Source organism: Solanum dulcamara, chromosome 8 (assembly GCF_947179165.1).
Source record: "Solanum dulcamara chromosome 8, daSolDulc1.2, whole genome shotgun sequence".
Taxonomy (NCBI): domain Eukaryota; kingdom Viridiplantae; phylum Streptophyta; class Magnoliopsida; order Solanales; family Solanaceae; genus Solanum; species Solanum dulcamara.
In genome coordinates this window covers 69,091,407-69,163,495 of record NC_077244.1, presented here as the reverse complement: position 1 = coordinate 69,163,495, position 72,089 = coordinate 69,091,407, and the positions used below count along the sequence as shown (strand labels likewise).

The 72,089-nt window shown below is 34.4% G+C and overlaps 5 protein-coding genes and 1 non-coding gene across 7 annotated transcripts; 3 read left to right on the top strand and 3 right to left on the bottom strand.

Moving 5' to 3' along the window:
• The first annotated feature begins 3,970 nt into the window (after window positions 1-3,970).
• Window positions 3,971-9,441, top strand: LOC129899102 (phosphatidylglycerophosphate phosphatase PTPMT1-like). Its single transcript, XM_055973910.1, has 6 exons — window positions 3,971-4,692; window positions 6,148-6,270; window positions 7,693-7,786; window positions 8,529-8,611; window positions 8,690-8,779; window positions 8,930-9,441. The coding sequence occupies exons 1-6, from the start codon at window positions 4,420-4,422 to the stop codon at window positions 9,302-9,304; spliced, it is 1,038 nt and encodes a 345-aa protein (XP_055829885.1). The 5' UTR covers window positions 3,971-4,419; the 3' UTR covers window positions 9,305-9,441.
• Window positions 9,442-9,536: 95 nt separating this feature from the next.
• On the top strand, window positions 9,537-11,084 carry LOC129899103 (thionin-like protein 2). The gene is made up of 2 exons (XM_055973911.1): window positions 9,537-10,552; window positions 10,850-11,084. Exons 1-2 carry the CDS (start codon window positions 10,240-10,242, stop codon window positions 10,918-10,920), a joined length of 384 nt encoding a protein of 127 aa, XP_055829886.1. The 5' UTR covers window positions 9,537-10,239; the 3' UTR covers window positions 10,921-11,084.
• A 10,981-nt stretch (window positions 11,085-22,065) lies between these two features.
• LOC129900656 (nuclear pore complex protein NUP50A-like) lies at window positions 22,066-26,827 on the bottom strand. The gene is made up of 2 exons (XM_055975672.1): window positions 26,657-26,827; window positions 22,066-23,827 (listed from the first exon to the last, which is right to left on the bottom strand). The coding sequence occupies exon 2, from the start codon at window positions 23,782-23,784 to the stop codon at window positions 22,441-22,443; it is 1,344 nt and encodes a 447-aa protein (XP_055831647.1). The 5' UTR covers window positions 23,785-23,827; window positions 26,657-26,827; the 3' UTR covers window positions 22,066-22,440.
• Window positions 26,828-27,644: 817 nt separating this feature from the next.
• LOC129898774 (coatomer subunit beta'-1-like) lies at window positions 27,645-41,376 on the bottom strand. Of its 2 annotated transcripts, none has more exons than XR_008769441.1 (26): window positions 41,087-41,376; window positions 40,836-40,856; window positions 40,680-40,741; window positions 40,389-40,443; window positions 39,473-39,509; window positions 39,035-39,360; window positions 38,795-38,926; window positions 38,559-38,707; window positions 37,196-37,264; window positions 36,768-36,918; window positions 36,580-36,645; window positions 35,953-36,141; window positions 35,458-35,598; window positions 35,282-35,356; window positions 35,009-35,185; window positions 34,822-34,913; window positions 34,614-34,730; window positions 33,902-34,016; window positions 33,709-33,780; window positions 32,999-33,195; window positions 31,021-31,114; window positions 30,328-30,434; window positions 29,935-30,067; window positions 29,330-29,550; window positions 28,788-28,854; window positions 27,645-28,052 (listed from the first exon to the last, which is right to left on the bottom strand). XR_008769441.1 is itself a non-coding variant. In XM_055973444.1 (26 exons), the coding sequence occupies exons 1-25, from the start codon at window positions 41,087-41,089 to the stop codon at window positions 28,835-28,837; spliced, it is 2,745 nt and encodes a 914-aa protein (XP_055829419.1). In that variant the 5' UTR covers window positions 41,090-41,376; the 3' UTR covers window positions 27,645-28,052; window positions 28,788-28,834. The 2 variants fall into 2 exon arrangements, 1 of the variants encoding a protein (XP_055829419.1); XM_055973444.1 differs by having other exon boundaries at window positions 29,406-29,550.
• Window positions 41,377-44,560: 3,184 nt separating this feature from the next.
• Window positions 44,561-44,634, top strand: TRNAR-UCG (transfer RNA arginine (anticodon UCG)). The gene has a single exon. It is a non-coding gene; the product is annotated as a tRNA-Arg (tRNA).
• A 9,955-nt stretch (window positions 44,635-54,589) lies between these two features.
• LOC129898679 (uncharacterized) lies at window positions 54,590-57,111 on the bottom strand. The gene is made up of 5 exons (XM_055973306.1): window positions 57,071-57,111; window positions 56,851-56,983; window positions 56,017-56,120; window positions 55,241-55,385; window positions 54,590-55,132 (listed from the first exon to the last, which is right to left on the bottom strand). The coding sequence occupies exons 1-5, from the start codon at window positions 57,109-57,111 to the stop codon at window positions 54,590-54,592; spliced, it is 966 nt and encodes a 321-aa protein (XP_055829281.1).
• Between the last annotated feature and the right edge of the window lie 14,978 nt (window positions 57,112-72,089).

Here is a 72,089-nt window from a genome sequence, read left to right as displayed (position 1 = left end):
ATGTTCTCCACCTCAGAGGAGAACTTGGAATCAGTAGCCTTAGCAATAATAGCCCTGGAGTCCAACTTCTTAGATGCCATTTCAAGTATTCTTGAAGTTTGATGATCGATGTAAAGAGATGAGAGGTAGAGATTGACCCACTGGCATGCCAAAATTTGTAAACAACAAATTTTTTAGCCTTGAAAAATAAATAATCAAGACCAGAAAATTGGAGTAACAAAGTGTAATATTTGATTTCAAAATGTAGTACGTGTTACAATCTCTATGATAATCCTCTGATTCTTCAAATAATATGAAACACGTTGAACTTGAATTTGATTTAGAGTCAAGGGCTTGAATAGCTTGATCTTGAATCTTCGTCTTCAAATTTGAATTTGAATTATTCGTCACGAACACTTGTATGGTTATGACAAATAGTAAATATGAACAAGTAACTTGATCTTGATTTTCTTGATATTTTTCTTCGTTCTTGATCTTGAACTTGATCTTGAACTTGAACTTGAATTTGATTACTTGAACTTTGTAGCTTTGTAGAGAATTTGCGGTCTTTGATCCACGAGCTCTCTTCTTGCTTCTTGTTCTTCCAAAACCTCCTCCTTTTAGAATAATGAGGACCTATATTTATAGTTGTAGGGAGTGGTATGAGGGTGTGATTTGATTGGTTGGTTTGAACTGACCAATCAGATTTCTTTGTTGAAGAGTTTTAATTTGATTGGTCAAAACATGTCACATAGACACGTGGCCTTGTTCTAGTGGCTCATTTAATTTGACTTAGATTGCCATATAACGTTGACATGTGACATGATTTTAGTGGCTTATCTAATTTCACTTGGATTGCCACCTAACTTTGACATGTGGCATGATTTTAGTGGCTTATCTAATTTGTCTTGGATTGCCACCTAACTTTGACATGTGACATGATTTTAGTGGCTTATCTAATTTGACTTGGATTGCCACCTAACTTTGGCACATGGCATAATTCTAGTGGCTTATTTAATTTGACTTGAATTGCCACATAACTTTGACATGTGCTATGAAAATGAGCCTCTAGGATGAGATGATATTGGGCTTAACAAAGAAGGGTCATCTTTATAGCCCAAATCAATAGATTTAGATTTTTAATTAAATCCACATTTATTGGGCTTAAATAATTGACCCAATTTTATTAATCCAAAATATTTATTTGGACTAATATATCTTAAATTTAATATAAATTGAATCATTCTACAAATTTATATTTAATAAATTGTAAATGATTACAATGGGTTTCTACTCTTAAGTTAATCGATTTTTTTAAAAAGTCTAATATTTTTAAATTCGAATAATTTTAATCTTTAACACTACTCTCCTTTATTATATATATATATTTTAAATACAATGCATATTTTTCTTATAATCTATACATAAAATTATTTAATGCCAATTATTGATCCCAATAAATTAATTTACAACAAATTAACTCTTTACTACCAGATGATCCAAACTATTATCAAATTTATATTATATAATCTTAAAGTCAATCTGTGAGTAATAAGCAAATTGTGCGCACATACATATTAATGTGAGCATGTGTCTGCCATAAATGGTGTATAATCAATAATCAAACCTTGTTGAAAATTAAGAATAAGTTCAAAAAAATTTAGAGGATAAAATAAGAAGTTTGATTGAAAAATTAATTTATATAAGAAAGAGATAATTGAAATTCGATTTTACCTAGTATAGAGTTCATTTTCAACTCAAGTTTTAGATCAATATGTAGCTTCTAATTCAAATTCAAAATTTATAAATTCAACACTAATTCAATTAAAAATAAATTTATCCTTTTATAACCAATTTAGAGCTATACAAAATGTTTCAAACTAAATATTCAATTTAAAATGAATTTCATCCTTTTATAATTTCAATTTAGAACTATAAAAATATATTCAAACTAAATATTTTTTAGTGAACTTTATCTTTACTTATAAACTAATTTAATAAACTTAGTCTTTCAAAATAAACTTTATATTTTTATAGTTGCAATACAAAGTTACCATAAATATAGGATACTTATAAACTAATTTAATAAACTTAGTCTTTCAAAATAAACTTTATATTTTTATAGTTGCAATACAAAGTTACCATAAATATAGGATACTTAATTTTAAAGATGCCATCCCTCAAAATACCTAAGTATATTATCGATTTTTATGTTCAAATTTTAATCTTTATCTTTGAATTAAACTAAATAATATAAAGCAATATCAAGAACATAAACTGTCAGAAAGTAAAACAATCTTTGAAATCCATATTGAATTAGTTGTTGTAGAAAATGAATTAAACTTAAAATTTTTAATATAAAAAGGCAAGTTTTTTTTTAATACAAAAATACGTCGTTTGTGATAAAGCTTGAGAAAAATGGAGAACAAAAAAAATACGTGGGAGATTCAAATATATATATATATATATATATATATATATATATATTAATTCAAACAAAGAAACAAAACTACTAACATATTTATTGTATGAGTAGAATACGCTATAAAAAATGATGTGCAATTAAAAAAATAGCAAGAAAATCAATTATGTAATTGATTATGAAAAAAATACCTTAAATAGGTCAACAAATGATAAATAAGAAAAAAAAATCATCAAAACAAAAGCTATTGAGTTACTAGTTGCTCAATCTTCTTGACTTCATCCAAATTTTCCCGCAACATAGGATTAAATGAATAGATTATCACCAAGAAAAATAATAGAAACGATTAAAATAATATGAACACTTATTTGAATAAATAATAATATAAAATAAGTAACAAAAGTACACATTTAAAAAACTAAATGCTTAACTAAAATTCTCGATAAAAGTTGATTTTATTTTAAAAAATAAATAAATTCACTGATAAAGCTAATGATCAATAACACATAAAAGAGAAGGAAACTCAAATATTATATATCATTGTAGGAGCATATATAAGAGAGGTTAAAAAGTTAGAATTCCATTCCAACTCAAATTTCATTTAATTAAAATTTAAATATCATATCCATTTATTAAAAGAAGATCAATTTATTACTCTTCTTTATCCTTAATTTTTTTAAATACAATGCATATTTTCTTATAATTTATATATTTGAATTGTGAAAAATATTTAAAATGAATAAGATCAAATATTTTTTAGTTTGTTGCTCTTCTTTATCTTTTCCCTAAGTTTTTTTTTTCTTATTTTATAATCAAATAGAATTATAATTTCAATTTTTTTCCAAATAAAATTGGAAACTAAATTAACAGAATTATTGGGCTATAGCCCAACACACACCCGACATCCCTACTGCCTTCATAAAGCCTTGCTAAATGATATGTAAATATTTTCGTACTACTTAATTTCTAAAAAGAAATATTTTCGGTAGAACACATTTTCCTTGTGGCTAATTTTTGGGGGTCATCCAATCAAATACATTGGGCCCTAGCCCTACCAGAAAACACTTGGCTTAAATGTGATTCGTGAACTGTGGTTCGGATTTCGCACGTCAACGTTACCTACAAAAATTTTCTTTACTCCGTTTGAATGAGCTTAAAAAAAAAAAACTTTTATATATGAAGTGCTTTTAGAATTTTGAAGTGCTGAAAGTTATTTTTATAAATAAGCAGTTGAGTGTTGGGATAAAAGTGCTTAAATAAGAAAAATGATGTGAATTTTAGGGTTAAAAGAATAAAAAGAGTAGTTTGAGAATTTAGTTAAAATATAAGGGATATAAAGATAATTTTCATAGTCAAAGAAAATAAAGCACTTAGAAAAAAAAAAGTAATTTTTATTTTTGACTGACTTTAAAAATTTTATAACTTAAAATTAACAATTAGACAAACACGTCCAAAAGTTAAAAAAGAATTTTAAGTTGGTCATGCTTTTGACCAACTTAAAGCCCATCCAAACGGTTCCTTATATTTATATTTTTAAACAAATTTGATATTACGTGGCACACACATAGACAAAGGGGACAATCTGAATTCCCAAGTAGAGTATCGTCTAGGGTTCTTCAATTCCAAGCTATCTCCACTCCGATTCCGATTCCGATTCAATTGCTTTTTCAAATCGAGGGTCTCATCCATCTCCGTTAGATCTCTTCCGTCCGATTGATACATTTATCTCTGAATATGGTTGAAATTTACAAATCCTACCTTGATTTTAATCAAAGTTCGAACCTTTGCAATTTCATCGACTCTGATCCGTTTCATAGATAATTTTCTTAATTTTGAGAGAAAGGTCCATTTATTTTAGGTGAAAGTTTGTGGTTTCGTGTGGAATTTGGACTTTCTTTATTAGTGCGTTGCAAAATCTCCTTTTTTATTTTCTTTAGTAAGTGGGTTCTGCATCTTGTTTTTCCCTCTTTTTGTGATCAGTCAGTTGTATAGATTTTTTTTTTGTTTCAAGTATTAACATGTACATAGAGGATGAAAAGAGAGGAGAGTTGGAGACTGGGGAGAAGGAGGTGGTTGTGGGTGGAGTGGTAGAGAAGGCAGAGAAATCATCTGTTGCTGGTAAGGTGTTGTGTTCTAGTGATAGTAGTGGCCAGAATGCTATTGTTGTATTGGATGTCAGGAGGGTCATGGTTGGAGTTGGTGCTCGGGCCTTGTTTTACCCGACACTTCTCTACAATGTTGTTAGGAACAAGATTCAGGTGGAGTTTCGCTGGTGGGACTGGATTGATGAGGTATAACAACTTTTGTCATCCTTGCTTTTGGCACTTTTTGTTGTCCTGGATTTAATGTATACACTTGTAATGAATATCTTGTTGTTGTTATTGTTGTTCCCCTTTAATGTATTCACTTGTAGTGAATTCCGTGGTCTTCTTAAATGGATATATAGCAATGTGCAAATGATGTCAGTATGGTTCAATAGTTGTTTAGATAAGATGGAATGTTTTTGCTTATAATGTCCAATCCCTATTGCGTATCCAAATACTCATGTCATGTGTTGATAAATTTTGAGCTAGTTATAGTAGAAATTCATTCTAATTAATTGTCATCTGAAGCAGGATAGATCTTTCTGAAAGGCTCTGTCTGAAAATATCAGTTACATTGAGGTTGATTACTTTGATTGCTGATGTTGAAGTGTTATAACATCTTGCTGAACTTCTAATTCATGAATGACGAAAAATAGTACTATATGCATGTTTATGATTATTCAGAAAATGAGGGATGCAGCTGAATTTGATGAAATATCAATCGCTTAATTTTTATCTGGAAGAACATGTCGTTAGACGTGCTTGTCAATAATAAAACGGCATGTAATAGATTGATATAGTACTCTGTATCAAATGCATTAACAAGATGATTAAACATATGTTCTCAGAATGACACCTGGGACGTAATATTTTTTTATGATAACCCGTTTAAAGAGATTTGCCTCTAATCATCCTTTACATGTGGAAAAAGGTGCATTGTTATCCAGGTTGATGGACCAATAGTAAACTTGTTCAGCTCTTCTTTTCTTTTCACCGCTATAAAGTTAGTTACTCTCACTAGTGTCATCCCAGATTAACTCTCTTACATTTCCTTCTTAGTTTCCTGAAAATTTATTTTCTTACTTGAGGAAATTTCTCTAATATTCTAATTAGTTTTGAACTATATGTACCAAAAAGGTGACTTGAGATTCTCCTTTATACCAGTACAAGTTGAGATTGATCAGAAAGATAGTTCTATCCCCACTCCAGAGCGACATCCCTTTAAATACAATAAACTTCAATGTTCACCATTCCGTCCCTGTCAAATTAGGATGCATGATTTTGGAGGGGGAGTACGTATAGTGATATTGATGTTGCTCATATCCGTTTCATGTTTTACTGATTTTGTTTGAATTATTTGTTCAAGGTTGTAGAATGTCTAGTATATGTGTAGTGAGGTAAATGAGGTGCTTTGTAGGGATCTTAAGAATTGTCCTCTTACATCTTAAATATAAGCTGCAATGCTTTTCTCATAACTCCATATACATCTATCTTCATTGGAGATTAAGTTTGCGTGTATGCATTGACCATCTTGGAAGATCGCATAGGTTGTTGATGTTCATGTTCTTTCAATTCTTTTTTAGTGAATAATTTGTTAGTAGTTTGTACTCTGATATTTTACTGTATAACAAGATTGTATTACTGACTCAATCTTTCCTCTAGTTTGTGTTATTAGGTGCTGTCCCTTTCCCATCTGATGTGACAAGGCTAAAGGAGCTTGGTGTCTCTGGTGTTGTCACCCTTAATGAGCCATATGAGACTTTAGTGCCGACTTCCTTATATGAGGTTAGTTTGTTAATTTCTGATATTTGTTTTGATCTTTCTGTTATGCTTCACTTAAGAGATAAGTCAGTCTTCTATCTCAAAAAAAAAAAGAAAAAAGATAAGTCTAGAACAAAACCAAAAGTGAAAACAGAAGTCAGTCATCATTCAAGTATCACCTTCATGCCCCTTCCCCATATTTCTTCTGTACCCCTTTGCTTTGATCTTTCTATTATGCTTCACTTAAAATATAAGTCGGTCTTTCCTCATCTAAAAAATAGAAATGAGAAGTCAGTCCTCATTCAAGCTTCTTCATCCCCTTCTCTTATTTCCTTTGTATCCCTATGAAATTGGAATATGCAAATTAAGGACGTGTTGAATAGCACTGCACTAGGTAAGAAGGCTGTACATGCGCCAAACTTGTTTTGGTGGAACGGTATGGGGCGGAGTGTTGGCCAGTTAAGGTCTCCCACATGCAAAGGATGAAGGTTGCCGAGATGAGAATGTTGAGATGGATGTGTGGGCATACCAGGAGTGACAAGATTAGAAATGAGGCTATTCGAGAAAAGGTAGGAGTGGCCTCGGTGGAAGACAAGATGCGGGAAACGCGACTGAGATGGTTTGGACATGTGAAGAGGAGAGTCCTAGATGCACCAGTGCGGAGATGTGAGAGGCTGGCCATGGATTGTTTCAGAAGAGGTAGGGGTAGGCCGAAGAAATATTGGGGAGAGGTGATCAGACAGGACATGGCGCATTTACGACTTACCGAGGACATGACCCTAGATAGGAGGGTGTGGAGGGCACACATTAGGGTAGAAGGCTAGCACATAATGATTTTATTCTCCCTTATTCGTAGGCGTATTAACGCACTATGATTTCTTGTACTCTGATGTATGTTATTTATGGTATTTATGTTATTATCCAATAATAATATCTACTGTTTTTGTGCTTTGATTATAATATTGTTTGGACTGTTTTCGTCATCTACTTATTTATTCTAATATTCTTGTCTGACCTTTTTCTATGCTTTTATTGAGCCGAGGGTCTTTCGGAAACAGCCGTTCTACATTGGTAGGAGTCAGGTCTGCGTACACTCTACCCTCCCCAGACCCCACGATGTGGGATTTCACTGGGTTGTTGTTGTTGTTGGTCTATCTGTCCATAGTGATCCTTGTTTAGGACCTTTATTTACGGATGCTGTCCGATCTTCTTCATGGTATTACTGTTATCAATTATATAAGTATGGTATGCTGTAATTGTTGCCTTTCTACCCCACCCCAGTACAAGTTAAGTCTTTCACTTCTTAATTCCCACGTTTTTTGCTTTTCACCATTAACTAGCTGTCTAGTTCATATACTTTAACTTTGGATTTGTTATTTAAATTTCCTTCCCATTACATGATCAAGTTTTGTTGTCCACATTATTGTTATCTCTTACTTCTTGCAGGCTCATGGTATTCGCCATTTGGTTCTCCCCACAAGAGATTACTTATTTGCGCCATCACTGAATAATATATGTCAAGCAGTAGAGTTCATCCATGGTGAGTACCTTCCCATCCCTTTGTCTCCCTTTTTAAATTAGTTTGTTGATTTTACACTATTGTCAACATTCTTAACCTTAATTTCTGGAGGCTTTTGGGATTTTGTCATGACATCGCAATTACTTACCATTTTGAGATTCATCTAATTTGTCCAAACTCTGAAACTATGAGATGTCTCCATCATATCAAAAGTGACACTATGAGGGTTGAAGTGCCCGATTCTTGGGTTGACCCAGATTTTTCGGTAATCAAATTTTATTTTTGAGCCTAGACAAAAATACTTTAAATTGCATGTTTATTAAATAAAAAACATTTTACAAATTCAAATGCTATGTCATGGTTAAGCAAAAGTCAACAAAACTGTGGTCCAATCAAATATTTGTTCGATTCACTAAATTGTTGTTATGTCACTTAAAATGTGATTGAGGGAGTACATTTGTTAAGTTGCTGGTCCTTCTATTTGGATATAGTACTTTTTGCGGTATCTGCCTCTTTGTATATTGACTTGTTTTCTCTTTTGTTGCTTCCTATGGAAACAAAATAAGGGTGTACACAAAATTCCATAAAATTAGCCCTGCTTTAATACGTTTCTATGTTTTTCCTCTTGTTTTCTCTCGTCTTCCGTCCTGCCTAATTGATATTGATCCTCTACACCTTTCCCCCAGCAGAAACTAAACAGCCAGAGGAGGGTTTACTAGTAGGTTAAGTCTTTTAAGTAAACTTTTCTTGTTTGCCTTCTAAGAAAATGCTTCCAATGGACAAAGTACATACGTGCACTGCAAGGCTGGTCGAGGACGTAGCACAACCATTGTCTTATGCTTCTTGGTGGGTAAACTAAGACTTGTTTGAATGGATTGTTTAAAGATCACTTATTTTCTTTCTAAAGTTTCTTTTGTTTTGTAGGTTAAGTACAAGCAGATGACACCAAATGATGCATATAACTATGTGAAGTCAATTCGTCCTAGGGTGCTTTTGGCCTCTACCCAGCGACAGGTGTCTCAGAGATTTGCCTCATATTTTGATCCTTTTCTCTTAGATGCATGATTTTTCTCCCTTAATGAGATTGATGGTAGATACTCCAGTTGACTTGGTTTTTATTTTTCTGGTTATTGTTGCTGATTCTGTTTTTCCACTAATAATCAGGCTGTCCAGGATTTCTACCATATCATGGTGAAGAAGACGTACAATTCTAACCCCTTGACTAGTATGGTATCGCTGAGCTCAAGGTTCTTGGCTAGACGGAATTTGCTAGCCTTTGATGATGGTGCTGTAGTTGTGATAACCGAAACAGATCTAGATGGATATGATTCGAGCCTCGACTCTAGGGTGGCTGGATCTGAGATTTGGGCTGATTTGAATTTGATTTACAGGGTTCGAGTTGCTGGTGGGGCAGCCTTAGCAAGACTCTCCTGTATGTGGCTTCCCTACCACACCGACCAGAAAATTCCGAATCAGAAGCTGACTGCAGAGAACAAGCAGCTGGAAAGTTTTACTGTAGATATACATGTGTTCTCTTAAGTTAAAAGTTGTATATATTTCTTCAGTATATAAAGATGCTACAAACATTATCAATGTAAATACGACATTCTTCACATGTTGCAAGTGAGAAGTTTAAGAGTATATGTATATATAGCTTTATGCAAAATTTGAACTTTCGTGATGTACCTGACCACCTGTTAGAATATTTTACTGTTCCTGAATGAGGGATTTGCTACTCAGGGCATGGATAGATGCATCAGGTTTGCGTATAAATTCTGAACAATGTGTTAATTTACTCAGTTTTTTTTGCTGGTTTATTTCCGCTACAGCAGGTGGGATTTATCATATTTGACTAGACAGACTTGAAGCGACATGGACATTGAAGTTCTATATGATGAACTTAACTTGTTTGGTATAGAGACATAGTTATTGTGGGTGTATTACATTATGGTGCTCCTATCCCAGAACGTGAATTGACTCGACACATTATTACTTCAAGAGAAACTGTAAGTTCTTCTTTATGAAATTTATGTACCCTATCTAATACTAATAGATCAAAAAATTCTTAGTTGATTCATTATTTGATAACAAAAGATCAAAAAATTTATGACAACACATAATTTGATATACATTTTCTCTGAATATGGTTGAAATTTGCCAACCCTACCTGGATTTTATATGGAGTATTAACTTGAGGTCGTTACATGAATTTATAAACTTTATCCAGGATGGGCCTAAACTAATAATCCTATATAAAACAGCAATGGGCAAAGACAAAAAACTATCACATGTCACCGCAACTTTAGCCTAACACCAAATTGATGATCAATCTTTTACTACTATTGCTACTACTATATATGCCACTTGTGAATACTGGCTATTACAGTTCTATAAAGCACACTTCTAGTTTTTCCATAGGCCAAGAACTTTTTGTTGTTTAACTAAAAAAATAAAAATAAAGAGTGAAAGGAAAAATGAAGTTAAGGGCTTTTGTTTTTGTGTTAATGGCATTTGGGATGTTTATAGGGAAGTCCAATGCCTCTATTTCCACTTTTAGGGATTGTTATTCGAAATGCTTTGTGTTCTGCTTAATTGAACCTTCTCAGAATCTTTGCACTTGTACTTCTAGATGCTTAAAAGAATGCATTTTTAGTTCTGATCCAGGTAATAGTTCCTCTATTATTGCCACTTCAAACAATGATGTTGCAGACAGTAAGAACCTTAACTTCTGCAAGCTAGGTTGTGCTTTCTCTACATGTTCTGCTCTCAGCACAAAACATCAACCTAGTAAGTTTCCCCTCTTTCATTTTTTTTATTCTCCTTATGTTTCAATTTGTTTGTTTTACTTTTGTTTTTAGTCTGTTTAAAAAGGTATGTCCACAAGATTAAAGGGCATTTGGTACATTCTACGTATCTTTAGTTTAAGACAAGAAATGAATGTTTTCTTTACTTTGTTAAACTCTGTTCTAAGTTAAAACCAGACAAACAAATTGAAACGGATGGAGTATTATTTGTTTGCACATTATCTTTCTCTTGGTGTATTTGCTCTATAAGTTTATTTCTCTTTTCATTCTTTGTTCTTAGATGGTGGAAAAATGGATGACTGCGTTGGATCCTGCTCAAGAATGTGCATCAAGAACTACTCGTCTCCATAGAAGTGACACTACTACAGTCTGGAATATCTATTGGACTTGATTGTTTTTATCTTTTTCTGTTGGGTGTGTGTGTGTGTTAGTTCCCATTTTTTTAAAATTTCTTTTTCTTATGTTGTTTTCAAGTTTGAAGATGGAAAAGTAATTCACGAGAATGTGTTTCTGCATATTGGCCTCTTTTTCCTAATTCTTTTTGTAGATTTCAGAAGAAGCATAAAGTGAATTACTCATTTATTTTAATTAAAAATTTCGAATTCAAAACATATTTGATAAAAAACACTGATGTAAACTTCCTGACTCGAATTCAACGAGACTTCATATGATTGATGGGGAAAACGCATACGAATTATGGAATTGCGTTAAACTCAGTTTATAATTGGTTTAAAGTGCTGTAAATGTAGTAGGACAATCTGTCTCGTGCACTCACTTTTAAATATGTTTCACTGTCTTTGCATGACCCGTGAACTAGGAAATGTCATTGGGTAAAGAGCTAATGATGGCACGTGAAGAGATCCAACCTTTCTCTCAAGAAAAAGGATTAGGATTACTGTTACTGCATCTTCTTTAACTAATTTGTATAAGATAAGGATAAATCTATTTTCTTATGGATTGTTTGTAGAAGATCTGTTTGGGAAAAAACAAATTTAGCACAATAAAAACAAGTCAAGAACATGTTATACGGTAATAACCTTAAAGAATAAAGACACTGTTTTCTATGGGAATATTACTGGTTTGTCGTCTAAATACTCTACTCCCTTCCACCTATTTTATATGATGTAATTTGCGAAATTTAATTTTTTTTTTTTGAAACTTATTGTCACGTACTTAGTCCATTGCTAAGCGTATGTGCGATACTTGACAACTTACTTACGTTCTTGCACTACTTGCTCACGCTCTTACTATGCCATGTCAGCCTAGGATTCTAGAAATCACTAAGAGAATGGAAGAGAGAACATAAGAGAATTGTTAGGAAGAATGCTGTAGAAAACTTTGATTGAATTTTATTTGATGATTTTTACGTCCCTCTATTTATACTACTAACTTAAAGACTAATATGAAAATAATAATTATTGTGTAAGTCCCTACATATTTACAAGTAAGTCTTTCTCTAGAATAATCTATAATCCTAGAAGATTCCAAGGACTTTCTAAGTAAATCTATATTATTCTAGGATCACTACTAAAAACAGTCTAAAAAACGACAAAAAAAAGCGACGAACTGTGTCACTCAAAAAAGCAACTTTTGATACGCAATCCGTCGCTTTTTTTATTTTTATTTTTTTAATTAAAAGCGACGGACAAGGCTTGTCCGTCGCTTTTTTAGCGTATTTTTGCACCATATATATATATATTTAAAAATTAATTATAAAATATAAATAGTGACGGAGTTCGTAGCTTTAAATTTAAAATAATTAATTATTATTTAAAAATTATGTCACCGTCCGTCGTTATTTATTACATTTTATTTATTAATTTTTTTTAAAATAAGTTACGGACAGTGTCTCCCAGTTCGTCGCTTTTTTGGTCAAAATGACAGTCAACTATTTAAAATTTGCGACGGACAGGGCGACGCTGTCTGTCGCTTATTTTGAAATATTTCATCTCAATACGCGATATTTCTTATTTTCTGTTCTCTCTCTCTCTAAAACCCCCTCCTCCTTCTCTCTAAACTCCCACCCCCCGCCCTTTCGCCGCCTCCACTCCCTCCCCCGTCTCCGTTGTTGCCGCCATCATTTCCCTCCGTCAGCCTTCTCTCTCCTTATTGTTAATAATGTTAGCTAGTTAGCGTTTTAATTTGAAAAAAAAAATTAATTTGTTGATTTGTTAGTTAATTTATTTTATTTAATTTGTTTAATGTATGTTATTAACATAGTTAATTTGTATATGTGATTTTGAATTGGTGAATGTTAGAAATTAGATTTTAGGTCTTTGCTTTGCTTTGAGTTTTTTTTTGAATTAAATTGTGAATTGAATATTCTTTGAGTTGGAATTAAAGTGTTCTTGATGTTTAAATGTTATTAACATAGTTAGTTAGTTCTTGAAGTTAGAATGTGAATGAAGATTTTAAGGCTTTAGTTTGAATTGTGATTTTTTAAAATTAGATTGTGAATTGAGTATTGTTTCAGTTGGAATTGAAGTGTTTTTGAAGATAAAATTAAAGTTAGAACATGAAGTAATTAGAAGTTAGAATTAAGGATTTTTATGTTTGAAAGATATTCAAGTTAGAAAAATATTAGGTTGAATGATTTTTGATGTTTGGAAGATATTCAAGTTATGAATTTGGACTTTAGGATTTTTGAACTTAGAATTTTTTTTGGTTTGTATAAATTATGAACTTTAGACTTTGGAACTAATTATAACTTAGATACTTGAATTTTAGGATACTTGAATATAATATAGAACTTGAACTTAGAACTTGAATTTTGAACTTGAACTTAGAACTTTGAACTTGAAATTTTGTTGACTTTAGAAATCTTGTTGAATTGTAGTCCTTATGGACTAATTAAGCTAATTAGAGCTAGACGATATTCAAAATCATGAACTTAAACTTTAGGAATTTTGAAGTTGAACTTTGAAATTTTTAGGTTTGTATATGTTTGAACTCTTTAAACTTTAGAAGTAACTAGAACTTAGAAGTTCGTGTGGTTATTAACTTGAACTTGAGATACTTGAATTTTAGGAATTCAGAACTTTATAAATTATTTTGGTTTGAATAAATTTTGAACTTTTAGACTTTAAAATTAATTAATTAGAACTTTATGTTGTCATGAACTTGAACTTTATTTAGACACTTGAATACTCGTATTTTAGAACTTTAATTTATCTATACTTGAAACTTGTAATTTTGTTCTTATTTAACTTAGAACATTTGACTTGAATTAATTAGAACTTGAATTATTTATAAGTTGAATTAATCATAACTTGAACTTAATTATTATATGAATTAATTAATTATAACTTGAATTAATAACACTTGTAGTCTCGATGAATTGGAGTTTTTATGAACTAATTAATTAAACTTGAATATATATAATTTTGTAGATGGATCATCGTTTGTGGATGTATAACATGCATTATGAAGTTGGTGGTGGTTTGAAACCTGAATTTATTGACGGTGTAAGAAGTTTTATCGATCATGCATTGACACTTGATATTTTTAAGAGAAATGGATTGATTAGGTGTCCTTGTCGTGAATATAGGTGCTTGAAATTTTTTAATCCAGATATAGTTATGATTTATTTATATGGTAATGGATTTAAGCCTAGATATTTTGTAGGGATTAATCATGGAGAAATACATGGATTGAATAATATATTTTATAATTTGCTGCTTGTGGATAAATATAATATGTTTGCACCACATGGTCAAATTAGGGTTAAACGTGATAGGGTTCTACATGATAGAGTTCAACATGATACATTTCAACATGATAGAGTTCATGAAATGGTCAATGATGCTTTTAGGATTCAAGGTGGGATGGAACCTGAACAATAATTTGATGAAACATCTAATGAATAAGCAAGACGCTTCTATCAACAATTAGAAGAGGCTAGTCGTCCACTATGTGACGGGAGTCCGCATTCTACTTTGTCAGTTACAGTTAGGTTAATGAATACTAAATCAGATTGGAGTGTTCCTCATGTGACTATAGACTCAATGGTTGATCTTTTGGGCGAACTGGTTAATCCTGAGTTTAACATATCTAAGAACATCAGTAAGGCAAAGAGATTGATTTTCAAGTTAGGATTGTCGTATGATAGAATTCATTGTTGTGTTAATGGCTGCATGTTGTTCTACAAGACTGATAGTGAATTAGAAAATTGTAAGTTTTATGGAGCAGCGCGTTATAAGAGGACTCCTGCTGGAAAGACGGTCCTAATTAAGGCGATACATTATTTACCTCTTATTCCTATATTAAAAAGGTTGTATGCATCGATGAGGTCTGACCCACATATGAGATGGCATCGTGATTATAGAAGTCTGTCGGATGTCTTGTCTCATACATCTAACGGAGAAGCATGAAAACATTTTAATAACATGTATCCGAATTTTGCTAGTGAACCAAGAAATATAAGGTTGGGGTTGTGTGCAGATGGCTTCACACCATTCTCTAATGCTGCCTCACCTTATTCTTGCTAGCCTGTATTTCTTACCCCGTACAATCTTACTACTAAAATGTGCATGAAAAGTTTGTATATACTGAGCCCTATCACTCTTGGCGGTAGATTTCAAATAGTATCCGCCAGGCGAGTTTAATGAATTCAAGGTATATATATATGTTTAAATCTATTTTTTAAAGTTAAATTTAATATATTTACTATATTTTACTTAACTAATTATTTAACGCTATTCATTTCTTTCAAACTTTATGTACCTGGGAGCCAAGGTACAATATAGTCATCGCGATCACTTTTGAAAGAAAAGCTAGCGCCAGACTGTTTAGCTGGCTAAAGAAAGCTAGGGATGATCGGACACCTTTGAGTTGGATGCTGCCTTATATATTTGAAGAATTATGTCGGTATTGAAATACTGAAGAATTCAAGGCTTTATCCGATCAAGAAAAAAAGCTAGAGCCAGCATAAAAGTTGACTCGTTGCACACCGGAGGTGCAAAGAGTGTTGGTATGATTCAAAAGGAGATGGTGAGGTTTCTAAATTTTTAGTTTAAATTCATTCTCTTAAATAAATTATTTGACAAAATATTATTTCATTAATTATATTTTTATTTATAGGAAAAAGAATTGGGACGCACTCCCTATCATCATGAAATCTTTAAAAAGACTCATGTGAAGAACTAATGTGTCGTATCTGGATGAGTGAGTGGACAAAACGGCCGAACGAGCCTATGTAAGCTATTTAACATAATGTATAACATATTTTGATTCTAACTTTTATTTCTAATATGCAGCAAGATTATGAGCGACACATACGTGAGATGAGAGATTCGATCCAGCTAACGCCTAAACAGTCTAGTAAAATTTGAACAAAAAAAGTGGTTGGAGGGAGCCACAGTAACCTAATATATTGAATGAGCTCTATGAATGACGTACGACTACTTCAATCAAGTTTAGAAGGTATTGAATCGTCATGTCAAGTCGAGGCCATTGACGGGGTTCAGATAACTGTTATGTCTAAGCAAATTATAGAACTTACATGCGCATTAGCAGAATCTGAGGCAAAAAGGGTTGAAGAGCATAAAATTATGAATCAACAAGTTGAGCAAATCAAAGAACAAGTGCACAACCTCGCCCGTCAGACTCTGCCCCGTTATTCAAGAGGGTCCACTCTGAATGACTCCGATGATAGTGCTGAATACATAGAAAATAGTCCTAATTAGCTTCTCTATGTTAGTTTATGAACATTTTAAATTTTTTTGTTAACTTTGAAAGACTTTAAATCGTTCTAAATTATGACTTTATTCGATTTAAGTATTTAATTATGTTTGTTATTATTTATTTTGCCTATTTAGTTTGTTGTTAGTTGTGTTGGAATGGGATGAATTGCTATGAAGTGAATTGAATTTTAATTGCAGGTAGGCAGACGAAACTCCAGGTTTATACTATCAAAAATATTGCAGAAAATCGACGGACATGGTCCTTTAATCTGTCGCTTTTCTACAAAAAAAATTCAATTTTTTTCTAGAAAAGCGACGGACACTGATCTTATGTTCTTCGCTTTTCTGAATTTTTTTAAGAACACTAAGAACAAAAGCAACGGACGGAGACCATTAATCGATCGTTTGTCTAAAACAAAATATTCAAATTTAAAAATAAAACAACACAGTTCGTCGCTTTATATTAAATAATTAATTTTTTTTAAAAAATAAAACGACGAACTCCGTCGTTTTTTTATTTTTATTTTTTTTAATTAAAAAATATTAGGGGGGACGTTGTCCGTTGCTTTTTTAAAAGCGTCAAGCAAAAAAGTGACTGAAGTGACTGAGTCGTTTTTTCGTCCAGTTTGACCAAGAAAGCGACGCAGTCCATCACTTTTTTGCGTCTTTTTCTTCACAATTTTTAAGTATTGGATCTACCATGGGAAATCCCCACATATCTTTAGAATATTACACTAAGTCTAGTCTTCTTTCCTATGTAAGCTTCCACATAGACAACTTTATGCCACGTGAAGCCTATGTGGTTTGATGATGTGATGGTTCATCACACTCTCCCCCACCTGATATTGCGATGATCGCGGCGCATTGTTATTACATAAATTCTCGAATCTTATCTTTAAATTGCCATAAGTCTTTATACCCCTCCCATATGGCTTCTTCTGGTGATTGTCCCTTCCAATGGATGAGGAACATGACTGTTGCCTTTTGCCCTTATCTCCACCTACCCTGATAGTCAATGATATTCTCAATCTTTGGATCATACAAGGCAGTGATAGTAATGGGTGCACGACTCTATTGACCTCTGCTTGGATCATCCTTATCTTCGTGGTAAGGCTTAAGCATGTTGGCATGGAAGACATGATGAATTTTCAGATGTGGAGGCATGTCAAGATTGTATGAGATCTTTCCCACCTTAGAAATGATCTTAAATGGACCCTCATATTTGCGAAATGGATTGTGGTGTATGCCTCGTAGCATCTTAAACTGTCTTGGGTTAAACTTCACCATGACTATGTCGCCAACTCGATAGCTCGTGAGATGCCTCTTGCAGCTCGCAAATTTCTTCATTTGTTTAGCCGTCTTTCTCAAATAATACTTAGCAGTGTCAAACTGTCCCTCCCATCCTTTAGCTAGCTCAAATGGTGTACACCCTATGGATTCACTTCGCTGCAAGTTATAAGAAAATTGGGCGATGTCTAAGAGCTTTTCCCAATCCTTCTGATGCGCCCTTACATAATGCCTCAAGTAGCACTCTAATAAGACATTAACACGTTCTGTCTGTCAGTCTGTCCGCGGGTGAAAACTAGTAGAGAAGTGCAATTCCGTGCCAAGTATGTCAAACAATTCTCTCCAAAAATTCCCAATGAAGCAGGGATCTCGATCACTGATGATATACCTCGGTAAGTCCCAATACTTCACCACATTCTTGAAGAATAGCTTGACGTCTTCCTTGGCTGTGCAACTTGATAAGGCGGGCATAAAACTGGCATATTTAGAAAATCTATCCACGACCACCATAATAGTGCCATAACCATCAGACTTTGGTAGGCAAGTGATAAAGTCCATAGTCACGTCCTCCGGGCTGTCTCTATTCAACTTTGTCTTGTTGGCATACAAGACAAGTCTCTGTGTCCTCTCGCATGCGCGGCCAGTAGTAGACCGACTCAACCAAGGCTCTAGTGCGACATTGTCCTAGATGGCCAGTCCACAAGGTGTTATGGCTCTCCTTCATGATACGTCGCCTACTATCTCCAAACTTAGGCACGTAGACTCTCCATCCAGTGGTGAGCAATAGATTATTCTCCACCCAAAAGCATCTCGTCTTTCCTTGGGTGGCTAACTCAATGAGTTGCTTGGCTACTGGATCATATTGCATACCCTTCTTTATAGCGTCTCGAATGTCGTAACTTGTTGTAATAATGGCAACAAGTTCGGTTTTTGGCTCAAGGCATCATCCACGACGTTAACTTTTCCCGACTTATACTCTAGTACATAATCAAACTCTGCTAAGAAGTCTTTCCACCTAGCCTGCTTCGGTGTAAGTTTCTTCTGCATCTGAAGGTAACTAGTGGCCATATTATCAATCTTGACCACGAATTTTGATTCGAGCCAGTAATGTCTCCAACCTTTCTTAAATGCTCTATGTGCTCCTCTAGGGTGTTACTGTAGAAGACTATATCATCTAAGTATACTACCACAAATTGATCAAGATATGTATGAAATATCTTAATCATGAGGGTACAAAATGTAGCAGGTGCATTGGTTAAGCTGAAGGGCATTACCAACTACTCAAAGGCTCCCTATCTCGTCACACATGCTGTCTTCGACTCATCTCCTTCCGCAATGCGAACTTGGTAGTAGCCTTTCCGAAGGTCCAACTTAGTAAAGTACTTGGCTTTCCCAAATCTATCAAATAGGTCAGATATGTGTGAGATCGGATACTTGTTCTTTACTGTGACTTTATTTAATGCCTCGGTAGTGTATGTATAAGCGCAATGATCCATCCTTCTTCTTTTGGAATAACACCGGCGCACCAAAGGGTGCCTTCGATGGACGAATATGACCGACATCAAGTAGCTCTTTCAATTGTTTCCTGAGCTCCTCTAACTCAGTTGGTGCCATACGATAAGGAGCGAATCCAGGTAGTTTAACTCCTAGCTCCAACTCAATCTTATGATATACCTCATGCCTAGGAGGCAGATGCTTAGGTAGCTCGTTAGGCATCATAGCTATATTCTCTTCCAGTAGCTTCTCTATTCAATGTAGCAGTGTCTCCTGGCAACCCGTGCCTTCCTCCAAGCTTGCAATGGTTGCCATGAATGTCAGCTCCCCTCTCTTAAGCCCCTTGACTAACTGCATAGCCAAAAACTATGCTTGGCTCGGTCCATGCGGCATAGTCATAATAGGCATCATGCAAGCTCCTTCTCATTCTATTACCAAGAGACGTTGGAGGTAAGGATCGATCATAGTATGACAATGTCTAAAGAACTCTTGCCCTAGAACAATATTAAAGATATCCATTGTTGTAGCGGTAAAGTTTGTCGTACCTTTCCAACTGCCTAATTTGACACTAATACCATTAGCAACACCATAAGCATTTTGAGCCTCGGCATTCACAGTTTTAACACGAGAGTTAGTTAGAGCGAGCTTCAACTCGAGTCTCTTTGATGCAGCCTCGGTTATAAAATTGTGGGTTGCTACAGTGTCCACCAGTGCACAAGGCGGCTTGTTGTTGATGGTGAGGTTCACGTACTGATTTGCATTATCATCGAGTTGGATATGTTGTTTCTTGACAGTTCCACATAGTCCTATCGTACCCAACTGTGTAGTGCATGTACCCTCTTCTTGCCTTTTGCCCTTCTGCTCACGTACCATGACACTGAGGCTCTTTAAGTCAGGACAGTTTCTGAAACCGTGAACATCCCTTCTTCTCGGCCTGTGCTTTCTTCTCGGCATAGCTCTAATGGCCGCTCAACTTCTTGAAATCAAATTTATTGACCTCTTGAGTCTTCGGGCGTTGCTAGTAGGTCTATTTGCCTTTTCTACGATCTCCCCCACCTTTAATGTTGCTACCTTTCAATTCCTTGACTTTACCCTTATCAAACCTTTCATGTCGAAAATCCATCAAAGACTCGACCTTCACTATGGCTTGGTCTATATCCGTGAATTGTCGGCGTTGCAACTCCTGCTTTGCCCAATTTTGCAACTCGTCCATAAAGTGGAACAATAAGTCATCACTAGTGAGGTTGGGAATTTGGAGCATAATGGTGGTGAACTCCTTGATATAATCGCGCATGCTCTCTGTCTGCTTCAACTCTCGAAGTCTACTTCTTTCCTCATACAAGACATTATTTGGGAAGAACTGCCTCTTAAACTGGTCCCATGTGCCAATAGTGCACAAACCTCTCTCAACATCATCCGACTTTCGTCTCCACTATAATAGGGCATTCTCTGACAAGTACAACACTGCGGTGTTGATCTTGGCATCTTTTTCCCTCACATTTCCATGTCGAAAATAGTTCTCCAAGTGCCAAAGAAAGTTTTCTACTTCCTGTGCATCACGAAACCCTTTGAACACTGGTGGCTTGGGAGCCTCGATCTTAGCATCCCTCATCACGACAACATTTCTGGAGGTCACAGTTACGCCGGTGTTGACCTGCTCTTTGATTGTTTCTATCTTTGCCTTCATAGCATCGATAGTGCTAAACGCCTCCATAAGTCTGCACTCTAAGGTAGCGATGGCCTGTCTCATCTCTATCTCAGTTTGTGTATGCCCATCCAAGTCATTTCGGATGCTCTAGATCTTTTCAAGAGTATGTCCCTCAAGAACGTTTAGAGTGCCCTCTACCCTTCCCAAACGTTAGCCAAATATCTCGACTGCATCCATCCCCACATTAACCTTCGTGACCCACTCTATACCAAGCAAGACGTCCTCAGGCAGGACCTCCATATTATCCTCGCTCGACTCAGTGGTAGAAGGTTCTTGGGTTGTAAACGCTTCATTTGGCTCAACCTCGGGCGACACCTCCTGGTTCTTGTTGGCGGCATTCCTCTTTTTCTTATGGCCATTTTTGCCGGTGGCATCCTGGATGACATTGGCTTGGGTGTTAGCAACGTTGATTTCACCGTTGTTTGCCATTTCCTTAGTTGTAACCTCGTTCTGATACCACGTTGTCACGTCCTTAGTCCTTTACTAAGCGCACGTGCGACACATGTAACTTGCTCACGTTCTTGCACTACTTGCTCACGATCTTGCTATGCCAAGTCAGCCTAAGATTCTAGGAATAGCTAAGAGAATAAAAGAGAGAACACAAGAGAATTGTTAGGAAGAATGTTGTAGAGAACTTTGATTGAATTTTGTTTGATGAATTTTACAAATGGATGTCCTTCTATTTATACTACTAACTTAGAGACTAATATGCAAATAATAATTGTTGTGTAAGTCTCTACATATTTACAAGTAAGTCCCTTCTCTAGAATACTCTACAATCTTAGAAAATTCCAAGGACTTTCTATATAAATATATATTATTCTAGGATCTACCATGGGAAATTCCCACATTTCTCTAGAATATTCCACTAAATCTAGTCTTCTTTCCTATGTAAGTTTCCATACAGACAACTTTATGCAACGTGGAGCCTATGTGGTTTGATGATGTGGTGGTTCATCACATTATTGTCTAAAATAGTGATAGATATTTGTGTGTTTATAAATTATTTCATTAAGAATAACATAGACATTTTGAAGTTAAAGTGTCATGGGCATTTTGAAGTTAAAAGTATTATTAAATATAGAAATGTGTCGTTCTTTTTGGAATTGACTTAAAAAAAGTGAGTAACATAAATTGGACCAAAAGGAGTATTTGATTTCAGCATGGTTTCTTCACACACTTGAGTTTTGATATGCTTAATTTGAGCCGAGAGTTTATCAAAAACAGTCTCTCTCTACCTTGAGAAGATAAGGGTTAGTGAGTACATACCACCATCCTCATATGGGATTACACGTTGCATCTAAATACTCAAAAGTGTTATTAAGATAGGAGCTGAAGAGCTTGTAATTTCAAGGAGCAAACCATAGGCAAAATAAAGTTTTACATCAGAAAATGAGAGAATGAGATCGAAGGCTAGAGCTGTCTACAATTCGTGGGAATATAAAGCAATATAAGAGACAGCTAAACCACAAGTTATATCCCAAAAAGGTAAAAGACAGAAGAAATGCTAGGGATAAACAACATCATAATGTTGAAGACTCTACTTGCTATATAGGACTATAAGTTATCCATCTATGGGCAAATACTCTCTACTTCTTTTAACTATGCAAAGGGGCAGAAAAGGGGAAAACTGTAGGGTGGGTCCTGTGATGAAAATATAATCTCTATGCATCTTTGCCATAAATATTAGCCAACTGAAGTTCATGGAGAATTTGGTGGCGTCTTCAAAGAGCCTTCTTTCTTATCTTTATGTTCCATCACGGCAGCTCGAAACTCCTCAACAATAGAGGGATCCTTGAACTTCAAAGCAATTGTTGAAAGTCCATCTTTCCCATCATCAGCACTATTCATACAAGCAAAGGTGATGCCTTTTTTATCCATACTTGCGAGCTTCATTTCAGGATAAAGGTAAGCATTCAAAATCAACCTGTAATTTCCTCTGGTTCTCATAACAAGTCTAGCTTTTCCAGTTCCACTTGAAATATTGAGCTTTAGCTCTCCCTTTCCACGTTCCTTCCACCCTCCATTAAGATATTCAAACAGCACAGAGTCAGCTGTAAAGATCGCCTTTTCATGCTCCTCCCCTGTTACAACGAGAACCTCTTGCATGGAAGGCTCGCTCTTCTTAACACTAGATGACCCTGGGTTACCGAATGGAGAAGCATTTCCATTAATGGGAAGACTAAGACCAAAAAATGACTGGTCAGCTTTTACTCCAAAGACAGAACCAAAACCAGAACCACCACCTGGTTCAGAACCAAACCCTAGTGGAGATCCCTCTTTTGAACTAGCTCCAAATGAGAATGTAGTATTGGAGAACCCTGTTCCTGCAAGTCCTGTGAAAGCGTTTTGGCTACTGGAGAGCTGTTGAAATGAGCTAAAAGATGCAGGTTCAGCATCCTTTTCATTCTTTCCATCGCCAACGTGTTTTTCCATTTCATTTTCCGTCTTATTGCCTTCCACTTCTATGCCATCTGCACTCTTCTCCACTACCGTGACTGTCTTAATGTCATCTTTGATTTTCTCACTTCCCACTGCCTTCTTTTCAGTAGATTCAGGTTTGTCAGGCTCATTAGGATTATCAACTTTCTCCTTATCAACATTAGCATCAGCTGTCGACTCAAATTTGCTTTCTGGTAGCTTAGAATTTTCATCACTTTCCTTCTCATGATCAGCTTCCTTACTCACATCTGTTTCTTCCTTTTTAATTGCCTCACCTTGATCATTTGAATCTTCTGGTTTCTTGGAAGTTGTTGTCCCATTCCCAGCTTCAATTGTGGTCACAGCAGGAGTTGTATTGGTATTAGCAGGTGGAACCAACTGGATCACCGCAAAAGGGTTAGAAGAAGGAGTAGTTGTAGTCGATGCTGGTTTACGAACTTTGACAATTCTCCTATTTGCCATCACCTCATCACTTGCTCTCTTGAAAGTTCCATTCTCCTGTTCAGACGACTCATTATCATCATCAAGACCAGGATTATCCCGTGATAGTTCCTTTACAGCAGCCCTTTTCTTTGATGGTTGAAGAGATTCTGCATCCCCCATCCCAAAATGAAGAATGGCACTTGAAGAGTTCCCAAAAAGTTTTCTGCAGGAAATACTCAGAAGTCTCAGTAACCTGACAAATAAATTCAATCTGTTGTGTGGCATAAAGCAGCCTAGGCCATTGAGAGGGAAGTCACAGTCTAGATAAACCAGGAAAAAAGCATAACAGAATGCCAAGAAAAATCTCATCAATCTTCAGGAAGGTGGATCTGATGACAGTAACACTTTGAAATAACTATACGGAAGCTTATACCATGGCAACAGATTATCCCAACAACTAACATACACAACAAACTCATTGAAGTAAATAACGCAACTAGTAGTTAGAATGTCAAAAGCTTCAGGTCAAGCTTCCAGACCTGCTTTGTATCAGCGTCTGAGGTACAAAGGTCAGACATACAACAGAAAGGTGAAATAAGACTGCTGAGTTAAGATGCATACAAACACACATACGAGAGCATATACTCCTTGTATCCAACCAGGTTATCGATTCCAGTTAAAAAAATGAGAATGAAAAGTTTTTTATATGTAAAATGAGGATGAATAGTAGTAAGTATAGAAATTAAAACAACTCCTTTTGTCGTATTCAGAACCTTTCAGATCACATGCATGCATAAAATTCTATCAATATCAAACAGAAACTCGGAAGACATAAGACAGCAGAACCCAAAGAATTTCTTTATAAGGAAACCAAAGAAAACAGAAGTGGAGCTCTGGATTTTCTTATTCAAAATCTCTTATTTCTCAACTACTTTACATGAATTACGCTCTGCCTGAAGAATTTCACCAAAAGATTTACTGCAAACACAAGGCAAATGATAAGCTTTAAATTGACACGTGTCTTGACATAGAGGCGGATCCAAAATTTGAACTTTACGGGTTCGAATTTGGTATTTTACCACAATTCATTTGATTTTCTGGGTTCAGAATCAGTTATTTGTACACAGTAAGAGAATTATTAACACATATACAGGGTCCGAGAAAAAGCTACTAGCTTCAAATGAACCATAAATTGCACTCCACATCCGCCCCTGCCTTGACATCTCATAGGACCTTAACATACAACCCACGGAAGGCCAAAGGTAGTGGGTGAAAGTACATTCTAAATCCTACCACAAATCTATGCTCTTTCCAAGCTCTCCATTTTGTGTACTGGTATTACATTCCTCTTTACAAATATGGAAAGCTAGCGACAGAATTGAGTGATTTCTTCTGTGTACAGGATCACAACATTTTGGTGAAATATAGGAGGTCGACAATCGTTTGTATCCAATTACTAATAAACAATTACAGGTAGAAAACCACTATTTTTTCTTTAAAAAGAAAATATCTCCATGGGCTAATCTAATTAAAGAATGATAGAGAAAACAATAGAGAATTTCAGAAGAAACTTGAAAAAGTTTATATCATGCATGGCTTTGGTTGACCTTTGCTATCAGCAAATACAGGTAAACAAAAAATTGAATGCAGAAACGGGGAAAGATATGTAGTGGTCCTAGTGGATTCCATAGGTCTGGGTTTTGAATCTTACGATCATTATTCAACTTTTTTTTTAGACAAAATCTTTTGAGCATTACTCAAAATTTATACTACTAGTCGACTGCTCTATGACGGGCTTCCCTCTTACCTTGGCTCGTCTATTTGTTATTTTAAATGTTGACCTTTATTCAATATTTTTGATAACAAATAAAGAAAATTTACTGACTTAGAAGTTAGTACCACCAGGGGCGGACCCAGCATGTATCCAGGGGGGCCGTCCGAACCCCCTTCGGCAAAAAATTATACTATTTATACATGGTTAAAATATTTTTTTATGTATAAATAGTAGATATTGAACCCCCTTCGGCTAGCTCGTGTGTCTACTTTTTTAGATTTTGAACCCACTTATTAAAAATTTTGGTTCCGCCACTGAGTACCACTGTCTCATATTATCTTCAAAAGGGGAGAGGACTAACTCATCTATTTATTTTAAAACACAATGTACTATAGAGGACTATCTTATCTATTTATTTTAAAACAAAATGTACTCAAAATAGACAGAGACAGTCGAGAAAAGTGAGTGTTGGATTGTGTATGTGTCTGAGAGAGAGAGAGAGAGAGAGAGAGAGAGGAGAGAGAGAGAGAGAGAGAGAGAGAGAGAGAGAGAGAGAGAGAGAGAAGCAGTCTATTTGCTCAAATGTGGAATCTCACAAGAACACCAAAAAAAGGAAATATACTAGGGAGTAGGGACTTGTAACATTCAATCTGATTAAATGAAAGTAGTTCAGACACACGGGCAGTAATCTCGTCTTTTATTTCCCCGTTCTTCTGAGAGATATGTCGCACTTCCAGTTCCCAGTGAATTGAGACCACCATCTATTTCATAGTAATAACGAAAAGCAAGCCCTATGTTTCTCAAGCATATACGGAAGCCAATTAGGTGGACACACACTAATGTCATTGCATTATCTAATGTTTATTAAACCTTAATAAGGAATAAGCATAAAACTGAAACAAGCAAATAAACAACACAACCAAACCAACTCACAAAATTCAACAATAAGGCATTCTAAGAACACACACGTTTTAATCAGCTGAAAAATCAAATATAACCTACATTTTATAATTCTTTAACAAAATTCACATCTTCTTCCTCATTTATTCTCTTCCAGAACAGATTTGGGTCTCTCTACTTTTATGTGTCACTAAAATAACAATCCTTCCAGTTGAACAAGTTTCAAATAAGTAATCATTACAAGTTACCTGTAAAATAATTCAATCTCACTTCTTTTCCTATGTCCATTCCATTTCATTTACCAAACATTAGGTAAAAAATCGAATTAATTACAGAAAATCCATAAACAAAAGCAAGCAGAAGAGAGATCGACGTTACCTGGAAGCAATCTAATTTCTCCAACTAGTTTTAGAGAGATCTCAACTCTCTCCTGCTACTGGAAGTGTATAAAAACCCTAGACGGAGCTAATGAACACAGTAACCTCCCGTTTTCTCTTCTTTTTTGTTTTCCCTATTTATTTTTATTTTTCATTTCTAGTAGTGAACTTGTCTACTTCAGAAAGATTAAAATTTAGCCGAAGAATTGTTGTTGTTGTTTTTTAAATTAATCTAAAAAATCGTCTTTTCAATCAGCTGTATTTGGATAATTTTTTCCTTTTTATTATATCTTTAATTTATTAATATTGAGTTAATATTTTTTAAAAAGTATAGCGAGTAAATATATTTAAAATTCTATCAATTATTATTTTTATAATAAATGTGTCAAGTTAAAGTTTAATAAATAAAAAAATGTACGAGGAGTACGTAGATTCCGTGCAAGTGTAACTTTCTATGTTTCTCCTAGTAAAACTGATTAGACAATGAACGTAAGCGTGGAAAGAAAACGATCGGTTCGCTCAACGCTCTCTTTGCTACTTTAATTAATGCTGTAATTAACACGCAAATTCTAAAAATAAAATAAAATAGTTAAATACACAAATTGTTCTCTAGCTTATGCCGTGTTACAAAATTAACCTCTCTACTTTTTCAAAATGTACAACATCAATTTGTTTTGAGGTCACTGATATACTATTCATGTTTTAAAACGTCTTACAAATATATGTTACGCACTTCACAGCAGAAAGAAGGGAAATTTTGTTCTTTAATGATTTTATGGATAGCTCAATTTGTTCTCCAATTTCAGACCACTGGTCTAAAGTCCTCATTGAATTGTGGAAATCGTAGCATTATTGGTAAGTTTCTAGCTATTATATGCAGTTTTTCTCTTGAAATCTGAATTGTTGCACTATCGTAAGATTAACCTTTACCTATGTTTACCTGAAATTCGACTTCTAAATCCTTAATATAGTGGATGTGATTGTGTCAATAAAATGGTAAAAAGAAAATATTAATATCTTAAATATGTTATATACAGATTGTTACTATCATTAACTGAATACAGTTGGAAGAAGTAAATGAAAAGGCAGCTCTTTGGTGAAGGGAACAAAGCGAGTTGGAGAATCATAGAGAAATATGAACTCAAAAGTACTTCCGCAGCATCTCCACTTGCATATATTGTGCAAGTGTTTCTACATTCACAGTGGGTTGAAAGAATTTTGACAGTTAAAGAATTGTATCCCTCATTAAAGAATAATAGTGTATTATGCGGGACTAATGCTAATAACCGAGCTGGGACAAATGTTTTTCTACAGTATGCCACCAAAACTCGTACACCACTCAAAACAGACATCCAGTCCCTTCATCGGTCGTCCCATTCAGGCAACAACTTGAGAACCTGGAATGAAAAGTTCAAACTTCTGTCAAACGGCCCAAACAATGCATGTTTTCCCAGCTATGAAGGTAAACAAGGAATTCAGGCAGTTGGCAGAACTTCTGCAAGCTGTCACCGGGACTTGGCAGATAACACGAATTAAGGTGTAAAAAACAAACCTGCAAATAACTCTAGCTTTGTCTGGCTAAACAAATTGAAGATATTTTTTCTGCCTAAATGTTCTATAAAAGACAAGGAACTCAAACACTCATTATACATTGTAAGCAGAACTTTTCAAAGATCTGCTTTATTGAATCCAAACCCAGGTGAAGTATAACAGAAGCGTAGTCAAATAATTTGACAAACATTATGCAAGTGAAGAACTGCAGAACAAAATTATTCCATCTTTTTCTGGATGACACACAAAGCGATTTCGAGAATATTTCTGTATCACATTTGGTTACACATTCACATGAATCACAAAATTGACCAATTTCTAGGGGGAAAACATGGTTTCTTCAGTTTTCTTGCATATAGCCCAAGGCAGAACAAGGTTAAATGCATGGGTTCAACTATTCTATAAGGGCACCACTCAAGCAAATGAAATGCTATGGGTGCAAGTGTATTTAACACACAAAAGAGTTGGTAAATCAGATAAGATTTTAAGCACCCCCAATCAAGAAGACATGCAGATAAGAACTGTTTATCAGACAAAACTTGCATTAAAACTACACTTGATGCAGAAAACTCGATTCTCACCATAAGAACGGATTACATCCAGCTGGAACCAAATGTCTTTACTGAACCTAGTGATGTGGTGTAAGCACTGCAAAACGCATAAAAAAGAATGAGACTTAAGTAACAATAAATTGAAGGAAAAAAAGGACAGAAGAATAAGCACAAATAGGGACAAATCGAGAAGGAGAAGCGACATGGCAAGAAACAAATGAATGGCAACGATAGGCAACTGCCTAACTTATGCCAAAAACAAATGAATGTCAAATGCTAATCAGCTGAAAAATATTACCCAGTGCTGGAAATTTTACCCATAGAAGCAGTTCAAGCTAAATGACAGAAATGATCTATGGATTGCGGCACTTTAAAAAGCTTGAAAAATACATTTTCTTGACGTGAAAGAAGAGAACAGTCTCCAAAACCCTTCTCGAGGTAGGGTTTGTGATAATTGCAATTGCTTCAAGCAGTTAAGGTTAAAGAAAACAAGGAGGCATAAAAGAAAAAAGAGAAGGATTTGGAACGTATAGGAGCCAAACACAGCAACTAAAAGAAATTCAATTAATCACCAGCTACAAAATTAGGATTTTCACACCGGCCCAACCAATTGCTTTTAGGCTGGCAGTTTTCCTTCAGTATTCGTACCCCACTCTTCTTCAGCCTCGTTTCCATTGACGAGTACTGCACTATCAATAGAGTCAGCATCTACCACAACAGCCTCTTCTTGGCTCTCTTGTTGAGTGCCATCTTGTCCCTGTTCTTGCACCTCAACACCATTCTGTTCCACAACCTGGGAAGTTTAAACAAGGAAACAACCAATTTTAAACTTGGTCTTTACCACAGTGATTAGTCGTATAAGCTGCTTGTATGAAGGGTATCAACTACCATTGAGCATAAGGTTGTTGTTAGATGTTTGAAATACAAACTAGTATGCCATACACCCACACCTAATCCCCAAAATTGCGTATCAACTACCATTGAGCATAAGGTTGTTGTTAGATGTTTGAAATACAAACTAGTATGCCATACACCCACACCTAATCCCCAAAATTGCATACACAAAATGCTGTAGAGTGCAAATTATGTTTTTTACTATATATATATATATATATAAGAGAACATAATGGAAAATGAATCCTCATATGAGACGTATAGAAACATGTCCATCTTATACCTCGTGGTCCAATTCTCCATTTTCAAGGGGTTCTTCTTCTTCATCCATTCTCATGTTGCTGAAAGCTTCTACAAGGTTGGAAGTTGGTCTATCAGCAAAATTTCCATAATCTGCTGCTGGTGGGTATACACCCCTACATAAAAATTACAAAAATAACCTTAGTGAAAAAATTTCACAGTAAAATTGTGTGCAACAACTTACGTTTCATAACTGGGAACCAGTCCACACTAGTGTTAAATATGCCCATTCATTAAGCCCTGTTGAATTCATACTCCAGCAAAAAGAGGAAAGGAGTACAAGTAGAAAAAGAGATATAGTTTGTTTTTTTCAAAGAGCCACAAGTGTACAAGCTACAAAAGATCCACACAAAAGGGAATAGTGGTCTATATACACCTTTCCTCTGAGACTCTAGCTTCAACAGCATGTGCAATTTGCCAGTGCTCAAACATGTTAGGATATTCTTCAGGATCAGCCAAAGCTTCTGCTGCTTTCTGGTTAACCTGCAGGCCGAAATCATGCAGAAAACTAGGTTCAAAATCTGACAAGGATTCTCAGTGATATGGTCGCAGATAATTCTGCAGACTGTTTCTTATCCCATAAATGACTAAAACCCTTTTTCACGGTTCTCTTGCTTGCACTCAAGTTCAAATCATTTTTTTAACAAACTCAAATTCTAATCGTAAAGTTAAAAGGATGTCGGTATCTAATAGGGTGTTCTCAGGCCACATTGGACGCTGAGAGAAATCGACAGAAATATTTCGTGGCTATTTCCAGGCACATGTAAATGCAAGCAGGAGTTGGAAAAGAGAACACACGCGTCAACAACAGTAAGAATTTTATGTCTATCACAGGCATAACAGTACCATCAAAGAGCTCCTAAGTTCCTCTGCACTGTTAATGGTCAAAAAGCATGATCCCCGCAACATGAGGCTGAAGCATTGTACTTTATTGTTTATTTTAAAAAAAAAGATTAAAATGGAAGTAATGTATTTTAAAAATACAACTAACTGACCAAGAGAATACACAGCTCTGTAAATAGTGGACCATGTCAATCTAATAGCAATCACAAAAACGAATATCACTGACCTTATTAAGGTCCTTCCTCCAAATTGCAACTATTTCAGAAACTTTACTTGGAAGATAAGATCTTGCCATAAATGCAGCCTCAGGTATCCGGTTGCTGCAAAGTAATTGCAATCAAGAATATCAGTCCAGTGTTGACAACAAACAGACAAGTGGCTACTTTGTACACTTAACTACATCAATTTCCTGCTATTTGTGCTTGTTCTTGAGTGATTCTTGGATTGAATTACATGATAATACCATGAGTTTATGTCTTTGATGTATAGGAGCGAAAAGTAGAAGGAAGACAGTGAAAAGCCCAAAGAAGAAGCAGAAGAGGAAGACAAAGAGAAAGAAGAAGAAAAATCACTAAAGGACCCACAACCGCAGGCAGTATACAGTGTGATTATGGTCCAAGGAGATGAAGAAGGCAGGGAGAGGTCGACAAGACTTTAAGCAACTGCGATGGCAGTCCACACAGTGCCTCAGAAGAAATTCTGAGAATTTAAGACCGCAGCCACAGTCATGACCCCGTGACTGCAATCCTTTATGACAAACTTGGCCAATCTCTGTCTTAAATTAATTATTGACTGGAGAGTACATTTTGGAGAGCTTTAACAGTACCAAGTTTTGTAAAAGCAACAGACTGGACGAACAAGTTCAAAAGTTTTTTTCTTAATTTAATCTTTTACATTAGTTTCTATGATTGTTTTTATCATATATTTGACTTTTCTTTGATTCCTTTTATTTATTTTATTTTTATACGATGGTGTCCGGGACTACTAGTGTGTACCTCGACCATTCCACCGCATCCCTACTGCCTCCCACACTAGCACAGGTATCAGGTAACACTAGTCCTTCAAGGTTTAGGTAGATAGGGAGAAATCATCTAATAATTTTTTCCACAGTTGGGCTTTGAACCCTAAACTCCAAAAGCACCCACTTTAATGATTGCTAGGCCACACCCTTTGGTTTACTTTGGGGTGATTCTTCTCATGGTTTGTAACTAAATCCCTAATTAACTCTTAGGGTTATGAAGAACCTATATAATGATTATACATCTTCAGCGGATTCTATTTACTCATCTTGGTTTGTATTGTTTGACTGGCCAACAAGTAGTTTTTCCCAAACTAGATTGAATCAGACTTTGGGAAATGTAATTCAACAATAGGTAGATTTGATAGTGTGGGATTAGCTATTTAATAGGTAAATTTGTGATTGAGAATGAGGAGATATCTTGATACCCCATGTAGCTAATTTAATGGAGTTTGACACCAACATCATCATTAGTCTACTAGAATAGGGATATAGCCTTTTTTTTTTAATCGTGGTATCTGAGCTAGCTTGTGCACGCCTAGCTTAAATCCACAGGGTACCTACTAGGTTGCTACCTCCCATCCACACAGGTATCAATTAACTTTGTCCACCGAGACTTGAACATATGGAATAAAATCACCTAATGTTTTTGCCTTTGCTAGGATTTGGATTCGAACCTGATACCTCATAGTTTTCAACACACTTCACAGAACACTAGGGGATTCGAACCTGATACCTCATAGTTCTCAACAAACTTCACGGAACACTAGGCCATACCCTTAGGTGTTGCGATATAGTTGATAGCTTGAATTAGGATAGACTTGCATGTGCTTGGAAAATTTATGTGAGTAAATCACATGACCAAGCTAATAATCCACGTAGGTAAACCTTATTAAGTCAACCAAGTATGAAAGCGTTAATTATTGATAAATTATCCAGAAGTGTTAGTTGCAAAATTTAAATGCTTTAAATATAAAAGTTTAATCAATAACCACCTTAAGTGATTATTTGAATTAGCAAGTAATTATGATAAATCTAGTACCTAATTATAATTGATATAGTTTCACATGGGACGATACTTCAGCTCTTAATCCCCTTTAACTTGGCAACAATAGTGTATTTTCAATAGGCTATTTTGGATGTGATCACAAACCTATGCACGAAGATCTCAAACAGAAATAAGTACCTGTCAACCAACAGCTGAACACACTCTTCCACTTTACCCAAGAGGAACAGGCAAAGGAATGCGACATTGTTTCTTCCATGCCCTTTTGCAAGAGAAGCTAATTCAGCAATTCCTTCAGCATCTCCTAATGAGGAATAAAGCAGCAGCAAACCACTCAAGTCATTAGCGTGCTTCAAACAATCCTCTGCCATCTCCAGCTGCAAAATATAGAACAGCAATATTGGTGAAGAATCCAAGTAAACAATAGTTGGTAGGGGGTAAGGTTTGCGTACACCCCACTCTCCCCAGACCCCGATTGTGGGATCACACTGGGTATGATGTTGTAATCCAAGTAAAGAATACTTATGCATTTCACAGAAGAAGAATGACCAGGAGGCTGCAGAAATCAACTACAAACACCCTTTACCACTGAACTACAAACAGAAACATTCGGTAAACTTTCACAGGCAAAAGGACAACCAACAGAGTTCAGAACCTTAACCATATATTCTTCCAGCAGCAAAAAAGGTATGGGTCAGGAGTTTTTTGCTAAAGAAACTTTCGGAGAGCTGACTAGGGAGTTCTGATATAAATTAAGAAGCTTAAACACTGACCATTTGTAAAACTCATCAATTTACTTATTTTTGAAAATTCAAGTGATTTCTGTTCCCCCTAGTCAAAATTTGTTTTCAAAAAAAAGGGGGGATCAAGTGGCTGTAAGTATCAATTACCATTCCAGCAGACATTGCTAGTTCACCCAACTGCTTCCATTTGGATTCACTCTGTGCTACTACAGCAATTTCCTGCAAAAAAGAAGGGGCACATGCCCATACTGAACAACATATGGTTCTTCTGGTTGAAATAAGTATAAAGGAAGAGAGGCTGAAGTCAAACCGCACACCTTCACGAGTTAGTAGCCCTTACCTTTGCAATCTCTAATTTACCCAACTGTATGGCAAGTTCAAATCTGTAGTCAGCGTCTGTTGCAACTTCCAATGCTTCCTCAATCATACCTCGTGATTCCAAGAAACGAGCAACACTACGGGGAATCATTTCATCACAACTTAGAAAACTTGATAATCCCATCATATAAGACAGAAATAAATCCCCCACCACCCAAGGTTTAACTACTACATACAACATATTAATGCAGATGCCAATAGATCATAGGAATATTAAGAACATGAATAACAGCATTCAATCACATAGCATTGCAGCAAGAATATCCTTTTATCTAATAAAAGCATCCCTTCTAAAATTCAGGGTTTGTTGCACGTATTAGCACTAAAATTACTATGGTTACCAGAGTAACTTTAGCAGTGTGTGCCACACCCCAGAATAACGAAATTTTTACATCAATACAACAACAGTGTTTACAAACTAGATGGGATGGGCTATATGAAACCTCAATATCCATTTCATACCATTTGAACCCATTTCATTCCTATACTCAATAATGTTTCTTAACAAAACAATTTACAGCAAAGACTACACTAAAATGATGTTTGTATTTTTTAACTGCCAGTTTGTCACATTTTGCAACTGTGTTCAAAGATGAAAGGAAAAATTGCAATCAAGCACAATTCATTTGTCATATTCACAGTATAAGCATATTACAAGAAGAATCGAGATGTACCTGTTATGGTGATCCTTAGGAATTGTTGGTAAGACCGCATTAGCTCTGTCCCAGTCACCACGCATCACAAGTGTCTTGTACTCTATCAAGCTGAGAAGAAGAGTATATCCCACGACACTGTAATGGAAAGAATATGAGTCATCATCGAAGAATCATACTTGAAATCATTTCTAGTTCCTATGTAAGAAGCAGCCACGAGCCTACTTACTTGAACTCTTTGTCAATCAGGAAAACTCTACTTTGATTAGCGAGATATCCCAGTAGGTACATGGGTCGGTCTAAGTGAAACATTGTGGTCACCTAAAGATCATAGAAAACACTGTTACTCACCAGTATGAGATGAGACATTCTGAAAACAAAGAGGTCCATAAAACTGCATGAATGACCTTTCATACCTCTCCGCCTACACAGTAGTTCAGTCTCGAAGAAGAATTATTGTAAATGAAACAATCTCCGACCCAAATTCCAGTTCTGACACGTTCATTTATCTCATAAAGAAGTTCGAAAGCATCTTCAACACCTTGGTCATCTACGGATCTTCCACTATCTAAATGTGCAGAAACAACATCGCGCTGCAGGTTTAACAAAAGGACGATCATACTACAATTCCTTGGAAAGAAAAGATTTAGTAGTAAATTGAAAATCTGAGAGAGAGAGAGAGCTCTCACGTTATACTTAAGTATGTAGAATGAAGTATCACAAGCAATAGCCACAAGATCACCACTGTCAGCCCAGTAGAGGTTCTGAAGTAGTTGAAGCAAAAAAAGTAAATGATACTGTAACAACCATCAGAAGAGTAAAGGACCACCATAGCACATATGGAAGTCAAGCTTATATATCTTACTTTGACATTAACATCAATCCGTCGGATCAACCTGCACTCAATCCAATCGTAGAAGCAAATGAAATCATTTGAGCACATTGCCAATAAGGTACCCCCATAGATGTGCTCAGCAGAGAAAGTAGGGCGGATGCTCTTTTTCTCCTGGAGATATCAGCATAATCACTTTAATCCAGCTGAACAAAAGAAACTACAACACACTGCACCCTTCCGCTTCAAGACGAAGAGAAGCTAAATGCATTAAAGAACTACAACTTACTGCATGCACATGAACCCAAATTTACTAGTCAGGCCTCTAAGAAGAAACAAATTAAGGGTACGGAATAGGAGAGAGAGTGAGAGAGAGAGAGAGAAAGAGATTGAGTAAGAGGGGATAACATCTAAATGGGGTCCATTATTAAAGAAATGCATCATTAGATTAAATAACACATATTCTGAAGCATAAAACAAAGTAATCTAAATTTGGGAGGGAGGTAGATGGGAGGACATTCATGAAACCTGGAAATTTTTGCTGAAAACCTTAATCCTTGAAGTACTTTCTCTGATAGCGTGCTCTCCATCAGATGACCAAACAAATTCCAGAGCTGAGCCAAATGACCTATTTCTCCAGGCCAGAGCAGTATATATGATATACTCACCGTCTCCACAAACAACGACAAACCTTCCATTTGGGTTATGCTTTAAGTTCTGTGAAGGAGGAGAAAAAGAATGAGATCAACAGTAAGTGACATCTAAGTAACTACATCCATTAACCCTAAGAGGGAAACTAGTATATTCAAGCATACCCTCAAACTGGGAGAAGATGACTACATAACCAATTAAATGACACATCCTTAAGGACATAAGGAAAGCAAAGGAGCAGGTACATAAACCATATCTTCTTGGATAAGCATCACTACTACAAAATGGCTTCCCACAATGGGAAGTCTGAAGAGATATGGATTGCTTTTTAACGAAAATAGCAAGTCTTTTACTAGAAAGGGGATAGAGTATATGCAACCCAAACAGGATGACCTTACATGAATAACAATTGAAGTATTGAACTATGGAGCCAGATCCAATTTGCAGTAGCAAAGCAGATTATACAAGATAATACAAAATGTATTAGATGTGAATCTGACTCACTTGTGGGTATAGGTCACAGGTTCCCAATTCCTTGACCGCCAAAGGCAATCTTTCTCCATCAGTAACCTGATGTTAAAGCAAATTATTCATAAAACAATATCCAGTAGTAATTGAGTAGATGACTGGAAAACAATATTCAGCTGTATTTTGAATCAGGCGAGCAGGCTTGAAGGAAATTGATGACATACCTCATAATCCGCCCCAACACTCTTGATGTTAATAGTTTGAATCTCATTGTGCTTAGCCCATATGACTTTTCCACTATTATCCATGCTAGCAACAGGTACCTCTCGACCAAGTTTTACCATAATGGTTCCCTCATCGTAACCAATTACAACCCTATACATTTAGCACATTAATTATAACTGCAGCTAGCTGAACAAATGCAAATACAAAGGAAAAGATGAAAATCATGATCTACTCCTTAGCTCTTTAATATTTCCTAGTTTCAAATATTTTATTTTTGTAAGCTCACGATTCAACTAACATTGGCTATTCCCTCTTTCCTCACTCAAATCTAAAAAGAGAAGAAATAATTGAAAAGCAAAGTAAGTATGGAAATCGTTAAGACTTTCAAGATCAAAAGTACAGCTATAGATAAATTAAAGAAACTCACCTTCTTGAACCTTTCATGTAACCAATAGCCCAAACTCTTTCAAGGCCATAATTCAATGTGTTCTCGAGTCTGCATGAAATACAAAAAAAAAAAAAAGATTAAGAAATAAACAAGATTTATTAGAGGATACAATCACTCAGAAGTCAGAACCAGAGGAGTGCTTACAAAAGTGTAGGAAAAACTCATCAGTTTATCTTAGGCAAAATTATAGGAATGCATCAGTTTTCAAAGAGATAACTAAAAACTTTGTCAAGTCTACAAGAAAATGCAAATCAACAAAAAGATAAACCACTAAATCCCAAGGGCCTAAAAAAGAATACAAGAAACCTGAACCAGAAGTTTATATAAAAAGTTAATGATAATCATTTTGAAAAGGGAAAGTCACCGATAGATGAGATGCATTGCTTTAACTGGTAGAAGGAGAATTTCATCTTTTCGTTAGGTAAAATTCTAGTAACACGTAAGTTTACAAGGGTTAATTGATTAGTTTGGTCTCAGAGTGAAAAATAAGAAGAAAAGTAGCACAACAGCTAATAGCGCTAGAGTGTTTTAACTACGTTAACATGTTAGCACATTGATATAGACAAACAGAAAATATAATTCATCTTTAGTAAACAGCAAGGCAAAAGAGGATATCAAAACTTTGTCAACAATTTATTCAAATTCTAAAAAAAATATTCCATGCTGGAAACAAGAGATGTATCAATTTCAGCAGCATATATATATGACATTCATGCAACCTAATGCAAAAAGTTCATGAAGGATACTTCATCTAAGCAATGCCAACCCACCCACCCAAACACACAAATTCTGTAATTTGTGTTACGTAATCTTTTGAGTTTTTTTTTGGAAAGAACAGACACAATTCCATAATGAATTAGAAACGAAAGATGGACATACAATTTGGACTAAGGTAGTAGGGCATATCTTTTCCTTTTTCTTTTGATCCATTATCTTTCCTTGTATCAGTGGAGGGAATAGCGCATATGTTTCAATAAAAATTGTAGCTCTATGAAGGTGACACAGCTTGAAAGATTAAAATAAACATGTGCTGATCTACCCACCAATAACATTACATAGGTCATTGTTGTAATTCACTCAAAGAATTCATGTAAGCCACACAGCCGGTTCCACTGATTCATGCAACTCCAAACGATAGAAAGAAGTGGTTCACTTTACACTTTACAGATTACAACTAAATATGTCCATATTCATCTGCATAATCGATGTCTTTAAAGTTACAGAAACTAAATATCCGACAATGTATTGGAACACAAGAAGTCGTGTAAAAAATTGAACGTCATATCTACCAGTGATAGAACTTTGAAATAAGCTAAAATAATTAAATGATACTGAGTATTACCTGTAAGTAGTTGCATGCCATATACGAACAGTACCATCTTCAGACCCCGTCATTATAATAGGAAGATCTGGATGAAAACATACAGCAGAAACATTGTGTGTGTGACCTTCAAGAGTCTGGACACAACTTCTTGTCTGATAGTCCCAGACCTGTTTCGTGATTCCAGAGCATATAACTCAGCTTCTATATCGGTGCAATCAACAACAGAACATGGGAATAGGTTATTAGTAGCAAACCTTAGCAGTGTGATCATCAGAACCGGTAATTAGATAAGGTTTATCACCACCAGTGAAATAATCAACACAATTAACCCCTTTCAGATGGGAATCCAATGTAAAGTTAGGGTCAGGAGAGCCAAGGTTCCAAATCTACAAGCCAACCATTACCAGCCCCAATGTTACATAGGTGAACGACAAATATGATGTTATTTAGAAATTTATCAGACGGAGGGGATGAAAGGAAGTTAAAACAATTACCTTTATAGTCCGATCAAGAGATGCACTTGCAAAAGTATTGGTGTCTTTTGGATTAAATGTGACTTGCATCACATAATGAGAATGACCCTCAAAAATTTGAGTGCATACCCATCCCTTCTCCCAATCCCAGAGCTTTATAAGCATGTCATCAGATGATGACAGCACATATGGTAGACTAGGATGAACAGCCACACACCTAATATAATCTGTGTGTGCCTCGAATACTTTGACCTTATCCATGGTATTATAATTGTATACACGAATAAACATGTCATCGGAACCAGCAACAATCCACTGTTTGCGTGCTATAAATTTAGCTGATCTTACTGCAAACAATAATGAAGGTGTTAAAAGGTACTGCAAACCTTTGTTAAAGCAGAAGGTTTCTTATGCGCCCCCTGACCAACCAAAAATACCACTTTCATTCGATTAACGGACCTGGCAATTCAGTAACTTCGAAAGATTGTGTCATTGTCTGCATTAAAAATGAATGACACGTCAGCTTTCTATATATAATGTCACTACAATACTTCTCTTCTATTAGGGGAATCCTGATAGAACTGCTTTTTCATACTATGCTAAGAAGTATATTTGCACAGAACGTGAAAAAGAGTTATGTCTCATATGTTTCAATGGTAGCTAATATGTAAAGATACTATGAATATGGAACACACTTGGAACTACAGTAATGAGGATATCAGCTGTGGAAAGATAATTTTAGAGGCAGTTCTGATTTCTGGGTACCAATTTTACTGATCTAACTTGCAACTCCTAATATGTGGCTACAAGAGATGTTATCCCAAAGGACAGGTAAGAGGAAAAGCTAAACGATACGAAAATGGAAGACATACCTACATACAGGGAAAATCAAATTATGAGCTCAATAGTAATATCAGGTTTTCAAATAACCATTGACCACAATTCTGGAAGCAACGACTATCACCTTGTCTTTAAGTACAGATTGCTGGAAGTTCGCATAGTATCATCTACGTGTGGTCAGAACTAAAGCTACCCGCAAACATTGAGCATTACCAAGCACTCCCTGAAAAACAACACCAATTCATCTTTGCATGGCCAGAATCGCTACTACCACGCAAGTGCTTCTAATTGGCCGTCCACCCCCTAACACCCTTTTTCTAAATTGTTAAAGATATTTTAGAAGGATTTTCTAAAATGTTAAGATTGACATATCACCATTATCCAGAGACCATAAAAGCTGCTCTGTCCTTTCCATGTAATGCTCTTCCTTAGTTTGGGATTATGCTTACTTTTACAAGTCACGTACATCTTTCACAAGATTCAAGAATTCAACTCTAATAAGAAGCAGCAGAAGTTTGGATGTAATTTCCTATACCTGGGTCTGGTAGTTCCAAATGCAAACGGTCCCTGAATATAAACTTGTCAATATCCTGTGAGCAAGAATAGAAAGAATGAGCCACAAGAACTATCATTTACGTACATGACATTATCGTTTCTACTATGCCTAGCCTCACACTCCCCAGATAAACAAAAACTTAGTAATTTAAAATTTTGCAAAAATGTCACTCCAACATACAACATTAGAGATTACAGAGCAAGCATAAGCATCAAAACTGGAAAAGAAAAAGGAAGGAACTATTTGTTTGGTAAATATGAGTTTCATTACCATGGCTCCGTAGGATGTAGATCCACGGCCTTTACCCTTTCTGATCTTTGAGCAAGTTTCCTCTGATCAAAGTACCACAGTCAGCATTAATACGTATTGGCAATACAAAAATATATAATCCACCAATAAGTTTTTGAATACGAGTAAGTATAGTACCTTAATCTCCAATCTTAGAGGCTGTGCCATCGTCAATTCAAATATGAGAAGAAAAAAACACAAAAAGGAAGTGAAATTAAGTAAGTAAACAACAAAGTACCAGATCTCAAACAATTCACAGAACCTACATTGAAAATTTCCAATCGAATCAGTGATCCGTTACCACCATTAAATCGAATCAGATTTGAATCAGATCTAAGTTATAACGTAATGCGAAAGCATTAATAACATATTGAAACTACTCGACTTACCATTTTCAGTGACGAACGTGAACTCTATCGAAAAGGAATAAATCAGAGATTTGAGCGTGAGGGAAGAATCCTAAAGATCCACCAGCTACTCAGCTGCAGAAATCTTCCAATTCGAATTACTCGCTAAGTGGCAAAGTGCCAGAAAGCGACGAAGGGAGATCGAACGGGGGAGAGAGAAATGAGTAGAGGTTTTGCTAATGTCACCGTGCAACCTCTGTAATAATACGAAGAAGAAAGAAAATGGGACGAACGGTAGGAAGATCATACAAAGATGATGCTTTGAACTGAAGTTACAATAGATTGACGATTTTAATTTTAAATTTATTTTACTTATATTGGATGGTATATGAGTACTTTTTTTTTAGGGGTATTTTATTTAAATCTCATAGTGAAAAAAGTTTAATTATAATTTATTTCAATTTTTTTGATAATTACACATTTTTTTTCTTTTTTTTTTAATTTTTATACATACGAATGACGCTGATACATTGCGATTTGATACATAAGTCTTTTTCATGATACATCGCTAGTTGATACAAACCAAACATTGTAATATCAATAAAACTTATGAATCAGCTTATAACACCTACTATATCATGAACACAACAAAAATAGCAGTAAAACTTATGTTTTACAGATACATTTTGTGTTTGGTTTGTATCAACTAGTGATGTATCATGAAAAGAACTTATGTATCAAATCGCGATATATCAACATCATTCATATGTATCAAAAGAGGAATTTTTGAATTTTTTACAAATGGTAGGGAATAATTGAAAATATAGAAATATAAGTTGTGTAATTTGATAATTTTTCCTTTTTTTATCACTGATGATAATTTATGTACTTATATAAAAAAAAAAGGAAAACTAGTTAAAATAGATCAATTATGAAATTATTTATTTAAATTAGACCCAACTTAAACTATACTATTTATCGTCAATAGACTTATGGCCCAAACTATTTACTTTTTTACCCCACTTTCTCCCTTTTAATTTCGCGCATGACGTCATGCTGACGGTAGCATCACTGCTCCTCTTTGATACCATCAGAGTATATACTCTGATGATATATATACTTTGATGGTATCAAGCAATTTTCCTGAAGCACCGCCTCTTTTTTCTTGATACCATCACAGTATATATATACTCTCATGGTATCAAACGTGTATTTACGCCAGTGTCCCTTTTCTTGTTTCTCTTTGATCTTTGATGGTATCAAGCAATTTATTAAGCAGTTTTTTATACCATCAGAGTATAATATACTCATACTCTGATGGTATCAAGAAAAAAGAGACAGTGCTTCAGCGAAATCGCTTAATACCATCAAAGTATATTAAATACTCTCATGATATCAAATGCGCGAGATAGTTAAAAAACAAGAGGTATGAAAGTAATGAAGTATTCAATAGTAAATAGTTTTCTTTTTTGGGTATAACAATAATTATCCCTAAAAAATTATATTATATATTCTTTATAACGATATCTCGTTATTATAATTAAAAAATATAAGAACAAACAACTTAATTATAGAAAAAATCAACATGTCTAATAAATGATTCTTAATTACTTTTTCTTTATATGAAAGATAAATTAATATTTTTACTTAATAAATTTTGCTACGTAATTTGATTTGTATATTGCATTCTATTCGAACAATTATATTCAAAAGAGAAAAAAAAGTTACAAAGAAGAAGGTAAGTCAATAAACACTCGAAAACTTGTAAATTGCTTCCATCTCTTGGCCAATATAGTCATTTTATTTCCTTGTTTTCGATGTCATATATGTACAGCTGTTATTTTTACTTCTATTAACAAATGTGATTATAATTTTTTCAATTAAAATATGTGATAATAATATATACTGTATTTAGTGTTTACATAGCTTTTCACTCTAATAGTAAATTATTAGCTATGACCTTTATATTTAAAATCAATGGCTCGTATAAACACAAAAAAACCAGTTATTTGGCTTTATAATTTACTAGATATAGTAATATGGAGAAGACAAAATTGTTTCAAGCACCGACAAAATCAGAAGTATTGTTAGCGTATAGGTTATTTATCATGAGAATTTTGATGAAACACATCGAATTTGTAAAAATATTTAGTACAATGACTTGTTCGAGTCTATTATAAAAGTTTCTTAAATGAAGTAATAGTATATGTAAGGATCAATACAGTCAATCTAAATTTGTTTGACATTAAGGCGTGGATTAATATTATAAAAGTTTTTAAATTCTCATTTTGATGTTCAATATTTGTTTTAGGGCTCGATTTATGCAAAATTGCATCGTAAAATTTCACTCGCGAAGAGAATAAGATGTTGCTCGCCTTCTTTTTTTCTTTTAAATTTTTCCACGTTGCTAATATTTCCCTCTAACACGGGCTGAGCGGATAAATCACTCCTTACTAGTGGTGGATTTTGTTCCTACCATTCGAATCCATAATCTTTAATTAAAAATAAATAAATATTTATCATAATGTAATTGATTATAAAATCTATCTGAACATGTAATATAGTCATTTATAAAATAAAATATTAATATGTAACATGTAATTAAGGTGATCTAATTTATATCCATGTTCAAACAAAATAATCAAATCATAGAGAAAATTCATGACTATGGGCTCTCACTAATTTATGTGCCATCTTTAATTACATCTACAATCACTTTTTCACTAGTAATATTCTTTCCCAAATTGTAGAGAACATTTATAAGTGAAAAAGAATGTCAAATATTTATTTGCATGTCACTAGTTCTTTATCCACGTCAATTCATAGCTAAAACATAAACTACCTAATTATGCCTAATTGAATTGATAAGTTTGAAGTTCAAGTACACACTTCATTACATAAACTACACATATGAAATGAAACGGAAAAAAGTACGTGTGTATATATCTCAAAACTCTGACTTATTTTTATAATTTTAAAGACCGAATAAAAGAGGTGAGTTGATATTTGAATCATCGAATACTAAATTATTAAACGTGTTCATCTAAAAATATAAAATATCAAGGACTAGAAAATAGCGAAAAGAATACAAATAGTTCAATTTTCAGTTAGTGCAGTGAATATTTAATTATGAAGCCTTTGACAATAAATTATTTTTACTTTATCCGTAGTTAATCTATAAAAAACACGTTTGGCCATAAAAATTTTAAAAAATTCCAAAATTCAATCTATTGAATTCCGAAACTTTCAGAAATTTAAAACACACCAAAAAGTTATTTTCACTCTAAATTACTGACAAAATTTCAAACACTTCAATTTTCAAATATCAACTTTTACGTTAGAAAAAAGACTATTTTTTTTCAAATACTCATAATTTTCATGGCAAAACTTTAATTTGGGCGTCGAGTAATTGAGATGCTCGAGGCGAAAAAAGAACGGAGAAAAAAAGAAGATACAGTTGGCATTTCCTATTTCTTTACTATTTTACATATAACAGAAGCATTACAGTAACAAGTTGACCGCATAGCGCAGTGGATTAGCGCGTTTGACTTCGGATCAAAAGGTCGTGGGTTCGACTCCCACTGTGGTCGATATTTTTTTTTCCTCTCTCTGGGAAATTTAGCCTTTCCAGAAATTGAAATTTACGCCCGGGGAAAGGGGGGGGGGGGGGGGGGGCAGAAAAGTGTTTTCTATTGTTCTAAGTCAGATGCACAAAGTAACCTAACACGAGGGTCGAGGGACGAAAAAAAATAGTGATTGAGGGAGGATTTGGTAATGTAAAATGAATAAGCATGTAATTAGTCAATTCATAATAATCAAATTGTTTTATCGTCTCAATCAGTGTCTTTAATCACATCTTTAAATTTAAATATAATGTTGCTATAAAGGATAAAAAAGTGTTTTTGGAGACTGGAAATTTATTTGCAACATGTCTCTACCCTCTACACATATTGCCAATATTGTGCGTCTTAAACCACGCCAACTTGAGGGACTTTTTCCTTTCATAATTGTGGGTAGAGAGTGTTGCATAAAATTTACTTGTTACAATGCGGACAGAGATGATCATATATTCAAATAAACAAGATGGATCATGATTATACCAAGCCAACAATGACCATTTGATTGTGTGGCGCTCAATTCCCACCCCTCTATTAATATTGTTTGGACTCTCTAAAAATATTAACATGTTTTTAAAAAATATAATATGTATTTACATTTTTAAAGAGTTCAAACAACATAATCGTTCGAACAACGTAACTCTCATGATAACTAATTAACAGGTTCGTGCTTCCACGAAAGAGATTGACAAATAGCATAGTTCTTAGCATTAACTTAATCTCAATTCTCAACTACGTAGAACACTGGAAATCTTGAATTGATATGTAAACTTCATCTTATACTAACCAGGGGAAAAGGCTAAGTTAACACTTTTGATGGGCAGCGATACCATGTAAAAATATCCAAAAAAAATACTTCCTCCGATCCATTTTACTTGTCATGTTTTATTTTGCACACCTCTTAAAAAACATTAATGAAAGAGTAATTTGACTCAATTATCCTTATTTATTATTCCTTTCAATTTAATATTTCTCAATTCTCTCTTTTGCAATACATTAATCTCTCGATATTTATGACTAAGGGTAGATGTAAAAAAAATAAATTAACTATATCCTAATTTTTTAAAATAACTTTTAATAAGAAAGACAAAGTTAAATGGTGCGGAGGGAGTACACATTAATTAATTCTTGCTAAAAAAAGACTAACATGAGTATTACGCGAGCAAATTAATTTAGTAATATGATCACTTGACCGACAACCATTCAACAATTTGGAAGGCCTATCTCATTGAAGAAATATTGCATCGTCACTATGAAACTTCAAAACGATAAGACGTAAATGCCAAAGTGATGGCATGACTGAATCAGATTTGTCTGTCTCCATTGGCTCGACAGTAGTTAGTGCTACTTCAGCACCGTCACTCTCAATTTTTTAAGAGATTTATTTCACACAACTTCCAAGTAATTTTGTGTTTTTTTTCAGTATTAAGTCACACAAATAATAATAATAATAATAATTTTCGTAATATATCCAACGTATGTCCACATTAATCTCAATAAGACATTTGAAAACTTCTGTGGAACATGATTTCTTCATTTATTGAACTAGCTAGCTATTTCAGGCATTTAAATTTTATAGGATTCTACGAGATAAATCTTATTTTACTTTAAACTCTAATGCATATATAAAGGGTATTATATTTCCTTAAAAAGGGATTTCGAAAATTCTATAAATTCATGGAATATTCAAAAAGAGATCAAAATATGTCAAACTCTTTTTGATAATCAAATACTTTAATAGACCCACAAATTATTTCATGGAGATCAAGTTCAAATCATCCTGATAGTTCGAGAAGTACGCTACTAACGGCTCTTGAATCATGATGGAGATCAAATTCAAATCATCTTAATTGGAGAAATCTAGAGAGAAGAATCAAGGGAACAAACAGATTTATACCCCCACATATTTTATAAATAAAATGATATTTCTTCATATTTTATTTGTGATTGCAATTTATTTTTCATCACTTTAAAATTTTGCAAACAACTATATTTGTAGATTTTCAAAAAAGAATTTAAAATTGTTATTTGATATCTATAATGAATCAAACAAATTAAATGGTCTAATATTCACGCAATTTGTAAGTTATGTACTTATTGATATGGGTAAACGCGTACTCTAACACTAGTATATTGCGATGCCATGAATGTTACAAAGTGGAGGGTATAGTGCTTTTGCATGTAGCAGTATGAATTTAGCACTTGTTATTATTCAACCCTTGTGCAATACTAAAGGTAAAATTCATTTCCTCATAAACGGCCTGTCCGTTCCGCAAAGATTGTTGTTCTTTACGTTCTCCAAGTCCCATTACTCTAATATGAACGTACATCGAAATAAATCTTATCCTTTTGAAACATGATATATACCTTGCATATTGACAAATGATTAAAACAAAGTCTTAGACATATATCAAACAACATTAATAATCATGCCCAAATAGTAAAGTACCCCATGTATCATCCTGTCTCAGTAGTTAGTACCCCCTTCATCAATTGCTAAGGGCTTTTTCCTTCTTCTATTTTGTTATTTTTGAAAATTTTCTTAATATTAGATATGATCAAAGATTCTACTCATGAGCCCGCTTGGCCCCACTCTCCCTAAGAGAGCTATCACATTTTTTGTTTTTTAGTGACTCAAATCTACAAGAGTCGGAGGTTGCGGATGTTTATTCCTTACCAACCTTTGTCCTCACTCATCTGCTTGTAATCACTTCGTTGGGACGAATCTTTTTAGGTAGAAAGGGAGTGATATAAATAATACCAATTGGGTATGGTACTAGAAGCTCATTTGTCAACGATGACAGCAAGATTCATTCTGCCTCACAACAGGCTTAATTAATTAATTTGGGCTCTACCTTCTGAAATTAGTACCCGTCCCATCCAATCCCCCAGAATAAAGATAAACGATTAATAATTCGCTCCGGAATTTAATATGAATTCAACGCATTAACTCGTGAAGGAATGATTGAATCACCCGGTCTTGTTCGACGTTAATTTAGACAAGAATTCATCGTTAATTTGTAGTTGGGACCACGATTGCTTTCATATGAAAATCCACTAGAGAAAGGTCTTTTCGTAAGAGATGATCTTGGAAATTATAATGGGTTGATTTACGGCGAATGATCTAACGGAAGAAATGCCAAACATATCTCAACTTCTGTGTCCACTGGCTGGCTAATGGAAATAGACTGACTATCAAATCATGTTACTTCTTAAAGAAGCTCATGAAGATTCTCATTGCCGTAGTAGTTAGTACCTTCAACGTCAATTCAGATAAAAGTCAAGATAATGTAAAGCATATCGTAGCTAACCCAGAAAAAAATGTGAAACTTGTAAAAAGAATCTATCTTTGCTTGTGAATGAAAAATAAACAAGAAACAGAGCAGCAACAGTCTACACATACCTGAATTTTATCATTAACAACAGATGACAGAATAATTACAGTTAAATTTGTATGATAACAATGACATCAAATTTTACTCTGTTTTCCTCCATTATATTCTTTGAACCAAATGTTTATCGGAAATATAGTCTCTCAATCCCAAATGAAAAGGTAGATAAAGTCTGCATACATCCTATCCTCTTCGGATCTTACTTTGAAACTACACTAGATATGTTATATCTATTATTTCCAACATTAGGCCACTGATTCATCATGCGTGAAGATCCTGGACGGAACAGCAAATCTAGCTGAGAAGGAACGAGAAATTTCATCAGCATCGGTCAAAATTGAGCCTTGATCGAAATTCTGCGAATAAGAATGAGGATCATATGAAAACCGCATCGAATTTGAACAATCGAGAATGCGTTTCTTCTCTTTCTTCATCTTCCTCCATATCAGTCTCCAGATGGGTGTTCTGCTTGATCTGTTCGCCGGCAACTTATAGGATACCAAACGGTCGTATTCTCTACCGGAGTAACACTGCCACGAACAGAAGTTTCCGTCGTCGGAATCACACCATGCTCCGGCATCCATGAGAGTAGACAGAACAGTGTGTGGGCTTATGATCCGAAAGTTTTTGACTTTTGTGACTCGGTTTTGGAGGATAGAGTTTACATGCATGAGGGAAACACACTGGACTACATTATATAAAAGACATATGATCCTTAAATTGGCTTCTAACGGTAATTATGATATCTAACTTTATCAGTACATAAGTAGACATTTTTACTATTCAAAATTTGAACAAATAGACATGACATCCTACGTGTATTGTGCCACGTAAAATACGTATGCTTACGTATTCAATTTTATACAAATTTAAATATCTACTTATACACACCAAAAATTAAAGGACATAAATATGAAATGAGGCCAAATTAAATATCATTTATATATTATATCTCATATAAACGTCTTGATGTGTACATACTATTGGAGTTTTTTAAAAAAAATTTAAATATCACTAAAGAATATTTATACTCCATGCATTTCAATTTAAGTAGGCGTTAGATTATAAATTTTTATTTTTATTTTTTCCTGAAATTTAAAAAGTTGAAAAATAGAATTGTATTTATTTATATATTTTACAAAGAATAATTAAAATAGCGTTTATATTTGAATATATTTAAATATAAATTCAAAAGTAAAGTGAATTGGAGAAAATGTTTTAAGCTGTTTTTCAAATTTAAAATAGATTTTGAATTTGGAATTTTCATGACAAACATAGATTTTCAAATAAAGTGAAAATAATTCCAGGAAAAAGTGAATAATGTTTACGGTCAAACTAGTCTTAATGCATTAATTTGATTGTGCATAAATTTTAAGAAAATAAAGAAAGATTGTTGAATCTTAAAATTTTAAATTAAAAATGTGCGATCTAAATAATATATTATAGGAAAAAGGGTCAAAAGTGCCTTTAAACTATTTGAAATAAACAAAAATATCCTTCATTTATAGTTTAGAAAATGCTTTTGCCATCAGTACTTAGGTCCAGAAATGACCTTATTGTTATTTAATCGGTCAAAAGTGCCCTTTTTCAAATAAATATATTATTTATTTTCTTTTTGAACACATTTTTTCCTAATGTTATTTCTTTTATTAGCAAATGTTTATTCTACTTCAATTAGAAAAAAAATTAAAATATTTCTTATTTTATTATAATTATTTTTTATTGTTATTTGAATAAAAATTAATGATAGATTTATTATGATCTTATACATATAACATATATTATCTGTTAAAACTTAGAGTACATGAAATTATTCTTTTCTAATTGATAAAATGAGATTACGAAGAATAAAATAATTTCCTACATTTTTATTACATAAAGTAGTTTAAAAAGAAAGAAAACAAGAATAGAGTTCCTTAAAAATAATATTTTATAAGGAACAACTTTTAAATATATATATATATTCGAAAAAAGGCATTTTCGATCCATTTTGTAATATTAGGGGTATTTTTGACCCATTAAATAACAATAAGGGCATTTCTAGACCAAAGTATTGACGGAAAGGACATTTTTGTTCATTTTAAATAATTTTAAGGTATTTTTGATCCTTTTCTCTAAATTATATTTTTAAAATTTTATGATTTTAAACACTTCAAGCAAGATCTTTGTAAGTAAAGAATTATTACATATAAAAGAAACATTTTTAAAAAATAGATGAAAAAAGGAAAATAAAAATCTTAGACCGAAACGGAGGGAGAACCAGATTATAAGAATTAATATAAAATATACATTATGTGTATAATATTTTATTAAGATACTATGTTTAAATGATATTTATATTTTTACTGTAATCTATGCCTCTTAAATTAGATTTTCTTGTTATATATGTGTGTGCGCCAAAAAATATTTTCTCAATCCAAATGTGGTGTTTGGTGTAAAATGGTGCAGCAGGGGAAGTGGGGAGAGAGATGCTCAAGGATATACTAGTCATAAGGGTGGTTTGATACGTGAAATAAGATGGATATTTTAAAATTAAGTTTTTAATTATTTTTTTTTTATTATTTTTAATTGACGATATAAATTTATTAAAGGATAAATTTGTGTTGTCAATCAAACACAATATAAATTTAATCTCAATCTTAATACTAAAAATTCCAACTTATCTGATCCTACTTTTTAAATAGAATAAATTAATCAATAATAATTCTAGCACTATAATGCGAGGATAATTTAATTTGCAAACCAAATGAGCTCATAGACTTACTACTATAATTGGGTTGGATTACCTTTTTACATTAATAACTGGTTTATTGAGTGCTTATCGATTGTGAATCTAATAATCTTATTGTCATTAAATTCAAAATTTAAATACAACAATTAAAATTACAAAATTATAATTATTGAGCTTCAAATTTGTGAAATTCCGACTAAAAGTGTGGAACTTTAATCATTGCAATATCACTAGACCCTTTTTTTTTCACTTCCAATTATTAAGTGCAGTTCTCTCATGGATTTGTTGTATAGCACATAATTTGAGGAATGTCTTGGATTTTATGTTTGTGTAAATGTTCTATTTGAGATCAACGAAAAACAAGAAGGAAAATGGTAAAATCAAATTAGATACATTTTATTTTGTGTACTCTGTACAATTGACATTAATTGTGTGATGATTATTATTGTTTGACTAGTGGAGTTTATAAATTCAAGCTTTTTAGGTCCACAAATTCAACTTGTATCAAATATAAACAAATCCTCACAACTTATATCAATCGTGTAACACACAAAATAAAACTTTTCACATGTAATGGAAGACCATTCAAATGATAAACGCCAGAAAGCTGGCCTGTAACTTTGACTTTGACTGATGGAGAATGAGAATTTAATTTGATTGGGCCTTCTTCTCCCTTGGAATAATGACTTTAGGGCGTAGGCCCATCAAGAGCATGTCGGATATGGTTCACCGCAGCACTGAGCCTGCCATTTCAAATCTCTTTTAATAATAGACAAACAACACAAATCTCACTAGTTTAGTGTTTGATTATGTGCGTTACAGTGAGTTTTTAAAATTACTATTTGTGCTAGATTTTGATTCTCAGATATATGTATTTTAGATATATCGGGTCAAAATTAAATGTAATTTGTTTTAGACATGTATCTGAGAGACGTCGATTCTCTCGATCGCCTCTCTTCTATCTCGCTCGCCTCCCTCCCTCTCTTGCCTCTCTCAATATGTATCTGTATTTTAGAGTGTATCTGATATCCTAGATACATGTATGTGTGATTCGCATGTATCTGAGATGCCTTGACTCTCTCACTCGCCTCCCTCCTATCTCGCTCTCCTCTCTCCCTCTTCCTCTCTCCCTCACCTCTCTTTCTATGTATCTGCATTTCAGATCCAGGTATATCTGACTTTAAATCTGGTATTATATTATTAATTAGTAAGACAATATGTAACTATAGGGAGAATTAGTAAATATGATAGGAATATTTGTATAATTAGGTAATATTTTCCTAAATTATATTATCACGTAATCTGGTTGAATTCGGATTTTCACTAAGAATTTCAAAATATAAAAAAATAAACATACGAACAAGAAAAGAAAGTTCAACATTTAATAATAATAATAATAATAATAATAATTTTGATCATATGTATATAGTAATTATTGAACGAACCCTTTTTAGTACCCTAACTCCGCCCCAGAGTCTGGTTGGAAGCAATATTCATGGTGGTGCAATTGAAGTGGATGGTTGCCTTTCATTATTTCCCCAGAGTAATTGTCCCTTTGTATGTCGTTTTTTAAATTTTAAATAAAATCAATTCAGATGAAGTGAAATACTTCGAAAGTTTGGCATAGCGCTTGAGATTGATGCACAGTTAATGTGGAAACAATATTATTTACATTTCCACTAAATATTTGGAGACCCAAAATAGAAGTATTTCAATTTTGCTCATCACTTTTAATATATCAAGAAAAAATATATATTTCTTTTTTATGTTTTACCTATCAAATCATTTCTCAAGGACTAACACTGTATATCAATTAATATAGATATTGTGACAAAATATTAATAATAATATCATTATTTTTCAAGAAGTGTGCAAAATTCAAAATAGATGAGGAAAAGTGGACGGAGGGAGTAGGAAATATCTGACCTGAAGAAATTGTTTGAAAACCTTGTTGTCAAGTTCTGGATGTGTTCTTTTTCATGAGAGTGAGACACTCTCGTATTATTTTCAGCAAGTACAATCCACAGAAACTTGGAAGGAAAAAAACAAGTTAAACAACACTTGTCCATTAATAATATTTTCGTCTATATTACACCTTGTAACTTGCTGAACACAGCCAAAACATTCAATAAGTGGTTGGAATCTTTAAGAGGTCCATATTAGCAGATAAGTCTTCTTACCTCAAAATAGCCACTGATTCCACAGCCTTGCCTATTCACTCATTTTTCACCCAGCGCCTAATATGCACAAAACCAATACCTCCATTATCCTTCACCCAGTGGAGCTATCCTTATTCAATAAAGAGAGTCAATTAACATCCTTTCATCGAAAAATTACATTTTGTATAGATAAGTCAATTTGGCTATGTGACTAGGAGGTCACTGGTTCAAGCCTTGGAAACAGCCTCTGGCAGAAATGCAAGGTAAGGCTGCGTACAATAGACCCTTGTGGTCTGACCCTTCCCCGAACCCTGCGCATAACGGGAGTTTTAGTGTACCGGACTGTCATTTTTAAGTCAATTTGGCTCATCCATGACTGCTGTCCATTGGAAAAGCTAAAAGAAAGAGTGATAATCGAAGTCACACACTACCACAAATAGAGGATTTAGCGGCAATAATATGATTATCGCTATATTATATTTAACGGCAATAATAAATATGGATAGTTATAACCAACACTCAATATAAATGGCGCTAGAGACTTTAGCGATTATGAATGCAATGATATTAACTCAATTGCCGCTAAAAGTTAAATTCAATGTCACTAAATGTATCTTTTGTTGTACTGACATTTCCCTATCCAAAGTAACTGTGAATCAATCCAAAGTCTCTTTTAATATACATTTCCACTTTTTTCCTCCTTACCTTCTATTCAACTAACATTCCCTAATATATATATATATATACATAATATGGTGCTAGTGGTTGATATAGTATTCTCCAGTATCCGATGTGTTACCCAAACAGTGACTATTGGGTTGGTATTCATGACAAGAGAGAACGTCCTGGACGATTCGTTCCTCCTGATGAGGGGCAGAGAGGAGTTGCAAGGGAACAAGTGCAGATACAAGTTGTAAGCAGAGTAGCATCAAATGGAAATGAATCATCAGTTGCAGCTGGAATGATGAAACAGTGTGTTTGTTCCCCTACACAGCATCCAGGCTCCTTCAGGTGTAGGCACCATCATGCTGATTACAAATGGCCTGCTCAACTGGGAACCAATAAGACCACTCACTAGTTCCCTATGAGAAACTCAGCTGTAAAAATTTATGACTTCTACTGTCCTGTATTTACTTTATTTTGTGCACTTCTTTAGAAAGATGTGCAGAGTCATGTTGACACCATCCTAACATGTGTGTTTGTATGCCCTGATATTATATCCAAGACTCGGAATTTCAGTACAAACTGAGTGACTTTTTAGAAATAGTCTGCAAGATTTCAAATAGCCCATGCATGGAGTTGATTTCTCAGATGATCTCTTATCTTAAAAAGTCACTTTCTTTGTCGAAGAAAATTGGAATTAGGAAGAAAAGTGACTATGAGATATAATAACTATTAGTTGAGTGACCATTTGAGAAATCAACCCTCATATATGCATTTCAATAGGTAGCAAGTTCCAGCCATAGGCATTCTATGAGTTCAAAGTAGAATTGATTAAGATTAGGATACTCATTGAATGTGTCAAAAACTCATTGAGCCTATTTACAATCAAATGATTTAATAACTGAAGGAGTAATATATACTGTATCAACTCTTAACATGTAGTATACAAAAAGCAAGACTGAAACCCAAAATTTAACAGGAATTCATTCTTTTGATTTTCCACCGAGACCTGTCAGGCGAGCAACAACCTCCTCATAGTTTGGTACCCTTGGATGGACATGCCCAAACATATCAGGCGTACAGGAATTTGCTCGAGTGTGTCCTTTCACTTGATCTTCAGGACTTATTTGTTCCAATTCAACTGGAAGGGATGTTGTTCTGCCTGAAGGACCATCTCGGTTTCTATGACTAGAGATTTCACCAATTGGTTCATGTCCTGAATCTTTTTGACCAGATTTTTGTTTTGCGCTAGCATTATCAACTGCATCATCAACACAATTATATTCAGAACTGATTTTTGTTGTGCTGTCTCCTGATTGAGTATGATGATGCCTCACATTCTCATGATTGGATAGAGCATCTTCAGACTCTTTATTGTTACCTAATACATCCACGTGCTTTTGTTCATATAGCATTTGTTGCAAAGCCTTTGAATTCCATTCTACGCCATATTCTGCTGCTATATCTTGCATCAACCGTAGTTTCACGTCCATTTTATGTGGTACTGGCTTTAATTTCGCAGCAAACTGCCAAGAAAAAAAAATATTTTTTTACAAGAAAGAGGAGGAAATAGGAGTTATCTGAGAAATGTTATGTACAAGTATTATCTGAGGATGACGAAAATGTGTAATTACCTGATTATTGACACAAGATTCAAGGGAATTTCCATATCTTTCATTAAACATCGTCCTCAGTTGACGTAATTCAGGAAGGTCTGCTAGTCTTGCCGCTGCACACATCAAAGATCCCACAGTTTCCTTGCAATTTTCGGGGCATTCCCTAAAAACAAGAATTGGGCAGAAATGAGGAAATAGTTTGACTCACTGGAAAACTAATTTTAAAAGTTGATAAATTAGACAGAACATGGTACACTTGCAGCCTACCGAAAACATGATCTTAGATAGGAAGATATGTGAGGTTGAGGATTAGGGTAGAAGGTTAGTAGGTAGTCGAGTAGTGTGTAGGTCCCTATAAGCATTGTTGTTAATACTCTTCTTATTCTGCGATATTAGCTTTACATGTTGTTTCCTTTGCTTCAGTTATCATGAATTTTGTTGTTGCTACTTTTTCTTTTTTCAATTGTTTTCAGCATGGGTTCTTCGCTGTTGTATTTGTTTTACTTGGTTGTTTTTTGGATATGCTTTACTTGAGCAGAATTTCTATTGTAAACAACCTATTTACCTTCATAAGGTAGGGGTTAAGACTACATATACACCGCCTAGCATCCCCAGACCTCACTTGTGGAATTACACTTGACAGATTAAACACCACTCATCTGAGAACTGAGATGTTTATGACGCTACAGATTCACTAAATTCCGTTGTCAGATAATGGATATCATAGTAAGCAATACTAACAATTTGTGTGTACTGTTTTTCTGAGACACCAAATAGAGAAATGTCAAGAGTACCTCTGTGTACTTATGGTGTCAAGCTGACTAAGAATCTGCTCACAATATTGATCCAAGAAATCATAACAGCTCAAGAGATTCAGCTCAACTAGAAGGCCTTCAGTCTGTTGCATTAAGACAAGAAAACAGTAGAGCTTAATTTCCACAATTTTGGGGAATAGGCAGTGCAGATTCACTTTATCCAGGCTAATATGTCAATTGTACAGATTCACTTTATCCAGGCTAATATATGTCAATCCTCATCGTACGATTTTCTATGCAAAGTAGATGGATCCTCATCTCACTTAATGACACTACTATGCAAAGTCAGTGTTGGAGCCACCTTGTCACCCCATTTGCTGAAAAATTATACTGTTTAGATAGGTAAACTTTTTTAATGTATATATGCTATATGTTTAGTTCCCATGAATTCTTGGTATTGTTACTTCTCTATATTTTAACTCTTCTTAGTGAAAACTCTCATTCCGCTACCGTGGAGAGTACATTACACCATCAAAGACAAAAATTAGAGTTGATGGAGCGACTCATACAATTCCATAAAAGATTATCTTTGCAATCTAGTGATTTTAACATTTTTGAGATTCATGCATGAGTATAAACGACACTTTCTTGATTTCACGGAATTTAATAAAGAAAGTACTAATACTTTTGTCACATACTAATGTATCCTTGGAGCTTGTGGAACATACCTTAACATTTCTATTTTTGTAAAAACACATCATTAAAAGAAAAATGTGAAGTTTAAAATCGAAGAGTATCTAAATATAGAAATGCATCATTCTCTCATATGAACATAATATATATAGGTATATCAATTCAGCCAAAGGAAATTACCCTGTCGTAAGCGTTAACATCCAATCCAGATTTTATAAGGTCAGCTATATCATTCATCAAGTATTTCTGCATTGAATTTCTTTTCTTCCTGATCATTTCGATTCGAGTTTTCGTCTGCCTGATTGTAGACTTGCTGTATCAGAAAATTCCAAGAAGAACATTAGCAGAATTAACAAGAAAAAATAAAAACAGAGAACCCCTGACGAATTGTCACTCTTACCATTTGGAATAAAATTTGTTTTTCTTCCACGAGTCCAACATTTTTTATTATTTTTTGGTTTCACCCAAAATGTTAAAAGGATTGAAATTAAATGTATACAAATTTTAATTTAGAAGCAACATGGAAAAAGAAAGAAAAAAAGAAACCTTTTTGATGGAGAAAAGAATAGAGGATTCTCATATACTATTAATTAAGTGTTAATTGAGAATCTAAAACGTTATGAAAGAAGTTGAAGGAAAAAAAAAACAGTCCGGCTATATTCCATGGGGTCTGTAGGATAACGGCAATGAGTTGAATTTACCATAATGTCCTTGTTATTAGTTGTGTGATAATGGTTGTGGGCGAAGGGGAAGGGTATTATGGTAAATGCATACATGTTTATCGAATACGAAGTTGGCGGATTTACGTTAGATTGGTGGACTCGGAGTGGAAACCGCGGGAGACTAACCGTTGAGTTTCAGCTCATCTTTCACCTTCTGACCAGTTATTTCGGTTTTCTATTAGCGGCTTTAACTATAACCTCAGCTCTATTTATTGGTCTGAATAAGATACGATTTATTTAAATTGAATATTTAAAATGAACAATTTATAAAAAGAAATCCTTCTGTGGAATTACGTATTTTCTATATTTACTTAGATTACCAATTGTCAATTCTGGTTCATCTTTCTTTTTTTGTTGCTATATTATTATTATTATTATTATTATTATTATTATTATTATTATTTGGAGTTAAATAGGAAGATAAAAAGACAAAAAAAGTTTTTGGTGATATTCGATTTGGAAATTTTAAAAAAAAAACGGTGTAATGAGATGAATGAGATTTTTATATTATTAATCAAACTTTTCGGATTTAAATTTTGAGAACGAAAGATCCATTTCTCTTTTAGTGAATCTTATGCGACACAAATTTAAAATAGTCGATTAGTAAATACTAGACTACTTATTGATATATATATATATTAATTTTAGTACTCGTGTTATTGTCTTATTGTGATTTTGGTTCTTGTGCTATATGTCTTAACACATTTGATCTTCAATTAATTAAAATGTGTTATTTTAGTCCCTCCTAATGGATGTTAAAAAGTTTTGATTAAGGACATAGAGTATTTAACAGACTCTACACAAGCGAAGAGTTAAGAGGCAAAAGACTGCAATACCATATTGTGATTTGTTAATTAAATAGACGTATTGTGATTTGTTAATTAAATAGACGTGTATGTAAATTGATTCTTTCAATCTTTGAGGGAAGTATGAACCAATAATGAGTGAAGTTTAATTGGTTCATTCAAAGCGCACACGAAAAGTTACTAGTGCAATCCTTTTCGTTCCAAAATATTTGTCATGTTTCATGTTTGAAAGTCAAATTATATGAATTTTAATTAATATTTAAAATATATATATATTCACCATATTTGAGAAAAAGTTCAATTAATAGTACTTTCGTATAATTTTTTAAATATCTAAATTAGAATTTCAAAATGGAGGATTTCCATTATAAGGGAATATGTAGAGTTCCAAGAGATGATAGGGGATTTTAATTTCACACATTTTATTTTCTCCGTATCTAATTTTATGTGATTATTTATTTAACTGAATATATTAAAAAAGAGAGAGACATACCACAACAAAACGAGAAAAAAAAAGTTAAGAGATCTGAAATCGGTTAACTAAGTGAAAATGAAATTAAAACGACTACTACCAAAAACATCTCAAAAAGTGGATGAGAAAACGAAACAAGTAGTTTCCAGTATCAACCAACTCACTACGAACCAACCGGTCCAAATTGAGGTTACGAGGGAGACCATCGCTGTAGTACAACAATGTTGTCAAGGTGGAAACTGGTTGGACCATAAATGCCCTTGTCGTTCTTGCTACAGACCCAAACATCATTGTCACGATACGCTGCAATTAATTACAACATTTTTCTAGTTAAAAAAACACATATATATAAAATTTATTAGAGCTAGCTTCAAAAAGAAATGAAAATCTAAAAGATTTAATTTATGTGCACTGAATACATATACAAATAATTTTTACGCTCCGAGTCTATATTAACTTCTTTTTTTTTTGAGTAAGAAGATTAATATTTTATATATATTAGTTAGTTACATACGTAGTAGATAGTTCAGTATCATTATCGAATTTAGTACAACAAGATTACCAAAACAAGCTAACTTATTAAGTAGGAGTATTCCTATCATTACAGACAATTTTCTGATTAGTCTCCTCTAAATGATTAGTCTACTCTAAAGAGAATATCATCTTTTTTAATTTAAAAACAATTTATAATTAAAACATAGATTTCAAAATCTTCTCCTCCTTTTTTCCTTAAACTCTATGTTCATTCAATCTACGTCATATAAATTAAAACTAAAGGTAAGGACGGAACTAAAGGCGCATACATGCAAGAGGTTCATCTAAATCTACTTCGCTGAAAATTACTCTATTTCACTGAAAATTACACTATATACTAAATGTTGAATTCTCATACCTTTCCCATTTGTATATACTTATTTATATTTTGAATCTCTTGAATGAAAATTTTGACTCTGTCAAAAAGTGGTGTACAAATCTTCTTACACGTTGGTTATATAAAAATGAACTCAAAACTAAACCAAAACAAACAATTCAGAAAAATGGAAGACCCTAGCTCACACAAAAGGCTAATGTTGAATCACAAGAATAGAGAGATCAAGAAGAGTGACATGCATACCATTGAGTCATGCAGCTTCTTTCTTGGTTTTGGAATACTAGAAAATTGAAGCTCAGTGAAAGAAAGGAGTACTTATTATGAAATTATAAATGCCACTTTAATTAGGAACAGGAGGTTTTGATTGGGTTAATAAAAACAAATATTCATGCAAGTCTTGATAAAAGTGTAATTGAACTTATGTAAATACCTGCCAAAAGTGATATCGAGAAAAACAAAGAGCTAGCTAGAAGAGTGGTTTTTCTAGTCTACGATGAAAAACATAGGGCGGTTACTTTGGAGATATCGACATATATATATATATATATATATATATATATATATATATATATATATATAGTTGCGGAGCCAGAATTTTTAGTAAGAGGTTCAAAATCTGAAAAAATAGATTAATAAACTAGTCGAAAGAGGTTTGACATTTACTATATATACATAAAAGAATTATTTTAATTATGTATAAATATTACATAGTATAATTTTTCGCTGAGGTGGCTCCGCCCCTGTCTATATTAGATCCTCTCCACTTAAAGCCTAAACTTTTTTTTTTCTTTTTGGTAAGCAAATTAAAGAGGGTTTATTTGCAATATTTTCTTGCAATTAACTTGAAGCCTAACTAATATGCATGCTCGCAGAAACTATATTTATTTATGTTGGTCGGGGCTAGGTATATTTTTATTTGCCAAGAATATTTCACAAGCAAGCGAGACCAATATGGTGTTTGAAATGGCTTTCTTTAAGTAGCTTATAAGCTAAAAGCTAAAAATCATAAGTTGGCCATATTCAATTTTTTGGCGTTTAGCTTCCTTTTTTTAAAAAAAATTTGGCGTAAATAAGATGCTTAAAAGCACTTTTTGTCTTTCCCAAACACCTCCAAAAATGAAACAGAGCTTAAAAGCTAAAAGCTACTTGAAATAAGTCAATTCAAACACCCTCCAAATTCCTGCGTTTACCTTGCTGCTCAAGCATATTATATATAATAATATTGTGAGCACAAGAAATTAGATCAAAATATAAATTTACTTTACTTGTTGAGAAAATAATAGTTTTAGTCCTTGTGTTATTGCATAATTCCAATTTTAGTTTATGTGTTATTTGGCTATGCACATTTAACCTTCATTTATTTGAAGTGTGCGATTTTAATCCTTGAAGTTAACAAAAGTTAACTATTTAACAAAATGACTATTTGATAATATATAAAATAAAATAAATTAAAGAATTGGTGATTTAAATGCTTGAAGAATTATGTATATAAAATTAAAATTATATTTTATTCATTAGCTCCATTTTATTCAAATGCTCTATGCTCTATTTTTTATTCTTTAGCTACTTGTTCTTCCTCTCTTTTTCAATGGTTACTAATCAAGCTCAAATACAATTACATTTGAGGGTTTAGTAGGTGGAGAGGCTCCTTAAGGCTATCAATGGAGTCCTAACAACTTTCACTCTTTAAAAAATTTAACATTTAATTTTTATTAAATTTAATTTTTTTACCAATATAATTCTTCAAGCATTTAAAATCACTAATCCTTCAATTTATTTAATTTATATATTTCACAATAATTATTTTATTAAATAATTAACTTCTGTTAACTCCAAAGACCAAAACCGCATATTTTAAATAATTGAAGGTTAAATGTATATAGTCAAATAACACAGAAACTAAAATCGCTATTTCCTCTTACTTGTTCAAGAGACAATCTTTTGAAAAGGACATAGAGTTAGTAGTTCATTATTGTCTATTTTAATTTATATGATATATTTTTTTTAGTCTGTTTCAAAAAATGACTATAGCCAGATAGATCATTGATTATTAATTGCAATAGGAAGTACATTCTCTATTCTTTTTTAGTTGTTATGTATTTTAAATATAGTTGTTCATAATTACTCACCCCGTTCACTTTTATTTGTCACTTATTTCTTAAATATATATTAATTTTTACTTGTCATTTTTATCTATCAAAAAAAGACAATTTTTTTTCATGTTTTATCCTTAGCATTAAATACTATTCTATTTCTTCGAATCTTTTTCCAAGACCTAATACTAAACATCAATTAATAGAAATAGTATGGTAAAATACATATATCAATGATTGTTTTTTTTAATGGGTGTGCCAAGTCAATTAATGACAAGTAAAAATGAACATAAGGAATACTTATCAATTTAAAAAATCAAGAAAGAACTAATTAGTTTTTACAACTTTGTCTTTAACATTATTTATTCTAATATTAAAAAGCACATAAATAAATAAAAATTAATAAAAATATATTAATCAAACTACGCGTACTCCTATATCGGATTCTGCAAGTTGAGGCAGCAATTAATATTGTTCTATATGAATTTTTTTTTTGCAATATTCCAAAATCACATGCATTTTTATAGAAGAATACATTTTATAGACCTTTTGTCAAATAAGAGGGACTCAAATCTATGTAAAATATTGATAATGTAATTAAACATTTCTCAAATAAAAAAAATTATCATATAAATTAAAATAGAGCGAATTAAGAAAGAAGAATCAAACCATATTGCATGATAGATTTGGGTTCTTAAGGCTAATATGGAGCCCAACCCAGGGTAGCCTTGTGGCCCAAATCAAAGTGCGGAACAATAATTCCTCGTGAATAACGAACCTTGTCTGGACAACGAGAAAAATGCTAATATTGCTATTATTATTGTGCAAGTGGATGTTCCACTTTCCAGTGGGATCATTAAAATAGCAAATTGCAATTTGTTTTTTCATTCCCCTTTTTTCTCCATTTATCTGTGTCTCTCTACCTTTTCTTCTTTTTTTCACTCCTATAAATAGATCAGTATTATGCAACTGAACATACACTGAATTCTGCAATTTCTCTCTCGGCCTTTTACTATTTCTTCTTCTTATTAAATTGCTAAGTTTAGTTTTTTTTATAACACATTAGCCTCCATCACTTTGAGTTATTTTAAGAAGGTAATAAAAGGGTAAGAATTTTATTTTCTTAAAATTTCAAATATCTCTAAACTTGAATTTATTGCTATTGATATATTTGAAAAAGACTACTCATCATGGGCACTAGATGCTGAAATACACCTAGAATCGATGAATCTGACAGACACCATCAAAGATGACAATACGGCATCTAGTCAAGACTATGTCAAAACCATGATATTTCTCCGCTACCATCTTGACGAAAGGTTAAAATTACAGTACTTCACATTAAAAGACCCTCTTAAGCTTTGGAAAAATCTAAAAGAAAGATATGATCGCCTGAAGTTGGTCACCCTTCCACAGGCACGTCATAATTGGCTTAATCTGAGATTAATAAATTTTAAAAATATAACTGAATATAATTCTGTCTTGTTTAGAATTATAACACAGTTAAATTTATGCGGAGAAGAAATCACTGAGCAAGACAAACTTGAAAAAACATATTCTACATTTCCACTCGCGAATATGCTCCTGCTGCAGCAATATTGCGAAAAGGGTTTAAAAAAATATTCTGAATTATTTTCTCACCTTCTTATTGTTGAACGCCATAACGAATTGTTAATGAAAAATCATGATGGTCGGCCCGTTGGTTCTTTGTCACTCTCTGAAGTGAATCAGATAAATTATAACCAATATGAAAGAGGTTATGACCCTAGTCATGGTCGTGGTCGAAGAAGAAATTATATCATGATAATCGGCTGGCACCGAAAAATGATCAGCAATATAAAAAGAAGAGTAAAAAGCCAGAAGCTATATCAAAAAAAATTCAGAAAGTGTATATCATAAATGTGGAGGTATGGAGCACTGGTCACGGATTTGTCGGTCATCAAAACGTCTGGTTCAGATATATCAGGCATCTTTGAAGAGGGCAGAAATTAATTCAGAGACAAATTTTATATCTGAAGATAATATTGAGCCGATGCATCTGAATGTAGCTGATTTTTTTCAATTTTTCAGAAGAAAATATGAATATTGATAAGCCTAATAATATTTAAATAATGTTCTTTTAATTTATCTGTACTAAATAATATATTTGTATTTTTCTAATTCATTAAATAAATAAAATTTGTATAATGAGTCATGTTTTAATTATAACATTTACCTTATTTCTTTTTGAAGAAAAATATGAATATGCCTCAAATTTTGTTTGGATCAATGATCAATCACGAGGATATTTGTGTAATTGATAGTAGAACGACTCATGTCATTTTTAAAGACGAGAAATATTTTTTCTATTTGCTTAGAATAAAAGCAAATGTAACTACAATTTCTCGTAATTCGAAAATGATTGAAGGCTCCGAAAGAGCTACTATATATCTGTCTAAGGAAACAATTTTTTTTTATAGAAGATGCACTATTTTCTTCTAAATCCTCAAGAAACTTGTTAAGTTTTAAAGATATCCGTAGAAATTGATATCATGTTGAGACACTAAATGAAATGAATACTGAATACCATGATATAACCAAGAATGTCTCAGGCCATAAATATATTTGGAAAAAATTACTAATTTTATCGTCTAGCCTATATTATGCAAAAATTAGTGCAATTGAAGCATATTTGATCATAAACCAGAAGTTTACTGATCTTAATATATTTGTGCTATGGCATGATTGAATAGGTCAGTCTGGATCAATAATGATGAGACGAATTCTTGAAAATTCAACTGGACATCCTTTAAATAACCTGAAGATTCTTACAAATGATGAATTTTAATATGCTGCTTGTTATCAAGGCAAATTAATTGCCAGACCATCAACCCTGAAGGTGACATCGAATCTTCTGGCTTTTTAGAGCGTACACATGGGGATATATGTGTACCTATTCATCCACCTAGTGGATTGTTTAGATATTTTATGGTCCTAATATTATATGAATTTTCATATGTTGATTGTTATCAAGGCAAATTAACTGCCAGACCATCAACCCTGAAGGTTGACATCGAATCTCCAGGATTTTTAGAGCGCACACATGGGGATATATATGGACCTATTCATCTACTTAGTGGATTGTTTAGATATTTTATGGTCCTAATAAATGTATCATCAAGATGGTCTCATGTGTGCCTCTTATCATCTCGCAACCTGACGTTTGCGAAGTTGTTAGCACAAATAATAAGATTAAGGGCGCAATTTTTAAATTATCCAATTAAAGCTATTCGCCTTGATAATGCTGGTGAATTTACATCCCAAGCTTTTGATGATTATTTCTCATGTTGCTCATGTTCATACTTACGAAAATAAATTACCAATTACTGTTTAAGGTCATGTTATCTTACATGCAGCACTTGTACGTCTTAAACTAACTAATTATAATAAATACTCTTTGTCACAATTAGTATTTGGTCGTGAGCCAAATATAGCCCATCTACGAATTTTTGATTGTGCGGTATACGTGCTTGTAGCACCACCATAACGTACAAAGATGGGCCCTCAACAAAGGTTAGGCATATATGTTGGGTTTGACTCACCCTCCATAATTCGCTATCTTGAACCGTTGATAGGAGACTTATTTATTGCTCGATTTGCAGATTATCGATTTGATGATACAACTTTCCCGCTATTAGGGGAAGAGAAAAAGGAACCTAAAAGAGAAATTGCGTGGAAAGTTTCATCAATATCTTATTTTGATCCACGTACCCGCACATGTGACTAGGAGGTCCAGAAGATCATCTACTTACAGAAAATAACAAATCAAATGCCAGATGCATTTACTGAAGTGGTCAAAGATGTAACACCCCGGTCAATTGAAGTGGACAAAGATGTAACATCCCGGAAATGTTTTCGCAAAGACTCGAACACTTCTCCACGTGTGGGTAGAATCGAACCGTATGAATCGTAATTTTATATATGAGATAGGATTAATTCCTAAGTATTTGAAGTGTGTTAGATGTGTTTAGGGGTCATAAGGGATCTCTAACACCAAGTCGAGTCCAAAGATTTCCAATCGATTAAGTTTTCGGAGGAGTTAGTCTAAGGGTCAACTTCAAACGACCATATATCCTAGGATATAATGAACTAGGTGGTCCACGACCTACCAAATTAAAGGTCTTTGAGTTTTCTTTCCAATGCCACTAAGATTGTAATTTTTGGAGTTTAGAGTCAAAAGTTATGACCCTTTTACGACAGACTAGTACTATAGAAATTTCAGACCCGGGCGAAATTTAGGCTTGGCGCTCCAGTGGCGCCCGGCGCCACTATAGCGCCAGAAAACAGCCTCAGTAGTTTGGTCCTTGGTGCGACGCGCCGCTTTTAGATGTGCAGGGTTTTAAGCCTATTTTGGATTGGCGCTGCAGTGGCGCATCGCGCCACTATAGCGCCAGCAAGATTTTTTACCCAGTTTTTCAGTTTTTGAAAAGGGGCAACTTCGATATTTTCTCCAAACATATATACACTAACATAGAACGTTTTAGGATCATTTTTTTCAGCCTCCTCACCTCCAAAGAAACCCTAACCTTCACCCGCTTCTCTCAAATCATCTCCAACAAGATTTGCCCTAAAAAATTCAAGGATTCAAGCTTCCCATTGAAGACCCAACAACAAGGTTTCTTCAAAATCTACTCTAACGTATGTAAGGCTAACCTAAAATATGGATTGAGTTCTTCCATATGCCCCATAGATGTGTTGGATGAAGATTGTGAAAGGTTTGAAACTTCTATGAAGATTTTCTTAAATTTTCCTAAACTATAGAATATTTTTTTTATATTATTAATTGAATGATGATTTTCATGACTTGAATGACTAAATAGTTATATTTCATATTATTGACTACAAATGGCTTTTTTTATATAAATTCATGTGTATTGATGGTGTTCTTGAGTTGAGTTTTGTTGAGAGTATGAATTCATATATTCATTCACATGAACCCAAGATGAGATTTCTTTTTGGTCATTATTTGTCTTGAGTTTGAGATGGATGGTTTGTGTATATGTATTGATTGGAATGAAAACAATGAAATGGAATAGTTATGATGTGATGATGATATTTGATGATAATGCGATGATGGTATTTGACGACGATGTGAATGAAGAGGTTATGTTGATGATGATGTTGTGTGATGAAGTAGATTGGAGTCTAATGTGATTATGTGATATGTGATTTGCATAATTTGATTTGATTGGAGTCTTATGAGCATTTTGAAAATAAATGATCTTTTGGGAAGGAGTTTTAAATAAATGATTGTGAGCATTTTTGCGTAAACTATTTATACACTATTTTGAGTTTTAAAGAATGATTATTTTCATCTTTGATTTTAAAAAGAGTTTAAGCACGATTTGAGTTTGAAAAGTCTCTTAATTATCACTTTGAACATGAATATTTTGAGTATAAATGAGTTGAACATTTTTACATAAAAATGTCTATTTTGAGATAGAATTGAGGAGTTGGAATTATATTTTAAATGCATATAATATTTTCTACATCCATTGTGTTGAGATGGTATCAATTTAAAGAAAAAAATTTGATGATTGAGATGAGTCGATTTGAAAGAAGGTCCAATGAGACCAGACTGATTGAGTTTTGAAAAGAGTCCAATGAGACTAAATGAGTTGATTTGAAATTAAGTTCTAAAAGACTAAATGAGTATTTTGAATATTTTACTCACTTGATAGATATGTGCGTATTGAGTCTTGGGAGGAGTATTGAGCACCGAATTGGGTAAGAGTATAGTCCCTACTCGAATTCCATAAACTACGCCGCCAACGTAGGAAGGGATTGTACCGTGTCGGATATTTTCCTATTTTATTGTCCTAAAATAATAGGACTTGATTGATTGACGGATCCATGATGAGTTGATTCGTTCATACCCTGGCAAGTATGAATGGACGTGGCAACGACGTGATTCGTTGTGCATCATCTATATATAGATGGTGGGATTGTTGTCGGTTAAAGAAACTCCCAAATTGAGTGGATTGTGCATGATTTGATTGGTTTGATTGAGCTTGTTGATAATTGAGTTGGATTATATCACATTACTAAGTTCTAATTTGCATATTTATTCAGTTGAGTCCTTTGACTTGATTGTTGAGTTGTTTGTTGAGTTGATTGTATATGATTGAATTGGATTGGATGATATATGATTGGATTGTGTATGATTGGATTGGAGTAGGTGATATATGGTGGATTGGATTAAATGATTTGATTTAACTGTATTATACATGATTGGAATGGGTTGTATGGTATATTGTCACGCCCCGGGAGGGTACCCTAGACGTAACCGGCACCCGAAGGCCATCTCTGACCCCCGAGCGAACCACTTGGTGCAGTCACTCATTCATTCAAGCACATTTTATTAGCAGAAAACTCAATTTAAGAAATACTTCTCATATCATAAGCGTCGAAGGCCAAACATTTACAATCAAGACGATAATCAAAATAGAAATCTTTAAGATGGCCGCTCGACCTCCTCACATCTCAGTCTATGAAGCCTCTATTCAAGTCTAAAAGGTGCCAATGACAAGCCCATGGCTACCGACAATCCAAATAAAGAAAAGACGATCAAAACTATACAGGAAGGCCCAATATCCTCCGGGAACTAGGAGGACTCACCGACTGGCTGGAAGTGTAAGTGGATCTTCAACGGAGCGCCGGTTGATGATCTCTAGTACCTGTCTCTGTATCATGAAACGATGCAGGCCAAATGGCGTCAGTACATGGAATGTACGAGTATGTAAAATGGCCGAATACAACGAACATCAAGGAAGAATAAATCACCCAACTCGGGAGCTCAGCTCAAAAGAAAATGACAACTCAATCAAATGTCCTAAGTCTAAAACAAGAGTATGATTTAGACTAGACCAATCATATACAGTTCAACTCAATCTGACTCAGAGTGCTATCAAAACTTATTTGGGAGTTTCTCTTAACCGACAACCAACACTTATGAGCCAGTGAAGGTACAACGAAACGACGTCGTTGCCACGCCCATTCATACCTTGCCAGGGCATGAACGACTAACACTCATGGATCCAATCCAACCAGGTCCTATAATGTCAGGACAAAAGCTCTCGGGGAAACATCCGACTTTAACGGTTCAATCCCCCCTACGTTTGGCAACACAGGTATTGGGTTCGAGTATGGACTATACTCTTGCCCAATTCGGTGCTCGATACTCCTCCCAAGACTCAATGCTCATAAAACTCCATCAACTCAACTCAATCAACTCATATCAACAAGTCTCATTGCAACCTTGTCGACTCATCAACTCTATCACAATCAAATATCAATCGCAATGCTCAATCTCATTCATATCTTCAAGGAAGCTTTAAATGCACATATATAACATCATCTAGATATAAAATCAATCATTACCTCCATCCATTTGAGAAAAATCTTTATGACTCATCACATCTTCAAGACTTCAAATCGACATTTTTATAATAGGCAACATGCTTAAGAAGATAGTATACTCTATCAACTCTACATAATTAATAAGACCAACAAACATATTTATCAACTCATTTCTTCATCATCTTATACTCATATAAGGGCTCGTTTTAGGAACCTCTTAGCTCAACAACATTAACACATCAATAATTAAATAAGATGGGAACAATACTCAATCAAACATGTACTATACCAAGAAACTCCATTTTCATGGATATCTAACCTCAAAACAAGAATAGGGCACATGGGTGGACTCAACCCATGTTTTGGTTAGCCTTACATACCTTAGTAAAGACTTGAAGAAAACCTTGAGGTTGGGTCTTTAATGGAGGACTCTAATCTTGAAGCTTCTTGGACTCCTTCGTTGGAAATGGAGAAGAAGAGTAGAGAGAAGGGAGAGGAGCTCTTAGGGCTTTTAGAGAGAGAGTAAGGGCTACCAAATGAGTTCCCAAAAGGCCAAGGGCTACATATATATAATTGGGTAAGTTCCCAAATTGCCCCTCCTCAAAACGTTCTGAAAATAGGCTAAAACGCCCTTGGCGCGATAGTGGCGCGTCGCGCCCTTACAGCGCCAAGGCCGATTACGCCTAAAACCTTCACAACTTTTAGTGGCGTGTCGCGCCAGGGACCAAACTACTGAGGCATGTTCCTGGCGCGATAGTGGCGCGTCGCACCCTTACGGCGCCAGGCCTATTGTTCCAAATTCTGGGAATTTGGCCCCAAAAACCCTGCATACTTTTAGTGGCGCGTCGCGCCAGGGACCAAACTACTGAGGCATGTTCCTGGCGCGATAGTGGCGCGTCGCGCCCTTACGGCGCTAGGGCCATTTCCCCAGCAGTGGTAACCCAGGCTAAAATTAAATCCCTGTCGTGCTAGTTCGTCTTCGGATCGCCATATCTTTTGGCCCCGAACTCCAAAATCTACGTTCTTGGTGGCGTTGTAAAGAAGACTCGACAACCTTTAATTTGATAGGTCGTGGGCCACCCGAATTGGCGTTTTTCAAATGATAAGGTCATTGAAAGTCGACCTTTACGTGAACTCGTTCTAAACTTAGCCACGACGGATCTTTTGGACTTAGCTCGGTCCTAGGGGTCCTTAATGACCCCACATCACCTCCAACGCTCTTAAACTCCTCAGGGACTCATCTTAACTCAAGCACATACTTCGAAATAAATACGAAGGGCCCCACACGTGTACAAAGAAGGCTCGAATCCTAGGAAAAATTTTGAGGGGTGTTACATTATCTCCCCCTTGGGATCATTCGTCCTCGAATGACGAGCAACCAAGAATAGACTCGGGGTACAAATCACAATCAAAATTCAGTCATTCAATCAATCAAATTCTTAATCAAATATCAATCAAAACTCAAAAAGGTACGAATGAATTCGAGTCAAGGAAGTAGTCGTTACCTTCAATGCTCTCCTCGGTAGGCACGAATAGATGTGGGTATTTAGACTTCATGGCTTCCTCCGCTTCCCACGTGGCTTTCTCAACAAATTGATTCCTCCACAAGACTTTGACTGAGGCGACCTCCTTGTTCCTCAATTTGCGGATTTGGCGATCAAGGATTTGGATTGGGACCTCCTCATAGGATAAGCTATCCTTAATCTCAACGTTTTCAATAGGGACTACCAACGAGGGATCACCCAAGCACTTTTTCAATATTGAAACATGGAACACCGGATGAATAGAAGATAGTTCTGAGGGTAGGTCCAGCTCATAAGCGACACTCCCGATCCGCCTCAAAATTTGGTACGGGCCAATGTATCGAGGACTAACTTTCCCCTTCTTTCCAAACCTCATGACCCCCTTCATGGGTGACACTTTTAAATACACCCAATCATCCACCTCAAACTCTAAGTCTCTCCTTCTCACATCGGTGTATGATTTTTGGCGACTTTGGGCTGTCTTTAGCCTCTCTCGGATAACTCGTACCTTCTCCATGGCTTGATGGACGAGGTCAGGCCCAATCAACTCGGCTTCACCAACTTCAAACCACCCAATGGGCGATCTACACCTCCTCCCATACAAGGCTTCATAAGGAGCCATTTGAATGCTTGCATGGTAGCTATTGTTATACGCAAATTCTATGAGAGGCAAGTGATCATCCTAATTTCCCTTGAAGTCAAGCACACACGCCCTCAACATATCCTCTAATGTTTGAATTGTGCGCTCTGCTTGGCCGTCTGTCTGGGGGTGGAAGGCTGTACTCAAGTTCACCCTCGAACCTAATCCCTTCTAAAAGGATTTCTAAAATTGGGAAGTGAATTGGGCTCCTCTGTCTGAGATGATAGACAAAGGGATCCCATGCAATCTAACGATCTCCTGTATGTACAACTTCGCATAATCTTCTGCGGTGTCAGTAGTCTTAACCGCCAAGAAGTGAGCCGATTTCGTCATTCTATCCACAGTTACCCAAATGGAATCATGTTGCGTTCGGGACTTCGGCAAACCTGTAATAAAGTCCATGTTGATCATCTCCCACTTCCATTCTGGAATTTCTATGTTTTGGGCTAGACCACATGGTCTCTGATGCTCAACCTTCACTTGTTGACAATTCGGGCATTTGGAAACGAATTCCGCAATATCCTTCTTCATTCCGCTCCACCAATAGATCTCCCTCAAGTCATGGTACATTTTCGTGGAACCCGGATGAATAGAGTATCTAGAACTATGCGCTTCGGCCATAATCCTCTCTCGAACATCGTCAACATCCGGCACGCACAATCTATTTTAGTACCGTAACACACCATCTCTCCCTTGGGTAAAAACTATTACCTCTTGTTTGTGAACTCCTCCCTTCAATTGGAGAAGGACGGGATCTTGGTCTTGCTTCTCCTTCACCTCTGCCACAAGTGAGGACGTAGACCCATCCTGAATGGTAACTCCGCCTTCATTATTCTCTTCCAGATGAACTCCCAATCGGGCTAATCTGTGTACCTCCTTCGCCAATTCCCTCCT

Coding starts and splice junctions, on each gene's coding strand:
- LOC129899102 (XM_055973910.1), top strand. CDS start 4,420: ATGTACATAGAGGATGAAAAGAGAGGAGAGTTGGAGACTGGGGAGAAG. Junction 4,693..6,147: donor GGTGGGACTGGATTGATGAG/GTATAACAACTT, acceptor TCTTTCCTCTAG/TTTGTGTTATTAGGTGCTGT. Junction 7,787..8,528: donor AGCAGTAGAGTTCATCCATG/GTGAGTACCTTC, acceptor TTGCCTTCTAAG/AAAATGCTTCCAATGGACAA.
- LOC129899103 (XM_055973911.1), top strand. CDS start 10,240: ATGAAGTTAAGGGCTTTTGTTTTTGTGTTAATGGCATTTGGGATGTTT. Junction 10,553..10,849: donor CAGCACAAAACATCAACCTA/GTAAGTTTCCCC, acceptor CTTTGTTCTTAG/ATGGTGGAAAAATGGATGAC.
- LOC129900656 (XM_055975672.1), bottom strand. CDS start 23,784: ATGGGGGATGCAGAATCTCTTCAACCATCAAAGAAAAGGGCTGCTGTA.
- LOC129898774 (XM_055973444.1), bottom strand. Junction 35,186..35,281: donor TCTACATACTTAAGTATAAC/GTGAGAGCTCTC, acceptor TTAAACCTGCAG/CGCGATGTTGTTTCTGCACA. Junction 29,551..29,934: donor ATGGAGAATTGGACCACGAG/GTATAAGATGGA, acceptor TAAACTTCCCAG/GTTGTGGAACAGAATGGTGT.
- LOC129898679 (XM_055973306.1), bottom strand. CDS start 57,111: ATGTTGGACTCGTGGAAGAAAAACAAATTTTATTCCAAATG. Junction 56,984..57,070: donor AACAAATTTTATTCCAAATG/GTAAGAGTGACA, acceptor TTTCTGATACAG/CAAGTCTACAATCAGGCAGA. Junction 55,133..55,240: donor AATCTTGTGTCAATAATCAG/GTAATTACACAT, acceptor TTTTCTTGGCAG/TTTGCTGCGAAATTAAAGCC.